General features: G+C 35.5%; 4 protein-coding genes and 1 pseudogene across 4 annotated transcripts; 1 reads left to right on the top strand and 4 right to left on the bottom strand.

Moving 5' to 3' along the window:
- The first annotated feature begins 8,024 nt into the window (after positions 1-8,024).
- LOC120158242 (LOB domain-containing protein 29-like) lies at positions 8,025-9,003 on the top strand. The gene is made up of 2 exons (XM_039169133.1): positions 8,025-8,327; positions 8,426-9,003. Exons 1-2 carry the CDS (start codon positions 8,049-8,051, stop codon positions 8,846-8,848), a joined length of 702 nt encoding a protein of 233 aa, XP_039025064.1. The 5' UTR covers positions 8,025-8,048; the 3' UTR covers positions 8,849-9,003.
- Positions 9,004-12,375: 3,372 nt separating this feature from the next.
- Positions 12,376-13,210, bottom strand: LOC120158243 (LOB domain-containing protein 16-like). Its single transcript, XM_039169134.1, has 2 exons — positions 12,892-13,210; positions 12,376-12,818 (listed from the first exon to the last, which is right to left on the bottom strand). The coding sequence occupies exons 1-2, from the start codon at positions 13,174-13,176 to the stop codon at positions 12,522-12,524; spliced, it is 582 nt and encodes a 193-aa protein (XP_039025065.1). The 5' UTR covers positions 13,177-13,210; the 3' UTR covers positions 12,376-12,521.
- A 1,094-nt stretch (positions 13,211-14,304) lies between these two features.
- On the bottom strand, positions 14,305-32,164 carry LOC120158194 (poly [ADP-ribose] polymerase 1-like). Its single transcript, XM_039169092.1, is given in 20 exon segments — positions 14,305-14,567; positions 14,885-15,067; positions 15,153-15,204; positions 20,697-20,782; positions 20,885-20,967; positions 21,084-21,192; positions 21,325-21,516; positions 27,254-27,414; positions 27,542-27,618; positions 27,708-27,771; positions 27,774-27,819; positions 27,921-28,158; positions 28,706-28,957; positions 29,033-29,096; positions 29,172-29,232; positions 29,351-29,506; positions 29,578-29,799; positions 31,223-31,412; positions 31,502-31,551; positions 31,886-32,164. Coding segments are annotated over 20 exon segments (2,478 nt in total). The 5' UTR covers positions 32,030-32,164; the 3' UTR covers positions 14,305-14,519.
- A 2,939-nt stretch (positions 32,165-35,103) lies between these two features.
- On the bottom strand, positions 35,104-35,820 carry LOC120158195 (pentatricopeptide repeat-containing protein At1g06140, mitochondrial-like). Its single transcript, XM_039169093.1, has one exon. The coding sequence runs from the start codon at positions 35,818-35,820 to the stop codon at positions 35,104-35,106; it is 717 nt and encodes a 238-aa protein (XP_039025024.1).
- Positions 35,821-41,562: 5,742 nt separating this feature from the next.
- Positions 41,563-42,180, bottom strand: LOC120158223 (annotated as a pseudogene).
- Between the last annotated feature and the right edge of the window lie 29,909 nt (positions 42,181-72,089).

Consider the following 72,089-nt stretch of genomic DNA (forward strand, 5'->3'; position numbering starts at 1 on the left):
TTACACAAGGGATTATTCGTTTAAACTCAGAGTCCAATTCATTTTTTTCAAATGAGTAGAAATATTAAACATAAAAATAAAATTGAATAGAAAGTGGACTCGTTTAAAATAAAAAGCGAATTTGAGTTCTAACATGAAAAGCTGGAGAAAGAACAAAGAATTGGTACTTTAGAGGAAAAAGAGGAAGGAACCATATAAAATATGAATAAGCAACCGGTTAATTTGTGACTGACTACACTTTTGGACACATTGCCAACCCATTACATAATCCTCTGAAAAAGCATGTGTATTATCTTGACTTCATTATTTACAAACCAAATTCGCTTTCTTGTTGGAAGAAGCTTCCATCTACTTCACAAAGTTGAAGATACATAGAAAACAATTTCTCAATGAATAATGAAATGTGACTTTTAACTAAAAAAAGACTTTATTACCACGGATGAATTGAGATAAAAGCAAAGAGATACACCCGTTCCCCTAAAAATTTAAATTATCATATATTTTAGATATATTCCTTGTATCTTTTATTGATAATCCATTTTCGTTTTTAGGAATTCTATAACTTAGTATCCTCTTAAAATTTTATAAGTTTAAAATCTCACGTTCATCTTTCCCAGCTCACACTAATATTAAGTCGTTTGTGTCTTGGACTAAACCTAATTAGCTTCTCCGGGTTGTCTCCACCTATTTTTATTGATTAACTTTTGTTTCCATCATTAAACTTTCCAATTACTCCATACTCAAAACAAAGAATGAAACCTTCTCCAATCCATCACCTTCAACCGTCTCTTTCACATGATAACAATTAAAATGACTTCATGGCCCTAACTGTTGAGCTAAACCTATAGTTCATTGGCCCTTATTTAGGGTTTGACTTTGAATTCTTGCCCCCTTTTCAAACTACATGCAAACTTAGTTTATAAAACTTCAAGGACTTTTAAAAACAAAAACAATAGAATAAAAATTCAGTATACACAAATTACTTGTGAAAAAAATGAAGCTTTCGGCCTATGTGTTTCCTCAATCATCATGCAACGTTTGATGCGTAAACGTTCGGTGTTGAAATCGATGTATGAACTTCTACACAAAGTTATTCCTCACATGAACGTACACATATTGTATATATTTGCAGGGTTTAAGAATTTAAGTGGATGGAATTATATATGTGCACGGTTTCTTGTATGGATTCTTGGTATTTTAATAAGAGATATCATGGACAATGTTTTAGATAGTGTAGGGTACTTAATGATGTAGATAAAATAATTGGAATTTAAAACCCCTAAATTTGTTGGGATATATAAATTGATATACACGTAAAAATGGCCCCCATATGTAACGTGGGTGTCGGCTTGACTTGTCCTTAAAAGGTTACAGACGTTAGCATCATTCCCCAACATGGTCTTTGTCCATCAACCAAAACTTGCCCATCCTTATTAAGACACTGGTTTTTCTACGACTTTTAAGTTTTGTTTTGAGCCACTTATCATTCGTGGACGACAAAGAAAAGATGGATTAATGTTTTTCAATTTGGACTTCAAAGTTGAGAGAGGGGAGCTCGAAGGGGCAAAGCGCCGTTCTAAAATCATTCAAGTTTATGCAGTTTGAGACATAATAATGCATGCATGGATATTCCCATTTTCCGACAAAACTTCAAAGGAATTAGTTGAATAATGTTTGTTTTAGTGTCTTAATTAATGTTTTGATGATGTAATAATAGTTTTTTGTTTGGGAGTCTTCGCCTCCCGCGTGCATCAGAACAGACTGCATATCCATTAAAAGCTTAAAATGCTAAAATAGTACCCTAAGTAACCCCAGTCATTTATTAATTTTTTTAAATAATTTGAGTAATTATAAAATAATATACGTTTATAATTTTTCTTAATTATTAATAAAACACATATTTTATAAATATAATTGTTTGATTTCAAAATTTTAAAAATAGTAGTTTTTTATTCAATAAATCTGATTTATTAAAAAAAATTAAAATACTAACTCAATTTGAGTTTTAATTCAACTTACCGAAAATATGGATGAAAGCTAGACACTAGCTAGCTACGTAGTGATATATATCGTGATAAGATATTTTATATTTTTAAGATGACAATTTAAATTTGTTCATTTGAAATAATTTTATTAAATATGATAAATATAAATTTTAAATATAGAATATAGAATTAATATGAAGATAATAAATAAATTAATATTAATATTTAAAAATTACTTGACCATTAAAATTAAAATTAAAATTTTGCTCATGATGATGCTATTCTAAGATTAGAATAAAGATTATATGAAATTTAAATTTTATTAATGAAAAATATTTAGCACAAAGATAATGATGATAATAATAGTACTTAATATTAATTTAACTAATGAATTTGAACTTATTATTTTATGGTTCTTGCTCGTTATTGCTAACATTTTTTTTACTTTATTTGATATTGTTTTAAAAAAAATAGATTAAGGTGGTTGCTTAAGGGAATGAGATGATGACCCTTAATTTATCGTTTCTGAGTGGTAGGGGGACCCGATCGTGTAATAAATAGGACACACTTCCACTCGTGTGGCCTGTCAACGTCATAATCAACAATAAGAAAAGTCATTTCTTCGTTAAATGTGCACGTGCACCGCAATCCCGATGAGTTGTAAATAGTAACGGCTTATCTCTTTTTTTCGTTTATGTATTCATTTTTAGGGATAATATAAAAATGTTCTTGATATTTAATTAAAGATTAAAGTATATAAATGATCTCTAATTACTGTATAAGGTGTTGTTTTTGTTAAGTCTATTAATTATTAAAAGTTATAAAATGACCCTTCAACTATATGATGATGTTCTATTAAGTCATTTAACCATTAAAAGTTACAAAATGATCACATGACTATTTATATATTTGAAACTTGTATTTTTCCGTTAAAAAGCAATGATAGTGTGAAATGGATGTTAACATGTTGGTTGAGATATGATAAAAATACTATAATCTTTTTAATTGTATTTTATGGATCGAATCTTCGTTTACATTATATTGTCGAGATATATAGTGCTTAAAACATTATGTTATTGAGCTAGTACTTGAAAACAATGCGGTGTCAATAGATATCATTAAATATGATTTTATCATATCTCAATCAGCAGATTAATGTCCAGCTCAGACATGCATCATTTTAACGAAAAATGGTGATTTTGAAATATATGGATAATTGGGTGACTATTTTGTAACTTTTAATAGTCAGGAAACTCAACAAAATAGCGTCTTATAGTCAGGAGATAATAATTATGTGACTCAATAAAAATAATATTGTACAATCGGAGGAACATTTGTGTACTTTACCCTTAATTAAATAGTAGTTTTAAACGTCTATTCTTTAACATTATGATTCTCAAAATTTTATTATGAGTAAAGAAAAAACTCCGCCATAAATTGAAACTTGTTGGTAAGAACAAATGAGTTTCGTTGGTTGAAGGATGTTCACCCTTCTTGATTTGGACAGAGAATCAAAATAGGTGAAAGAACGATCATTGATCGATATTTTGATGTTGTAGAGGATTGACCATGAAGAAGGAGGAGGAGAAGAAAAGTGGATGTCAAAGGTGTAGACCCTCTCTCAACTCTATGGAGGACATTTATTTATTTTGATTTTTAGTGTGTTTATGTCAACATAGGATTATGATAGTTATTCTTAGGTTGACTAGAAAAATCTGCTAATTGAACCTTAAATTTTACTTCAAAGATCACGTGAATGTATTAGATGACATGTTATAACTCACTAATAAAATATTGACAATTTTCGGTAGATTGGTGGAAATTAAAAGATTTCCAAAAACAACTTTGACATATTTACAAATAGATCATTACTTATAAACATGCCATGCATTAAACTATTGGATTCATGTTATGGAAAATGCTCGATTGCTTTGTTAATTGTATTCCAAATTGCATCGTCCTCGTTGTTTGATAAACGTGTGTTGTGTGTATTAGAGAAAATGTTGTAATTTTAGTTCGGCTCTTGCCCCGAACTCTTTAATGTAATGTCCTCATTTTTATCAAATCGAGTAGGGATGTTACATTTAATGCTATCAGAATTGTAAGTTTAAAATTTAAATATAATCGAATCATTTATCTGTATCACTAAAGATGTTATAAAATTATATACAATTGAGTGATAACGAGGGAATAAAAAACCTAAATAGAAATTAAAAGAATGAGATAATTACTGTCTAGACTTGCTACTTTAAAGATATAAGTTGGAGGCCTCCTAAATTATTGTCTAAAGGTAATTAGTATTTTAATGATCCCCATAAAAGACCATGCCTTATTGCCCTCATAAGAAAAGTGGTCTTAATTCATGGGTTAAGTGGCCAACAAGTACACACGAATTGAAAGCCATTTTATTTTTTTCCCATTGAATTTAGCTGCTCGATCGATTCCATGCACTAAACCCAATTCCTAGACGTCCGCCTTGCTCTCCTTTTCTGCATAACTATTAAACTAATAAGTTTAAATAGAGTGTTTATTTTACTTTGTCTCTTACTATATAGGTGCATTCAATCGATCAATTTGGTTAACTGATCGAATTGAACTACTCAAAATTTATTAATCAATTTTTCTCTATCATTAATCAAATCTTAAAAACTTTTAATCGAATTGAAATTTATAAATAATATATATTATATATTAAATATTTTAATTCAATTCAATTAATTCAACTGGTTAATTCAATTAAAATTGGTGTTTAAAAACACCATAAGACTAAGTAATATATAAATAATATAAAAATATATTTAATATTTAATATTTTGATTAATTAACTTAATTCAAATTCGAATTAACCAAAAACTAAAATTAAAAAAATCATTAATAATTAACCGATCGAACCTAAAATTAACTAATCGATTAATCGAAATTTTTGGTAATATCAATTAATTCGATTTTACCGAAGTTTCAACACCCTTGTTACTATATAAACAATAAATCAATTAATAATTTTGTAGATGTGTTATTTTTTATTTATTTTTCCAATTTTAAGTTTAAATTTATGTAAAATTTTCTTTATATTAAACAAGTTATTTTAAAACACATCAATGATTAAAACTTTTTATATTAATATTTGTATACCAAATGTAACATAATTGAACTTAATTCACAATTTAATTTTATCTTAGGCATAGCCCACACTTAGGTGATAGAGATCGAGGTTTTACATTTGTCGAGACACCAATTAATGTGAAATCATTTGTTTTCAAATTAATGTTTGTAGATTAAAATATTAATATTCTATTAATATGCCTGCATTATTGATTTGGAGAAAATTTAATTTTTAATATTATATTGGTACACATGCATTATTATTTGAGTTTCAGGTGGATTGAAAAGGGAGAGGGACCACTATTTCCACCCACAGATTTGTGAATATGTCTGCAGTAGCACTTGCTACTTTGCCGAGGCAGGGACCTCGTATATGCAGTATGTACCATAAAAAAGTGGTTCTAATTATGCACAAAGTCCATATATTTTATGGAATGTTCAAATTTGATCTCTCTATTTTTAATTCTAGGAGTTCAACCACTTTACTTGTCTAATTATGGAATTAATATCTAATTAATAGCATTGTGAACTGATTTCTGCTAAATCTATGTATGTTCTATCAACTCGTTTTATTTTTTAATATATCGTGAAACATGGATAATTAACTGTAAAAAGTTAATACACCCGAGACTGCATGGGGATGGTAAAAGAACAAAAATTTTAAGCTCATAGAACCTTCAAATCCCAATGAGACAAAGGTTAATTATTTATGTGAGAGTGTGTTGGGAACAATGAGTTTGTCACAGAAACTAATTAATATATTTATATAGAGTGAACTGAAAAGAGTTTTCCCACTGAATTTAGAATCTTATCTCAACGAATTAATTATAAATAGAAAGGATAAGAAAATACTGCCAGTTATTTTATTTAATTTTTATTAAGTTAAGGTGATTACTCAATAATATCCGTTTTAAATTATTTGACAATGAATATTTAATCATTCTACTATAGCTATTGTTGCTCGAACCTATAACCTTTAGGGTGCGTTTGGTTAACGGAATGTAAAATTACCTGTGGGAATAAAAAAGGTATGTAAGATTACCAGTGGGAATAAAAAAATATCGGGGAATAAGATTACTGAGAATGTTGTATTTTGTGTTTGGTTGGTTTAGTAGGAATGTAAGATTACAATGTTTGGTTAAAAAATAAAAGATTATTAGAATGTATATTTTACCAAATTGTCCTTATTATATATTTGCTTTTTAACAAGTTGAATTCTACTATAATGTAACTATAATTAATTTATATATTTTCTTTAAAAAAATTAAATTCATAAAATTGATATAACTTTTTTACATAATTGAAAAGATAAATAGGTTTAATGAAAGGGTAAAATTTCATTTTAACCCATGAATTTCATATAAAATTAATTATGGACTTTTTTGTAAATCTAAAATAGTTTAAGAATAAATTTGTAATTTAACCTTCGTAGAATTTTTATTATTCAACGACAGAAGAAGGATAATTTTTTTTAAAAAAATAAGGGAATTTTAGTCCAAAACGCCGGTAATCCAACAATACTTAAGGGAATAGAGGTAATCACATTCTCGGTAATATACCCCAAAAAAATCATTGTTGGTAATAAAAGATTACCGGAAATAAGATTATCGACCAACCAAACAGGAGAATGTGAATTTCATTCCCCGGTAATAAGATATTACGTAACGAGGCTTTAAGAATAACAATGATTCCTTTAACTACTTAGATAAGTTGATTCGTGCCTCTGCCAATTACTTTTATATTATAGTCCAGTTTGCATTTGAGATGTTGCTGTTTGCATAACCCATTAGTTTATGCTCTTGAGAAAAATACATAACTAATGTGAGCTGCTCACACATTAATGCATCTCTTCATTGACCATTAAAAACCAAATTTCTATAAGGAAAATTAAGTCAGTTAAAATCACTAAATAAAAAAACGACTTGACAAGTTAACACGTCAGTTTGTCTTAAAGGAAATATTGTTTATTATATATTTATACTAATCGTTTTATCTTGTGTCGATTGTTAGAAGATATGTGCTGTCTTTAGATGTCCAATTCTTTATCTGAATAATATTTACTTAGTATAAACATATATTTTAAAGATTTGATCATTTTATTTGGACCTTACTAATGATGTGCCAACAAATCACATAGAGATAAATAATAATTTTGTTAACATTTATTTCCATGTTTTAGCGCGTAAACGGCGAGGAAATGGGTAAATAAGATAATACGTTTAATAAAACAATATAAAATCATTTTTATCATAATTATAAATTATTTATATATTACTCAGGAAAAAAATATGAAAATGTTAATAAATAAAAATAATATAAATTTAAGGCCCATATAAAATATAAAGGAATCGATTTATTTACTTTTTACTAATATATATATATATATATATATATAATACAATTTAAAACATACTAGTACATAAATGAATATGAAAAAAATCAATATTTTTTTAATGATATGAGGTGATTAAATTAGTATATGGTTAGAGTCTTTTTTAACTATTTACAATGTATACAATCCTATAAATTTAATTGTCTAAATTTGAATCCCTAAAAAGATAATATTTTATTTTATTACCGAAATCAATCAATAAATTAAAAAAAGGATAACAATTTTCAACATAAAAAAAAAAAACAATAAGCATTGTATTTCGAAAGTAGAAGCAAGATGGAGATGGGGTTTCATATTGAGGCCAGTTCTTTTGTCGTATAAAGGGTACGAAATGGGGAATCTCATCTGAGAGTGTATAAAAATCCAGAACGAAATGTTGCCAGCCACAGTGTTATTTAAAGAAAGGGAAGAAAATGAAATGTGTAGGCCAATAAGGCGACCGAATGTAATTAACAATTCATTATTAAATCATCCACCTCCCTCTTCCTCCGGTGTTTATAACCCCCTTTTTGCTTTGTGCTGTTTGGCTCAAACCCCCTAACCAAAACCACTCCAATCACCCACTAAAAATGACAGGCTCTGGTGCCCCTTGCGGTGCTTGCAAGTTCTTGAGAAGAAAATGTGCTAGGGGATGTGTTTTCGCACCCTATTTCTGCCATGAACAAGGTGCAGCCCATTTTGCAGCTATCCACAAGGTCTTTGGTGCAAGCAATGTCTCGAAGCTTCTTGCTCACCTTCCTGTCAGTGATCGCTGTGAAGCCGCCGTCTCGATTTCGTATGAAGCTCAAGCTAGACTTCAAGACCCCATTTATGGCTGTGTTTCTCATATCTTTGCTCTCCAACAGCAGGTTCTTTTTCGATGCGAAATTTAATGATCTGAAACCCTAGTTTGAGTTTTAAAATATGTATCTAAATCCATGCTTTCTTGTGTTCCAAATTTCTACAGGTTGTAAATCTGCAGGCACAGCTTGCTTCTCTTAGGGAAAAAGCGGCTGAAGGAATTGTTAATGGAGGCTCTGTTACTTCAAACCCTAATGACAAATACCATGGAAAGGTTCCTTCTCAGCTCCAAGATGTTCATCTTCAAACCTGGTTTCACTCAGAAAATTCAAGCATGGCACCCGCTTTTAACCCGACGAACTCATACTGTGAGAATAATGGGTTTTTGGATCCAAACCCTTTAGCAAATTACGAGAACTCGGTCTCTTCATCAGGAGAAGATCATGTCTCGTACACTACTTTCGGACAGGCTTCTCATTCTATGTCTTCATTCGACATGCAAACAAACAACAGACAATGGGGTTTTCAGGAAGACGATGAATTTCAACCAATGGCCTTTGGATATGCTCCTCAACAATATTCATGCTGAGGGGACCAAGAGATTTTAATATAAGATCGGTGAAGGCACCATCGGCCTTCCGGTTTTGAATTGAAATGCTGCATACTCTGAAACATATATATATGCACTTCTGTTGCTATAAATAAGAAGCTAGGAACCCTAAAGGATTAATGTTCATTTTCGTACAATGATGAAACCCTAAAATCTACCCTACTATTGCTTTACTCTGTGTGTGTGACAGAACTGGAGATAGAAATTGATCTGGTTTTGTTTCAGCTAATCATTTGCTTCGTCTATGGACGACCTTGGCCTTCAAGGACATCTAGTTTTTGACCTAGTAATTAAACTATAGTTACCTACATTTCACTTTCCCTTTATGTTATTAGCTGCTTCTATAATTTTGACAGATGTTCCCCGTAAAGTCTTTGATCTAATTCATAAATCCTACTCGGTTAAAAGTTCATGATTTAGCTGCGTAGGCCAATTATTGACTCTGTTTGAATGCATGACATTGGAATATACACGATTATGATCCAAGTGAAACCCAGATTGTTTCTTTTTTTGGTAACAGATTAGTTTGGTTTTTAATTCTCCCTGATTTCCCTGTTGTTTCCAATGTTTTGGTGATTATTAGGAAACACGGTTCACAATCTGAACACGAATAGAAAAGAAATGAATGCTGAAACTGAATCACCTTAAAACCTGCTTAGTCAATGCAGCTTGCTTTTGAATTATTACCACTAGTAATCTAACTTCATTGCACGTGATGTTTGATCACTATGTCTTAATAGGATATGCAATATTAATATTCTTTGTGCATGCGTAATGTTCAGTCCCGAGCCGATTTATTTGATTTCTCGTGTCATCGAGAAAAAGATGGTAAAATACTGAGAACCCCTAAGGTGATAGATTAATATTTTTTATGCGATGGTGCACTCTAAAGTTACAATTTCTGAATGTTACATTAATACCTATGACATATGAGTCTTTATTAATATTTTTTTAGAGAGAATACGAGAAATTAATAATTTATTTGCTATCATATTTTGTAATGGAACATAAAACCGCCTATTTTTTTCCTTTAAATTACAAAATAAATTGAGTGAATGAATTAATGGAATCTGAGTAAAATAATTTAGGAAATGAATCTCGGTCCCAATGTGTTCCTTCCTTTGCTAGGCCCAACTGAAATGATAATCGATAAATATAAATACGGCCCAGTTAATGTGCTCTCTATAAACCCACTGCACCGACATGCTTACATCGTCTGTTTATACATTCCTTTCCGAGTTAATTGCACCACTAGTCCTCGAAGCATGATTACAATTTATATGGGCTCTTAGACTTTTGAATGTTCTAATTTAATCTCTAAACTATGACTATCGTTTTAAATTAGTCCTCAAACTTTGAGCATTTCAATTTCATCCCCAAACTACGACCTTCATTATAAATTGGCCCTCAAACTTTTTTAACATTCCAATTTCTTCCCAAACTATATGTATATACTAAGCACATCCCTTGTTAATAAAATGGGCAGGCCAAGTTATATTATTATATGTTTGGAAAAATAAAATAAAATTTAGGTTAAACTATGATTGAAACTAATTATATATTTGGATGAATTTGGAAAATCCAAAAGTTTGGGGATCAATTTAGAGTGAGAGTTATAGTTTAGGGTTGGACTTGAAATGGCCAAAAGTTTAAGGACTGATTTAGAATGAGAGTAATAATTTAGGGATGAAATTAAAATATTCAAAAATTTAAGGATCAATTTAAAATGAGAGTATTGTTTGGGGACATATGATGCAATTAAGTAATATTTTTCCTTTATATTTAATTAATTTCAAGCTATAAAATAATTAATGATAATTCCTTTTCATTTTTCTTCATTTTATGTCCAAGCATTAGAATCGCAAAAGAAGTTTCTGTGAAAGTTTAATAAATTTTAAATTTAATATTGATAGGAGAGGGGAATGAAAATCTCTAGAATAAGGAACAGAAGTGTTCTTAACGAATCTAGAATTTATGACCTAAAGAAATATGAGAGAACAAAAATAAACTACATTGAACTACCGAGACAACCCCTGATTTTCAAACCTACTTGCTCTCTTTTGAAAACATACTCAATGATATCATAATTAAACATAAATAACTATTATAAAACCATTTTAGAGAACGGAGCCCCATGACAGAAGTTTAAATCAAAATATTACAACATCCTGTTTAGCCGAAAGGCGGATATTCCTTGCTCGTTATCAGAGTTAACCTGTGACAGCCTCAATGCTCTTATGGCAGGGCAACTTTGACACCCAACCAAATATGCTTGCTGATAAAAATTAAACTGTGTACCTTTTCATTAAATTTTATAAATATATACAAGAGTAGTTATTGTGATTTGTAATCTCATTACATTAGCGTTACACTCTCCAATTCACATTTCACAATTAACAAAAGTTAGAAGATTTGTATAAATAACTAATCATAATTAATAGTAATTTATTTTTGAATAATAAAAAAAAATTATCAATAAATTTTTTTATAATTACAAAACGGATATAAACTTTAATAAAATTATTTTACCATAGCCAAACACACGTAGAGATGCATAAATAATCTTAATATTAAAAAATGAAAGCTGGTTATAAGGACAAAACCGTCATTCTGATGTGATCTATCACTGGATCCCACAATAAACGGTTGGGATTACGCAAACGTGGGTTACGAAATCAATAGTCAAAAGTTGCGTTAAAAAAATTCAAAGATGGAGTCCAACAAACTCCATTCTACATCTTTATATTGCCATTTCCCTTCTCTCTTTTTAATGCAATAAAAAACAATTTATATTTTTTTAAATTATTATAACAATAATAACGCCAACTAAATTAATATTCATTTAATAAAAATTATCAAATTTCTTATATATATATATATAATTAGCTGAGAATGATGGTGTCATGGCTTAAACATCAAGCTAAAAATGATTCTAATTGATGAATTAGGTCATTAATACTAGTGTGATTATGTTTCTATATGCATGCTTTATGAGACAGGCAACACTTTCAAAAGGAGGAATATGGTGATATAATAAAAAATAAATTAAGATACATTTGCTTAATTAAAAATAGCTAAGAGAGGGTTCTTAGCTCATAATGTAGGGTTTTGCATTCAATCAAGGGGACAGTTTGTCTATAAATATGAATACAAGGCAATGGCTTTTTGGTATTATATACATTAAAGATTATAAAGAACACTTAAGTTAGGTGAACTTACTAATTAAAACATAAACCCTAGGTGGAGTGGGTCCCTAGGAAACTTCCACACCCTAATAATCTTTTTTTAGTTTTTGAATTAAAATTTTGTATAATTATATTATTAGTCTTTTTTATTGTATAAAAAATTATTATTTTTAAAATTTTAATTTTAATCATTTATTTACATTTATCGATATATCAAAATAAAGATTAGAAAGGAGGACAAGAATGAACCACCCCCAGTATTTTATTATACCAACACTACGACGTGAAGCAGATTTACAATTTGTAATTGAAAATGTGTGATTGAACAAAGAGGCAAACGCCAATATTGCATGGCTGACCAGAAAGTTTAGTATTAAGTTTTCTCGGAAACAGTCTCCGTATATACAAATACAAACATCAGCATCAGGAGAGAAGGAGAATCGTACTCCATAAAGAAGAAGGATGATTTAGTTTGAGTCCCTCATCATTCTAAGGGCAAGTGCTTGAAGCTCACCCAGCTCATTATTGGAGGGTCTCCTCTTAGGGTAACCGTGGACATAAAAATGATCATCTCTGCTTTGTAAGCTCATGTTGTCGCATCTGTCGAGTGAGCTTTGTGGAGAAATGGGGTTCACGAAGGTTGGAACGGAAGGAACAGTCCCACAAACATTGCCTTGCCACAGATTCTCTATGTTATGTGAATTCATAGCAGTTTGAGCCAGCTGAGCTTTCGCTTGCATTAATTGAGCTTGGAGGTACGCCACCTATAAACAAGATTTAGAAATGAGTTATTAAAGCTAATCATAAACAAGAAAATGCAAAAGGAAATGTGATTACCTGCTGCTGCAAGGCGAAAATATAAGCAACGCAACCATAAACAGGATCTCGAATCCTTGCTTGAGCCTCGTAAGCAATGGTGACGACCGCCTTGCAACGATCATGTGCCGGGATATGTAACAACAATTTGGAGGCATTGCTAGCACCAAAGACCTTATGGATGGCGGCAAACCTTGAGGGGCCTTGTTCCGAGCAGAAATAAGGCGCAAATACACAGTCGGAAGCGCATTTTCGTCTCAGAAACTTGCATGCACCACAAGGGGAGCCAGTGCCAGATGATGCCATGTTACAAACTAAAAGAAAGAGAAAGAAAATCTTAAAAATGCTGTAAGCACACGAGTACACTAGGAAATGGTGCTATAAAAGATGGGATTTATGGAGGAGGAGATGGTTGTCTGGCTAGGTGAAAGTGGGGCTGTTAAGGGGCATAAACAGTGATGAATGGGGGACATTGGAGCCCTTTTGTAGGGTTCTAAAACAACATTTAATAATGATCTATGGGGATTGTTCATATAATGTTAGTATATATGATTTGGAGTTGGGTGTACATCATCTGAATGTTTGTTTAATACATCTGAAGGTTGATTTTTATGGTAGAAAGTTTTAACCTTTTCTTTTTGATTTGTTATATACTTTCCGCCGATCGCCGCACGTTTGAACTGTTGCCGTTTGTCGCTTTGTGCTCTTATTGCTATCTGCCGGTAAAACGTACCGACAACCACAAGTGAATTACATTTGTTTGTATTGCAGTTGGAGAAATTTTGTATATTATTTGTTTGAGGACAAACGTTGTTGTATTTGGTATGTTTCAAAATCGAAGCTAATCATATTGAATCAGCAATATTAAGAGATTAAAATGTAAAAAAAATGTCATGATTCATTTTTGTGGAAAGAGTAAACCCAAACGTCTAAGAATGCAAACAGATGGAGTCAAAGCTAGAGCCCTGTGCTGCAAACTGAAACCGATTTTTATTGGAAAGCACAAGCTTTTAAGAATATTAAACAATTAAAACGTGCACTTGCCTACTATTGCCTGGGAGACGAATTATAAACCATAATGTTGCAGGGCATTAGCGTGGACAGCATTATTTTGGCAAATTTATTTTCGTCTTCTGTTCGGTAATTATGGAACTTACAGAAGAATATCCATGACCAGAGCCATCAAAATCTCATGACCTTTTGTCAATCCGACCAATATTTTTCTTATCACATCCAATAATAATAATCATTGCAAAAAAGGGCCAAAGGACTTACTTCATACGAAGCTCATAATCTTGAGTATTAGTTGGTAAAATTTTAGCTTCTCAAAAGTATTTTGCACCACAAATGTCATGTAGAGAGGATGAAATCTTAGAATACCCCATTACCATTTAATCCCACCCTTTTAGAAGATTTCATCTTAGAAGAAATGGATTAAAGTATCAACTGTGTTTCCATTACTTACAAAAGGCTTAGACATGCATCACAAGCTCGGGTTAAAGATCTCAAAGCTATCCCCAAAACTAGATCTTATCAACAGTCAAGCTAGCTTTAGAAAATCCAAAAGTAGACAAACTTCAGTTTTGGTTTCAATATTTTACACATCCGTCCTTCACCAAAGTAAGAATATAAACATCCGTCACCTTCCTTCACCTCTTGTGATGAAACCTCACTTTCAACAAGATCTGCATCTTAACCTGTCCAAATTAACGTCGCAGATGATATGTGCAAATCACACATCAAACGGAGTTCAATAACAGTAGCAACGACATTATCAGCAGCAGCAGCAGCAACAGTGACAGGCTATATTACAAGGACTTTACTTCCTAAACTAAAGTGTGTCTGACGCATATGAGAAGGGGCTAGAGAGACAATTTGGTAGATAGAATAATGCTAAGATGGATATGTGTAAAGCACACTACAATAGATTATAGTACCAAAGTTCTAACTCATTTTCATGCATTAAACAGCATTCCTATTTATCTACATGGGATGAAAAGATCTTTTAACTTACTTGAGCAGTGTTATAAACAATGTACTCATTATACATCAGCTCAGAGTCCTTCACATTGGATGAAACTGGTTTGCCACAAGGTATGATAACATCATCCTTCCACTTTACAAAGTCAGACTTCTTAGGTACTTTCTTTCCAAGCCCCTTTGTAGAGTGCTTTCCTTTTGGCAGTTTCTCTATATACTGAATAAGAATGAAGAAAAGCAAAGAGAAATAATTAATAAATGTCAAGTTCTAATCTAGGCATTGGCATATAGGGTGCACTAACCTTGGCCTTTGTTAGTTCATAGACCTCCCCTAAAGCAACTTCACTGAGAAGCATGATGTTATGGTTTGAGAGAAAATAAGGATTTAGGAGAAGAGATCAGACGAGAGAGAGAGATGATAGAGAAGAAAAGTCATCATTCATTTGCATAAGGAAATTTTTACACCAGATTCTGTTAATTATTTAGTTACAATTGCCAATCATTAATTGCCAGCTGTCCCAGCTATGTAACTAACTGATTCTTCTCTTTCTTCTCTTTCACAGGTACTGGGCCTTCTGTCTTGGGCTTCTCCTTCAGTCCATCCTCTTGCTCGGCCTGCTCTGTAAGTACCCCGTGCCTCTCACCTGATTGAATTCCCAATTTGTTTCTTCAATCCCTAACCCTCGACCTTCATTTCCCAAATGTTCTTCGATATTTTCTCGCCGTTCCTCTTCTTCTTCTCCAATCCTGACAATACCCACCCCTCGAGACGAGCCTTGTCCCCAAGGATCGAACGCCGGAAACTGTCCTTTCAGAGTCGAGTAATCTTCCCAAGTATCATTTTCTGCAGCAAGATTCTCCCAGCGAACCATAAGTTGAGTAACAAGTTTACTGTTTCTGTTTATAATTCTTTTGGCCATAATTTTCAATGGTTTAATCTGTATTTCTCCTTCTTCATCTACTGCAGGAGGATCAGTAGCAACAATGGAGGAATCGCCTATGAACTTCTTCAGTAAACTGACATGGAAAACCGGATGCAACCTAGAAGAATTAGGTAAGTCCAAGCGATATGCGACTGCTCCTATTCTTTCCAGAATACGATAAGGTCCAAAAAATTTTGCTGCTAACTTCAAGTTTCTTCGCAGGGCAATCGATGTCTGTCTGTAGGGCTGCAATTTCAGGTAAACTAAATCCCCAATCTGAAAGGTTCTGTCAGTTCGATTCTTATCTTCTTGTTGCTTCATTCTATTACATGCTATCTGCAACTGATTTTTTTAGCAACTGTCTGGTAGCCTCTCTACTGCTCATTAGTTCTGATATAGTCTGTACTGTAGACTCAATAGGCCAAACCATAATAGGTGGTTTATACCCATATAACGCCTGAAAAGGTGTTATCTTTAGAGCAGTATGATAAGTGGTGTTGTACCACCACTCTGCATGTGGTAGCCACTTAGCCCATTGCTTAGGTTGATAGAAGCAAAGGCCCCTCAAATACTGTTCTAAGCATTGATTGACTCTCTCCGTTTGTCCATCTGTTTCTGGATGGTAAGCAGTACTGAAAAATGTCTTTGTGCCCAACAGTTTCATTAACTCCCTCCAAAACACACTTGTGAATGTCTTATCTCTGTCAGAAATGGCCATCTTAGGCTGGCCATGTAACTTATACACATTATCTAGGTGTATCTTAGCCACCTCTGTTGCAGAATAAGGATAAGCCAAAGACAAAAAATGGCTGTACTTTGTAAACTTATCCACAATCACCAAAATACAATTTTTCTTAAATGAAGTAGGCAGACCTTCAATGAAATCCATAGTGATTATCTCCCAAGCCTGATTAGGAACAGGAAGGGGCTGTAGCAAACCAGGCTTTGCTACATGTTCAACCTTAATCTGCTGGCAAATTTCACAACTTCTCACATAAGTAACAACCATAGCTTTAAGATTTGGCCAGTAAAAATGTGACCGAATCCTATAATATGTAGCTTTGAGCTCCTGAATGGCCTCCTTGAGGAGAGTCATGTAAGGTCTTAATAATCTTCAACCTAAGACTGCCATGAACCCCAATATAAACTCTACCACTGTATCTAAGGATAGCTTTAGAATATTTCCATTTACTGTCAACTGTAGGATTAATAGTAAGAGCTGAAATCCAATATTGAGCTAAAGTATCCTCTTGATAACTTTCTTCCACCTCTTGAACCCAAGCAGGTATTAAAACAGTAGCTTCCAAAGCAAAGTAGTGAGCCTGATCCTCCTATCTTCTAGATAAGGCATCAGCAACAACATTCAACTTCCCTTTTCTATACTGTATGGTATAGTCCAACCCCAGAAGCTTTGTCAAACCTCTCTTCTGAATAGTGGTAGTCAGTTTCTGTTCTAAAAGAAACTTTAGAGGCTCATGATCAGTCTTAATAATAAAAGGTTTACTCTCCAAATAATGTCTCCATTTTGAAACAGCCAAGAGAATAGCAAGGTATTCTCTTTCATATATAGATAATGCTGAATTTTTTGGACTTAGAGCTTGACTCAAATAAGCAATAGGTCTTCCTTCTTGTGAAAGAACAACCCCTATACCTCCAGAACTAGCATCTGTTTCTAGATAAAATGTTTTAGAAAAATCTGGTAAGGCCAAAACTGGAGCAGAACACATAGCCAATTTAAGATCCTCAAAAGCTTTATAAGCAACATCACTCCACTGAAATCCATCCTTTTTCAACAATTGTGTTAAAGGCCTACTAATAATGCCATAATTTCTGATAAATCTTCTGTAATATCCAGTTAGGCCTAGAAATCCTCTTAAAGATTTAAGAGTTTTAGGCTTAGGCCAATTATGCATAGCCTCCACCTTGCTAGGGTCAGTAGATACCCCTGCAGCAGAAATAATATGACCAAGATACTCCACCTGATTTTGTCCAAAGAAACATTTGGACCATTTTGCAAATAATTGATTCACCTTTAACACCTCTAAAACCAGCTGTAAGTGTTCAATGTGATCCTGCATACTGCTACTGTATACCAATATATCATCAAAGAAAACTAAAACAAATTTTCTGAGGAAAGAATTGAATAATTCATTCATAAGTGCATGAAATGTAGCAGGAGCATTAGTAAGACCAAAAGGCATTACCTTGAACTCATAATGACTTTGATGAGTTCTAAAGGCTGTCTTGTAAATATCTTCAGGTTTAATTCTGATCTGCCAATAACCTGACCTCAAATCAATTTTTGAAAAGTATACTGCCCCATGTAACTCATCCAACAAATCTTCCACTATAGGAATAGGAAATTTGTCTTAGATGGTCATACTATTTAATTCTCTGTAATCCACACAAAATCTCCAAGTTCCATCATTCTTTTTAATTATAAGGCAAGGAGAAGCAAATGGGCTCTTACTAGGTTGAATAACAGAAGAAGAAAGCATAGAAGCTATCTGTTTTTCCACTTCAGCCTTTTGATTGTAAGGAAATCTGTAAGGCCTTAAATTAACAGGTGGAGCAGTAGATTTGAGTTGAATAGCATGGTCATGAGATCTCTGAGGAGGTAGCCCTTTAGGTTCATCAAAAACTGATCTGTACTGATCCAACACATGTTGAATTTCAGTAGGAATAATAGTAGACTTCCCTTCCATATTCAATAAAACAACATGACCCAAAATATCTGAATCCCAGGCAGACATTTTAAGTAGTGTAGCTCCAGAAATTTGTAGTAATTCATTAGAGGGCTATTGACCTTGAATACAAATCTGATCCCCTTGATGGTCAAAGCTCAAGGTCATGTTGTTGAAGTCCATTAGTATTGGACTGAATAACTTCATCCAATCAACCCCCAAGACCATGTCACTTCCTCTCAATTTAAGCAGCCTAAAATCATGTAAAAAAGTATGGCCCTGCATTTGCTATTCTACCTTGTTGCACCGAGCTGAGCTGAATAATTTCTTGCCATTAGCCACAGTGATAGCCAGAGGATTAGGGGTAATAATCTGTATACCAACATCAGCCCATTTAGGGGTTAAAAAACTATGTGTACTTCCACTATCAATTAAGATATTCAGGGGTTTCCCTTGAATAGTACTCTGAATTCTCAAAGTATTATGGCCAATACAACCAGTAATGACATTCATAGAAATTTCTAGATTTTCTTCTTCTAGCTGCTGAATCTGTTCTGCATCAGTGGCACTAACTTCCACAGGAAAATTATCGATTTCTTCAGTCATCATATTGAACTGCATGTTTTTACACTGATGGCCTGGTAAATATTTCTCTCCACATTTGAAACAAAGATTATTTTGCCTTCTATAATCCATAAGATTCTGTTTTGAATTAGATGATGAGGTCGGCTTTGTAGGCACTGGCATAGCAGGTGTCTTAGACATAGATATGGGGTTTTAAAAGAAGGCTTTAATCTTTTATTTTCAAACTCCACAGAAAGTTCATAAAGCTTGGCCTGTTTACATGCTTCAAACAAGTTTCTAGGATCCAAAGCCTTGACCCTATGCTTAATATCATCTCTTAGACCACTAATAAAAAGTGATACAAAGAACTCCTCAGTTAAAGTAGGATTCTGCAACAACATATAGGGCTGTAACTCCTCAAATTTTTCCTGATAATCTTCCACTGACCCTTTTTGAGTCAATTTAGTAAACTCTTCCACAATATCACCGAAAGATCTATCACTGAATCTGTGACAGATATCAGCTTCAAATCCATGCCATGTTACATGGTGCTTCTGCATTATATATCCATCAAACCATATTTCTGCTTTGCCTGTCAAATACATAGTAGCTACCTCTACTCTTTGCTCAACCGGAACACTACAAATAGAGAAATATTTCAAGCATTTTTGAATCCATCCCCTAGGATTGACCCCATCAAAAAATGGTAGATCTATCTTAGGTCTGTGCCACATAGTTCCAGCACTGTTAAGTAAACCTCCTGGCCCCCTTTTTTCAGTTTCCAGTCCAAACAGATTAGGTCTAGAATCACTGTTTTCACCCACTTGATTTTCAGGCCTAAAACTGTTCTTAAGAGCTAAACATGCATCCGGTTTAGTCTTTAATAACCCAGGTTCATCCAGTTTATAGGTAAATCTAGACTTGTCATTCACCATAGTCACCAAAACAGGATTTTTGTCCTTATTTTTAGAAGTATCAGGAGATTGTACCTGCTCATCAATAGAATGCTCCTGTTCCTCATTCATGCCTGTCAGAATCTTTAACAGTTCCTTCACATAACCCTGATTAGTGGCCATTCTGGACTCTAATGCAGTGATTCTATTCTCTTGAGTCTCCCACCATTTAGGTAGATTAGTTTCATCTTGCCCCTTCTTCACCAAAGCAGCCAAGTCTTCAATCTGTTTTTGTATCCCAGATAAATCAGTTTCCGCCATAGACTGGTTCTTCTTTGTCATGCCCACCAGAAATTTTTGCCAGAATCAAAGCTCTGAATACCAATTGTTATGGTTTGAGAGAAAATAAGGATTTAGGAGAAGAGATCAGACGAGAGAGAGAGATGATAGAGAAGAAAAGTCATCATTCATTTGCATAAGGAAATTTTTACACCAGATTCTGTTAATTATTTAGTTACAATTGCCAATCATTAATTGCCAGCTGTCCCAGCTATGTAACTAACTGATTCTTCTCTTTCTTCTCTTTCACAGGTACTGGGCCTTCTGTCTTGGGCTTCTTATTCAGTCCATCCTCTTGCTCGGCCTGCTCTGTAAGTACCCTGTGCCTCTCACCTGATTGAATTCCCAATTTGTTTCTTCAATCCCTAACCCTCGACCTTCATTTCCCAAATGTTCTTCGATATTTTCTCGCCGTTCCTCTTCTTCTTCTCCAATCCTGACACATGAGGCCCATAGGATTTTTCCTATCAGTAAAGCAATACTGAGCACTCTTACTGACCAAATCAGCAAAGTAAATCCCCTTGCCAAACTGGAACGCAAAAATGTAACAAATGTTAACCTTGCAAAAGAAATGTGTATGTCCTGTATGCAATGATGTACAATCATATATGAAAAGAAAAAGTAAGAGAACCATATAGCCAGTTGCTGGAGCTTCTGGAGGAGCTATTCTTAGTCCCTGGCTCAGTATCCCCACAAAATTTGTCAACCTGGAACCTGCATATGAAAATGTTTCATAATCTTGAAAAACTGTCCATCAGGAATATTACCCCAAAGTACTTGAAGCAATTTGTGGAGCACTCATCTCCTATGCAAATATAAAAGCCACTTACCATGCCAAAGAAGCATTTTGTTACTAAATTTTTCTCTGTAAGGAGCAAACTTATCAATTTCTCCTCCTCTTTCAAGTGAGAATACTTCTTCCAGTTCAAGTGTCCATTCCTGAAGGTAACATATAGTTGCAGTAAGTTTATTTTGCAAATTGAACATGCATTAGAAAAAAAAGGGTGGGGGTATAAACAAGACCATAATCAACTGTTAAAAAGTCGCAGCTTTTTAAACATTCATACTCACAGTATGAGTAGGAGCATGAGTGGTAAAGAGATATTTCTCAATCAACTTAAAAGCGTCGCTATCATGAGGAAGGGGAGTGATATCACATTTTAGTTTCTTATATTTTTCATCAAGGGAATCATCGTTGACGGCATCAAAACCTACTAATCTTGAGGCTATTTCAATGTCTTGAAGAGCTTCCAACATTTTCACCTACATTTCAAGCAGAAAAGGACCGTAGATTACTCCTCACATAGATTATATCTTGTTGCAAATTAGTTTAAGAACAAATTTAAAGCAATAATTGAGCAAGTTGACTCCAACTTCCTGCCTTCAACATGCAACAGTGCAAAATAAATTGGTGTTTTATACCGTTGGTACTATAACATGCAGCCATGAGGACAACCAGTCAATAACATTTTTCGATATTTAACAGGATTCTTTGTAGCTTAGAATAGCATCCAACTATCAGAAAGTGCTAAAAATAGCATTCACCATAATGGTACAACAGAAGGAGAAAATGTCCAGCTAGAAGCTAGGGGCGTTGCACAAGGAATTGAAAAATATAATGAAGAGCTACAAATATACACTTAGGTGACGTTTGGTTCGCTGGAATGGTTTTGAGGGAATTAGAATCTGTCAGGAATTGGAATATGAAACCTGTTTGGTTGGCCTGCAAATTTAATTGGAATCCAATTTCATATTCTGTTTGATTTGCAGACATGTCAGATGAATTTGATTTCAGTAATGTAAAATGACAAAATTACCTTTCTTTTTTTTTTGCTTTATTTTAGTTTGTTTTATAACTTACATGTAGCAATATATTATAAAATTTTTAAAAATATTAAATTTTCATTTTATTGATTGATTATTCATTTCAATAAATTATAAAAATCATGTTAATAAACATCATAAGTTAAAATCATCGCAATTAGGGATGGTCATAGATCGGGTTTTGGTCCACCCGACCCAAGAACAAGGGAACCTCCACCCTAGACCCGACAAAAATAAAGTTTCACCGACCCGACCCGACCCAAATATATGAATTAAAAATCCGACCCGACACGAAATAATAAAAAAATTATTTTTATTCAATAAAAACAAACATGTTAGGATTTTCGGAAGCTCGAAACGACAACCGGAACGATTTGCAAAGAGGGGTCGGAACGGTTTTGTGTTTAGGGAATAAGGAGATTGAAAGATAGAGAATTGCACAGTGATTTATAGTGGTTCGACTTTCTCAATCAAAGTCTACGTCCACTACCTTAGCTCCTCATCAAGGATTTTCCAACAAATTCACTAATTTGTTCTTTCTTTTGAGGATAAAGAGTAACCTTACAAACTCCCTAGTTTTTCCGGGCTAAACTAGAACCTTTCCCTAGCTTTTACACGGGCTAAGCTAGAACCTTTCCCCTTTATAAAAGGATAATAAATGTAAACAAGAAAACCTCTCTAAGGTAGGTGTTTACAAGATTGAGCTCACAAGAACAAAATATTTACAAGAGAAAGATGAAATAAGATTGAAAAACTCTTCTCTTGTGTTTGATTGCTTGGATAGTTGTTCTCTTACTTCTTCAAGTGTCCTTAGCTTGTATTTATAGCTTGGAATGAGTTTGAAGTCGTATCTAGTCGTTGGGGATGTTTTGGAGCCGTTTGGGAATGATTTTTCTACTCAAAAAGGCTGCCCAGAATGAGGGGAATCGGTACCCCTTCATAGGGAATCGATACCCCTTCATAATATTCAAATATTACTGTTCAAACAGTGATTTACTGTTCAAATAGTAATTTACTGTTCAAATAGTAAATTACTATTCATAAAAACATTTTTTGTGCTCAATTTTAAACTAAAAGAACTTTGAATTATTTTTGTAAATTTTGAATAAATTCAATTAAGTCCAAAAACATTTTGTAAATTCAATTCAAGTCCAAAAACCATTTTGTAAATTCAATTCAAGTCCAAAAACCATTTTGCCTTAAATTGTTATATCGAAACATAGTTCAACAATCTCCCCCTTTTTGATATAACAAAACATTTGAAAAATTGTTTTTGGCAAAAACTCCCCCTTAATAAAATGTTTAATGAAAAAGATACTAGTTGTTGGAAAACATATGAAAATGTTAAGCTCCCCTTTTTTCATTAAGAAATTGAATTTTTTTTTTATTAAGAAATTGAATTTTTCAAACTAAACTTCTCCCCCTTTTTGTTATATCAAAAATAATTCGATCTTTGAAGTTTAAAATAACTTTGGAGAGTAAGTAGTAAATTTTACATTTAAAAATCATTTGAAAAATCAAAGCTCCCCTCAATAAATGTATTCCAAACAAAATTAAGCTTTTAAGATCTTGACACTTAAACAAAATATTGAATTTCTAAAAAGAATAACAAACATGTTTGTAGCACATGAAATTCAATATATCCAAGTCTAAAATACTTTATGCAATACCAATTTTTTGAAATTTGATATTAATACCAATTGTTAAAATTAAGTGCATTTGCATAAAGTTTTCCAAAAATGTTATGCATTTTGAATAATTTGATATCAATTGTTAGAGAGATATAATTTGCATTTAAAATCAATTTTGACCAAAATTCATTGTGATGAACTAAAAATTCTGAAAAATTATTAAAACGTTAAGATGTTCATCATAACTTCCTTTTAACATACATGAGATTAAGACAATGATGCATAATCATTTAAAACCAAAACTCATGTATGCTTAAAATCAAATGAGCAACCAAATAACTAAAATTAAAAGCATTAAGCTTAGAGGTTACCCATTCCTTTTTCATGTGTGGCTAGAGCATCTTGAATATCATCATTTTCATCACCATTGCTCTCACACACCTACAAGAGATATTTATTTCGATTTTGGTATCCAAATTGCTTTGGATCCTTGAATGTTAGTTTCAATGCCCCTTGTTCTTTTTGGAACCCATACTTGTCTAATTTTAAAATGTTTTCCTTTCTTCAAAGGACAAGTATGTTCCAAATGACCATGAAAATGGCAATGTGAGCATTTTGCCATTTTTACACATAATAGGTTTTTTTTAGAAATTAATTCTTTTTCTTTTGTTAAGCCTTCAAGCTTAACTTCTAACTCAAAATTTTTCTTTTCTAAATCATTTATTTTGATTTTTGAAAGCTCTAAATCATTTTTTAAAATTTCATTTTGATTTTCAAAATCAACTTTTGCTTTCAAAATCAAATTATCTTTAATTTTGAGTTTTGAAATTAATTTTGTATATTTGGAATTCATGGTCTCAAATCCCAAATACAACCTATTATAAGCATCTTGTAACTCATCAAAAGTAAATGAATTAAATTCATTTGAGTTAGAAGATACCTCAACTTCTTCATGAGTGGCCATGAGGCATAGGTTGACTACTTCATCTTCATCATTGGAATCATCTTCATCACTCCAAGATTCAACAAATGCCTTCTTCCCCTTTTTTTTTAAAAGAGGACATTCATACTTGACATGCCCCTTTCTTTGACAATTGAAGCACACCGGGGGACACTTCTTCTTGGTTGATTCATGTTTCACTTCTTTGGAAATCATGAATCTCTTGAGTTCCTTCAAGAGCTTGACCATCTCTTCTTCTTGTTCATCGTCTTCTTCATCCACCTCATCACTTGATTCTTGATAGCTTTCATTGGTGGATTTGAAGGTAATGCCTACCTTTTTCTTCTCTTCCCTTTCTTCATCTTCCTTCACCATCATCTCATGAGTGAGAAGGGAACCAATTAGCTCTTCGAGAGTGAGAGACTTTAGGTTTTTAGCTTCGATAATGGCCGTCTTCTTCGATTGCCACTCCTTTGGAAGAGAGTAAATCACCTTCCTCACAAGCTTCTCATTAGGGATTACTTCTCCATATCCCTTGAGACCGTTGACAATCACGGAAAATCTATTCGTCATAGCTTTGATGTCTTCATTGGGTTTCATCTTGAAGTTCTCGTAGCTATGGTTGAGAAGACTTTTCTTTGATTCCCTCACTTCGTCGGTTCCTTCATGAGTGACTTGGAGCTTATCCTAAATCTCTTTGGCATTGGAACAAGATGAGACTCTTCCATATTCATTTGGGCCTAAAGCACAAAATAGAATATGTATAGCCTTAGAATTACGCTGAAAATTTTTCTGCTCTTCTCTATTCCAATCGTTGTACTTGCCGGGTGGAGAGGAGTAACCGTCCATGATTGAGTACCAAGCTCCTAGATTGTATGATTGAATGAAGTACATCATCTTATTCTTCCAGTGTGCATAATTTTCTCCATTGAAGAAGGGTGGCTTGTTGACCGGTTGTGAATCCATAATAGGATATTCTTCAAGATAATAAGCACCGGAGGAAAAAGTCATTTCTTTGTCGGTTGCGTCGGGAATTGGTAGAGCTTCTTCTAGGATCGTCTCAAGGTGGTTAAACCTTCTTAACGAGTTAGGCTCTGATGCCAATTGTTAGGATTTTCGAAAGCTCGAAACGACAACCGGAACGATTTGCAAAGAGGGGTCGGAACGGTTTTGTGTTTAGGGAGTAAGGAGATTGAAAGATATAGAATTGCACAGTGATTTATAGTGGTTCGACTTTCTCAATCAAAGTCTACGTCCACTACCTTAGCTCCTCACCAAGGATTTTCCAACAAATTCACTAATTTGTTCTTTCTTTTGAGGATAAAGAGTAACCTTACAAACTCCCTAGTTTTTCCGGGCTAAACTAGAACCTTTCCCTAGCTTTTACACGGGCTAAGCTAGAACCTTTCCCCTTTACAAAAGGATAATAAATGTAAACAAGAAAACCTCTCTAAGGTAGGTGTTTTACAAGATTGAGCTCACAAGAACAAAATATTTACAAGAGAAAGATGAAATAAGATTGAAAAACTCTTCTCTTGTGTTTGATTGCTTGGATAGTTGTTCTCTTACTTCTTCAAGATTGAATTACTATTCATAAAAACATTTTTGTGCTCAATTTTAAACTAAAAGAACTTTGAATTATTTTTGTAAATTTTGAATAAATTCAATTAAGTCCAAAAACATTTTGTAAATTCAATTCAAGTCCAAAAATCATTTTGTAAATTCAATTCAAGTCCAAAAACCATTTTGCCTTAAATTGTTATATCGAAACATAGTTCAACAAAACTTAATTGAAAAAAATTATATATAGAAGAGTATTATTGTACTTATTCCTAAACCCTAAACTCGACCCCGAATATCACACTTAAAAAATTCCGATCCGAACCCGAATTTATTTTAAAAATATCCGACCCGATCCCGAAATTTTTTTAAAAAAATCTAACCCGAATACCAAAAGATTGATAAGGGTAGTATGGTCAAATTTCACATTCCCTCCTCCAAAAGATTTCAATTTCATCATGTTATAGATGAAATTTACTTTCTCTCATTTGATGAAATTGGATTTCAATTCTCCCTTTGAAAACTTGAACTAAACATAAGAAAGTGGTGGAAATGGATTCCAATTCTTCCTAATTCCAAGGGATTCCAGCGAACCAAAAGCCACCAAAAACTATAATATAGTTCAAAATGTCATAATGAAACAGCATAACACCTTCAATATTTAACGGGAACAAAACAAGGCAATCAAGTATCAGTCCTACAATGAGAAATCGCTTCATAATTGACCACGAGAACAATGCTCAAACGAAACAAAATCAGGACTGATTAAAATAAACAGATACAGGAATCAGACAAGTAAATTCAACTAGATGTGTGGAAGTAGATGTATCTGACTAGTATATTCACAATAGAAATCAGGCTCCAAATAATTAACTACAAGCACAAACTAGCCCTTATCTTATTTTTGGGTTTGAACATAATTCTATAAGATGCCATAAATGTTTCAACATAAAAGGAAATAAAGATCTGACAGCATGGCAGTGTCATCATTCAAATCAAAAGCATTCAAAAACCAGAAAAAGGTAATATTATGTAGAATATATACCTTTGACTTGAAATCATCTTCATCCCTTATGACATGTGGATGGATAGAAGGAATAACAGTAAAAAATCTATTACTGGCATCAATAATCAAGCTTTCTTTGACAGAAGGATCAGAAGTGCTGTTGTTCAATAGATTTTGAATCTCTGTTAATGCCTCAAAGCCTGGGCCAAGAAGATATGGTTACTAAAATTTCTACTCTACACATGCTAGAAATTTAACTCCTAGAATGTAACATCTAAGGATGCTCAGCATAATAGAGAAAATAAATAAGACTTTACAGTTGCCTACCTTTCTGAATGTTACTTTTGCTCAGCTTTCCAAGGGGCATTTCAGATATATCAATCTCAAACTCCAACATTGCAGCCCTGTTATAAAGAAAGGATTATTAAAACATCAAAGTAATTTGAGGGAGTACGAGAGAGGGAAGGGTTTTCTTGGAAAACGGACCACTTGCCTGTATGTTTCCACATTAAAAAGCATCTTCACCAATTCAAGTAATGGAAGAGGAAGTTGACTGTTGCATCCGTGTGCTTCTTTTGTGACACCTGTTTGTTAACTCCATAATCCTACAAATCCCAGCATATAAAGAACTATAACCAAAAAAAATGCACTATCTAAGCAAGAGGCATATACATCTGGAAAGAGATGGAAAAGAAATAAGCAATACGATATCCAATGGGAAAAATCCGCCAGGTTGTTTCTGGAAATTTTCTCTCTGTTCCCATGCCTCCCATGTATTCCCAGTTTTCTCAAGAAATAAACGTTTGAATCCAGAGATTGCATCTGATTTTGACATATCTTCCAATTTGTTACCGCCAATTTTTTCATTCCCCACGCGGCCCCATTTACGGAATACAAAACAACCTGATCCTTTATCTTCTTGGATTATTTGGAGGATGTAATAACTTCATATGACAAAAAAACGTAGTAAGTTAACATTTATTGAGAAATAAAATAATCAAAAGAGAGCATAAAAATAGAAAATTTTAAAAAGAACAAAGTGGAAAAATTAATGTGGAAATAAATTGCTACACAAACAGTCAAAAACTGTTTCTGACTCTATTTTTCTTGACATTCCCATGTCTTGTAATCATGTCCGACTCTTTCCTGGACAGCTGTACAAGGATACGATCTCCCGAGAACCCTCCAAATACATGAAAATCTTGAGAAAAAATTGAACATGCCCTAGTTGGGTGCATAATCATGTCCAATACTCGCATCCAAGTCCAACTAACATGTTAGAAAAGAAATGAGGAAAAGGCAATGTTTTCAAAGAGAATGAGAGCAAGAAAAATGTCCCTCATTATGCTTAGAAGGAACATACTATCATTAAGTTCAGTCCATCAATAGGCAATAAAGAAAAACATTTAACACAAGTTGCAAAGCAGGAAAGTCACAGTCAGCTATAATATATTAGAAAGCCAGCCAAAGAGATGGGTGTACAATATGCACCTGTTAACACCGGTTGATAAGTCTGACATGTTCAAAGTTGTGTTATATATACTTCCCCCATCCTCAAGTATGTGACCCGACTCTTGTAGACCAGAAGCTTCATGCACAGCACTTCGTCCTTTTACTTTGACAGTGGCCATGCTAGAGGCCTCACCAATGGCTTCAACATTGTACAAGTCAAAAGGAAGCTTTTTCTGTCTTTTAAAACAGTCAACAAGATAGTCCTCCCTAACAATTGGCAATCTCATCTTCCTGAAAATTGAAACACATGAAATTAGTCTAAAATGAATGAAAAACTCAAGAGAAGAAATATGAAAGGAGCTTTACCGTGCCTTCCTCATCTCGGCAGCATGACTCTCCAATTCCCCACTCACAACAAGGCAATTTGTATCTGTAACATTATTTCTTTAGTACATCCCAATCAACATAAGCTTTTATATCAAAATACAGTCCAGGGGGCACATACCATTCTTGATATTGGCATGAACTATACCACCAGCTTCCTTGATTTTTCCCTTCCACTCTTCCTGAAAAGCAAAAATCCTCAAGAAATGAACATACATTCACATTTATTCTGACAAAGAAAATTGAATACAACTTCAGCATAATTTAAAATACAGTGCAACACAGTGCAAGAGATATTACCCTGGACTCCTGACACAATCCAACCATGCAAACTTTCAAATCTGCCAAGCTTTCAACCTTTGACATTTGAGATTGGCCATTAGGAGCTTGATTCGAAGAAGCAGATGGTGGAGGCAGGATGTGAATAGGTTTCTTTATTTTTTGTGATTTAAACCACTGCAGAAGTTTGAGTCAGGAAAATGTTTTAAAGTCTAAATAATTTAGTTTATCACATGAATCTTAGTCACCTTGCTAAGAAATTCATTATTTGTTTCATCTGGGACTTTCCATTTCCCTTTAAGACGTTCAGGTTCACAAGTAGCGTAAGAACACTTGCTCCATGCTGAAATGTAGCCACCGCAACGATACTTGCCTCCAGAAAAGGAAAGACAGCCAGAACACATGGGACATTTACCAAGTGCTCCAAACATCATCCCATCAGCACTGCATAGAATTATACCAAGAGAATCCTTTCAATTTTAGGTGCAGTCTATTAGAAGTTTATGTTCATCACGACATGGAATAAATTCTTAAGCAATTCATCACAAAAACTACATTTAGATACACACACAAAAAAATCGCAGGTTCAATTATAAAGTGTTCAATATAGGTACACCAATTTGCATCATCTAGCAAGGTATCTCCAATTTAGTTGTAAACTAAAAAGAAGGATATCATGAAAGTGCGCAACTTAAATGAACTTAAAACCCATAAATAATAAATGTACTTAAAACTTAAGCGGCAGCATCAAAAAGCAGTAAACAGGAACCATAAATGAATCTCAAAATTTACCCCATGCTTCTACTATGTTCTTTTATATACCAATATTTTATTTAAGACAAACTAGATACAAGACAGATAAACAGCATTCTGATTTAACGAGTATTTTTTTATAAAAAAAGTAGTTTATCTTCTGCAATAAAACAATGAAGTGCACAACTATTTTGGAAGACAGATCAAATATTGAGATGCTATAACAACAAAAATGACACATTTGATTTTGTTTTAAGGAACCACATAGAAACCAAATTTTGAGAAGAAGAGGGTACAAAACACATTAGTTTCTGAGAAAAAAAAAGAAACAAAAAAATGTAAACAAAACATATGTTAAGGTAAAACCATTTTACATGTGACATCAAATAACTAACCGCACAGCCAAAGTAAAATCTTTTCAATAGATTCTTTACTGGGTGCTTGAATCCAGGGTTTCAAATAGCTCCAAGGTTTCAAATAGCAGCCGAATAACGGTATCGTGACCGTTATATCGCGATCGCGGCGATGTCCAAAACCGGTATCGCGAAAAATAACGGTGTGAAGCAAGATCACACTAATAGCGGCGGATAGCGGCCGCAATTTAACGGATCGCGGCCAATCACAGTAATAGCGGACCACTATTCCGCTATTATTCAGTTATTTTAATTATAAAAAAAACAAGTTTTTTTATTAAAAAAATCAGTTCATTCGAAAAAATTCACGATTGCGATATCCGTAATGACCGCAATAGCATCTGTTATATCCGCAACCGTGATAAATGTAACGCGACCGAAAACGTGACCACAATCGCTATTTAAAACCCTACTTGAATCATTTCTTAATCCATATGTTAAGGCAAGAACCAAAAGAAGATTCTTTATTGGGTCCTTGAATCATTACATAATCCATAGATCCATTTTACTTAATCCTGGAAGTTAGTAACAAGTGAAACCAGGATTTTAAAAAACGGTTCGCGATTTCGGCTCTGATATAGTGGTTTCGCAGCCGTCCGAGTTACCCGCGACAGCCGCAATAGCGGCCGCGACGGCCGCAATCACGATAAATCTGAAATAACCGAAAACGCGACCGCAATTTGAAACCATGAATGAAACCAATATATGAAAAGCATAAACAATCCACCTCTCCCTTCATAATCTTTTGGGAGCAACCCTTGCAAGTAGCACGAGAAGTTTGTTAAACTTCAATAGCATATTCCATGGCTTGAGGAGAGACATTTTTTGCATTTGAAGGTCCACCGGATTCCAGATAGTTCCTGATTTTTTGTTGGTCCTCCCATCGAAGCGATTCTATGCCTTCAACATCATCAGTACTACACAATTTAAAAAGAAGAGGTTATCCTCTGCATTCAATACAGATAGCCTTTCAGAAATCACACCAGACAATTAGTAAAGTACGTACGACTTTATCTGATTTGCTTTCCTTAGTATACAATCTGCATGGTTCCACATCTAATTCAGGAAACAGACAAATATAAGTAAAAAAAGTTAGAAGATTTAAGCATCCACAACAATGAAATAAGTAAAATTGAAGAAAAGGGTAAGAAATGTCGACAGAAAAAAGCTGACTTTGAGATTTAGAAGAACACAACAGGGAATGCCACTAGCCAAAGCCTAAAAGAAAATTATTGAAATAAGGGAAAACAACAAATTAAGCAAGAAATTAAACAATACCCCACAAAATCCAAATGAAAACAACAGTTGCATGCACTTCAAATTTCCCAGAATTCAGGGGGGGGGGGGAAGAGCCAGAAAAAGGAAAATAGAAAGAGTGGAGAAAATGTACGGGCATGAAGCCGTCGAACTGGGTGGCAGTGACCATCTTGCCTAGCCTGAAGGCCTCCTTGCTGATAACGCTTTTGCAAGTTTTGCAAGAAGATCGAGCAGACTTGGCATATTCCGCTTTCCATGGCTTTGGTGGGTTCGCCATTTTGGTCTCTCTTCTCTTCCGTCTAGATACTTCTCAGAGTGGGGTTTGTAAAGTGTATATATATAGGTGTGGGATAAGAGAAGAAATTGGAAGTGAATCTTCGGGAAATACTGGGGGAGATAATCTGTTTGCTTGGCTTCCCTAATACGAATTCCTTCTGGGTAAAAACTTGGAAGGATTAATATAAAAATAATTGACTAAACTTTATCTCAAAAAGGATTTAATGCCAGAATAATTATGAGTAAACTATATATTTTAACACTTAAACTTTTAATTTTTTTTAAAATTATACCTAAAGTTTATTTTTTATTTTATTTTAGTATATTGTTGTTAAAAATTTAGGTACTAAAATGAAATAAAAAGTTGACGACAAGTACTAAAATTAAACAAAAACTAAACTTTAGATATGATTTTATAAAAATTGAAGGTCTAGGTACTAAAAAGTACCAAAAACGAAACTTTAGGTATTAAATGTGTAATTTACCCAATATTTTTTTGCTAAAAATTAACATTTTTTTATTAAGCTGGGTTGATTACAAAATAGTATATGTTCTAAATATTTTCAATCATTTGACAATAAACTCTCAATCACCTTATTGCTATTGCAGTCGATGGTGCTCGAACATGTGACCTCTACGAATAACAACGATTCCTTTAACTATTTAGGTAAATTGGTTCATGCATAGTTAACGTTTTTTAGTTACACTTCAAGTTGCCTAATTTTTTTTTAAATAAAAAAAATATTATTTTTCTAATATAATTTTTTTTAAAAAAATTAATTTATTTATAAAAGAACCCAAAATTTAATGAAATTATAAAAAAAACTCTAAAAAACTAAAATCTCTCATTTCAACCCTATTACTAACTGTCATCGGCCATCTTTGGCCACCATCGTCATCGCCAAACAGTCACCCACCCGTCCCTGGCCACCCATTGATCAACCTTCGCCCTTACCATCACCCAAATCCCCTAAATCTCTAAAATTCCCCACATACAAATCCCTAAAACTTTAAAATCTTAATCTCCACAATGGAACGTCGGAGGAGTATCAACGGAGCGGCGACGAGGATGAATTTTGGGCGGAATTACACGGTGATTCGAATGGTGGTGATGAAGTGGCTTATGGACGTTGAGACCGACCGAAATCAACGAAAAACAACGACAATGACTTAAAATCCGACGAACATTTGAACATTTATCCACGACAAATTGGTGGCAGCTTACGATGAGAAGGCCAATGGGGGTTTGATCGACAATCGATGTCGGTGTTAACAATAGTGGCGATGGTGGTCACGATTGGCCAGATGATGATCGTGGAATGGGGAAAGGGGAGGGGTTTTTTTTTAAAAAAATTAAAATAAACTCTCAAAATTACAAGAACTTACAAATGTCACTTAACGATCAAATTTAACGGTTGTTACTGTCTAGGCACTTAAAAGTGCTCCAATGAAAACATTAGGCACCTAATTTTAGCAAAAAAAAATTAGACACTAAAACGTTTTTTGAAACAAAGCTCAGACACTTACTTTTGTATTAAGCCAAACTTTGAATTACGGGGAAAATCTCATTTTTATATACTTACCCTGACCTTCTCTTCCTTTTTCATGGGCTTTTATCTCTTCCAATCTCAGCAACACTTTCCAAGTGCTGAGTTACTAACCAGGTCCATTGCCCCATTGCTCCTTTTTCTTCAACATTTTATTATTTTACCTAGATATTTTTTTCCTCTAAGAATTGTTCGAGATTGAACTCAAATCTAATGTCAATTAATACAAGTGTTATTGCACCATAGACCTAGGTGACATCCAAACATAATCTTAATATTTCAACAGAGATGAATTCAATTATCAGTGTCGAGGATCGTGATGGAATTATAACATTGTGGTTGAGTCTAACTTGATTTTTAAAAAGAACTTAAATTTAATAATTAATTTTTGAGGACTAAAAGTATAATTTATCCATTTGGAGAAGGGTTAAAACAAATGTTTAACATTAACAAGTGACTAAAAACGAAAATTGCCCATTAAACAAGAGGCCCAATCCATCTACCTGTTTCGATCAGCAACCGTGGGTCAACTACAATTTACACAATTTTTGGGTGGTTACATTTTAGTGAAAGAATTTATATTCAAATCTTTTAGATAAAAGATTAGAATTTCTAAAGTCAAAACTATATTAAATTTCACAAATTGTTCAGAAAGTAGTACTTAAAACATTCTTCTTTAGAAAGCTGAATTATATTTAATTGTTTGCAATTACAATTATTTAAAGTCAAACTCAATCATAACCAAATAGGAACAACGATACACACGTGCGGCATTGAGTTTGGCTTCTTCAACAACCTATGCTAAAGACATCCCATCCTAATCTTTGTTCAAGTTGGACGCAAATAAAGTTGTAATATTTGAATAAGAAAAACTAATTATGTTAAAATTGGAATTTCATTTTTTAAAAATAATAATTATAAGCTTCAAGCCTCATAATTGTTCTGCAAATGGACTTCCATGTTCAATGACAGAGTGTAAACCAGCATATGAAACTGAATTTAGTCTTACTTGCCTTGTAATTTCCAAAGTCAACACACTTTTTTGGGTGGCTTGCCCCCAACAATGCCTAAACAGAAGCTCACAAGAATTCATGGTGATGTTAATTCTTTTTTCTTGAAGAGGACACTGGTTTATGGCATCAACCATTCATAAAACAAATAGCAAGAAGAGAGGAAGATGCCAAGAACAAAACCATGTTATCAAAGCTAATAAAGCCACCTGCAATCGCAATTGCAACACAGTACAGAAAATTGATGGTATAGGAACAATGCTCGTGTCTCTATCTCTTCTTTGCTTTCCACTTGCCTGGCAAACTTTACAGAAGAAACTCAACCAAGCCATGAAGCGCCATAAACAAGCAAGTAAACATTCGAGGAAGCATACTCTCCTCATAACATGCTTCCAATGAAAGCCGAATGAAGTTCGTTTAAACAAGTTTCATCTGTATTATGGGTTAGCGACTAATGTCCACGCGAACGAGGTGGAAGGGTCTCGACACAATACAACGAGTCAATCTGTTTAGAGGAATTATCGCTCCTTTAAGATGGTAGATAAGCTGTGTGCAGTAATAACTTTCTCAGCATGTGTGTTTATGCAAGTTAATCCATCCAAGGCACTACAGTACGAGAAACCTCTTCCCAACTTTAACTGCGGCGAACCGGATATGCTTACACAGTCCAGTTTTGCCAATTTCTTCCTTATTTTCTTCACCGATTCCCACCTGCCAGCATCAGCATAGATGTTAGAAAGAAAAACATAAACAGATGCCTTATTGGTCTCCAAAGGAAGGAGCTTATCAGATACATTTTCAGCTAATTCAACCCTTCTGTGCATTCTACATGCACCCAATAAAGACCCCCAAACACTAGCATCAGGTTCTATAGGCATGCTGTCAATGAAGGATAAAACTTCCTCGATCTTCCTAGCCCTTCCTAATAAATCTACCATACATGCATAATGTTCCTGAGTTGGAACAATCCCATAATCCTGAGTCATTTCCTTAAAAAATCTCCATCCCTCTTCAACCTTTCCAGAATGACTACAAGCTAACAGAATTGAAACGAATGTTACGGAATTAGGTACTTGGTTTTTCGATCTCATTTGGTTGAAACAAGCCAAAGCTTCAGAGCATAAACCATGAATTCCAAAAGCGTTGATCATTGCACTCCAAGAAACTACATTCTTCAATGGCATCTGAGCAAAAAGTTTTTGAGCCATTGAAACCGAACCACATTTGGCGTACATGTCTATGAAAGAATTGTAATTTACATCATCCAAGTCAATCCCTTTTCTTATCATGTAGCCATAAACACTCTTCCCTTGTTTCAAAGAACCCCATAAGGAGGAAGCTCCAAGAATGCTATCCAAGGTAGCTGAGTTCGGAACTAAAGGCTGTTGCAACAATCGTCTAAACAAGGCAAACCCCTTCCCATTTTTGGTCAATCCCGTTATCATCGAACTCCACAAAACCACATCCCTTTCATTAGCCTCTTCAAACAATTTCGTTCCAAAATCAACCAAACCACATTTCAAATACATATCTATAAGGGAGGTCTGCAAGTAAACATTGGAACAAACGAAGTTGTTTTTAATACACAAACCACCTTCTTTAGCAGCAGATGCATTTCCGCAAGCTCGAACCAACCCTCCCACTGTAAAAGCATCCAATTCCACACCCAATACCTTCTTTCTACGAAATAGTTCAAAGACTTGCAATTCTTCTGAAGACTTCAAATACCCTTCCATCATAATACCCCAAAGAACATAATTTCTCTCAGGAAAACCGTCACTTTCCTAGCATCTCTCAGAGAGCCCAATTAACCGTACATCTTCCCAAGAGCAGGCGCAACATACGCGTCTCCTTCCAATCCAAACTTGACAGCAATAGAGTGAATCAGTTTTCCGTCTTTCAGGAATGAAAATCCAACGCATGCTTTGATCGCAAAAACTAAATTGAAACTGTCAACCCCAACAATATAAGGGTGTTCCAGGAATGGAGATTCTTGCGAGGATGCAATCGAAGATTTTCTGGGCAAATTGCAGAGAACCCAAATGGATATAGGCGTCGGTGAGCTTGGAGCCGTAAACGACGGAACCGTTGAACCCATGGAGAACGATACACGCGTGGATTTGTTGGGTGAGAGATAGAGTTTTGGTGAGAGGGAAAAAAGAGAAAGGGAGGGTTTTGGTGTGGTTTTGGGTAGACAAGGCGGCGGGGAGTTATTTCTGGCATTAACGTTTTTTCTCAATCCAACAAGTTGATTCTTTTTGGCATCTTACATTTGAACCTACGCAAATGCAGCTTCATGAACCAACAAATTTGATGAATCCCACACTGCTGCAACAACAAATATTAGACGTTCGGCTGGGGAAGGGAGCAGATTCTTATACGTTTGTTTAGCTTTAATTGATTTTTCAGAAAATAAATTATTAGAATTTGAATTATAGAAAAATAAATTACTGAAATTTGAATTCTGAAAAATGAATTACATTTCTGAAAATATTTGTAAAACGTTTTATGATGTTTGAGAGATATTATTTAAATATTTTTTCACTAGTTGGTTAGTTTTTTAAAAATTATTTATTACAAATATTAAATATAAAAAATAATATTATTTATCATAAAACTTAATATTATTATTTTAAAATATTAAAATAATTTATTTATTATTAAATATTATTTTTATAATTTTATTAATAAAATATTAATATTGGTATATTTTAGTGAAATAAAATATTATAAATTATATTAATTATTTATTAAAGTAATAGTGTTATATTATATTTTAAAAATATTAATTAGTATATTTTAAATATCTTTACTAAAATATTATTTAAATATATAAATAAAATTATTCATTATTAAATATATAAAAAATTATTATATATTATTAAAATAAAATATAATATCTTATATTATTATAATATAATTGATTATTTTATATAATATTAAAAATAATATTATATTATAAATATTAATAAATATATTTTAAATATTTTAATAATTAATATTTTGATGAAAATGATATTAAAATATTTTATTAATATTAAATTCATAAAATAAAATTATTTTGAGTATTTTTGCTTTGAAGTGAAAAGTTTGGAAGAAAACACAAAGGAAATTCTGTTATTAGGAAAATGAATTACGTTCCGGAAAACGAATTACGTAAAACAAACACGGAAAAATATTTTCCGGAAAACGAATTACATGAAACAAACACGAGATTTCGGGAAAAACTAATTCCGTAATTCCAATTACGGAAAACAAACACACCCTTACTCTCACTTCATTGATAAAATTTGCATTTACTCAGTTTCCGTTTGTATGAATTCCCTCGTGCATACATATACGATAAAACCTTGCAGGTAAGCTATACAACTTCTTCCCCATATTAGTTAATTGTTTGGCTTCAAACAAAAATGATGCAAAATGGAATTTGAAAATCTACTCGGAAAATATAAAGTAATTAGTCCCGTATCTATCATTAATTAGAATATACAAAAAGAATATCTTCAGAAAATATTGGCATCTTACATGTACAATATATATATATATATATATATATGAAGTTTTCTCTCATTGGTGTGTCGTTCATCATTTTTTTTGTCTTTGTTGGTTGATTGTCTATCGTTGATATTTTTTTATTGTATTTTCCTTTTCTGTATCGTATCATAATTTTTCTTTTATTTTTTATTTCAATAAATTTGCTTGTATGCCACGTTTTCATTTGCTTTTATGATACGTTCTTATGCTTTTTGGCATGTTTTTCAGTTGTTTGATAGTTTTTTCATTAATCTTTTTTCTAAGGTTTGATTTGATATCACTACGATTGATCAAGATGATGCTTATCTGATATCTTGTTGATCTTCCTTGCTTTGAACTCTCAGATTGGATTTGGTATCCTATTTGTGTTCGTGCATAGCTTTTCACGTCGCTAGAGTCTGATTTGCAGTTTGTCAGTGGTCTTTCAATAGCTTGATCTCTTTTGTGGTTTGTTTGCTGATGCGATCAGATCTGTTTATATCTATCTTTGTTTGAGTTTTTTGGTTAGATTTTTAGGGGTTGTTTGTTTACTGCTGAATGAAACTATTTAACGCTGAATGTTGAACCGTTCAGCATTCAGCGTGTTTGATTTTCACCTCTGAATGAAGACTGTGCTGAATGATTCAGCAAAACACTGCTGAATGATTCAGAATCATTATCAAACAGCAAGTCATATTCAGAGCTAATTCATACAGAGCCTTTGAATCATTCAGGCCATTGAATCATTCAACGCTTAATCATTCTGATTTAATCAAATAGCCCCTTAATATTTACTTGTATGGTTTATATGTGATCTTAAGTTGCTAATTTTATTTAAATGATTTATATGATTAGATTTTTAATCTTTATTGTAGTTTGGAATATTTCATATTTTAAATAAAATTAGTTTTGTGTAAAATAAATTCTCTAGCAGATAATAACCCTATTATTTATATAATTTAATACACAAGGATAATTTTTAAAATAAAAAATTAAATTTTTACAACTGTTTGATTTTATTATGCCATGTCATCTACTACTTCCACGCGTGTATCACTAAATCTCGAAAAGACAATCATATTATTAAAAAGAAACTAAATACATGTAATGTGTATTTATTTATTTTTCTTAATTCTTTTTGGAATAATTTAGATCACTAAATATAAAACTATGAATTTATAAAATTAAATTTCGTAATAATAATAATAATAATAATAATAATGTCCCTATCCTAGAAACCCGCCGATAAACCCCATCGACATTTTTATCATACAAATAGTGTAAGCCCTAAGGTAGCGTTTGGTTCGCTGGAATCTCTTGGAATTAGGAAGAATTGAAATTCAATTCCATCAAGGGAGAGAAAGTAAATTCCATCCATAACATGATGGAATTGAAATCCTTTGGAGGGGAGAATGTAAAATTTGACCATACTACCCTCATCAATCTTTTGGTATTCGGGTCAGATTTTTTAAAAAAAATTCGGGATCGATCGGATTTTTTTTAAAAAAATTCGGGTTTGGGTCGGGTTTTTTTAAGTGTGATATTCGGGTCGGGTTCAGGTTTAGGGTAAAAATACCTGACCCGAAAAAAATACATAATTTTACCTTATATATTTAGGAATAATTACAATAATACCCCTCTATATATATTTTTTTTTCAATTAAGTCACTGTTTTATTGAATAAAAATATTTTTTTTTATTTCGGGTCGGGTCGGTCGGGTTTCTAATTCATATATTTGGGTCGGATCGGGTCAGGTGAAACTTTATTTTGGTCGGGTCGGGTATCGGGTGGATGTTCCCTTATTCTCGGGTCGGGTCAGGTGAACCAAAAACCCGACCCATGGCCATCCCTAATTGGGATGATTTTAACTTATGATGTTTATTAGTATGATTTTTATAAGAGAAAATAACCTCAGTGACCAAAAATCCTAGATAATATACGATTTGACCAACTTTTTTTGGATTTGCGAAAATGACCAACAAAATCGCAATGCGATCTCTAATTTGCATTGCGATCTCCACTATCGCAAATTCGCGGTGCATTTCGCGTTGCGATAGTTGAAAATCGCGTTGCAATAGTTCGCGTTGCGCTTTTCCATTTCGCGTTGCGATAGTATATAGTTGTCGTTGCGATTCTCCAAATTCGTTGCGAAAATTCGTTGTGATAGTTAAAAAAAAAAATTTTGTTTCTTAAGAATTTTCTCTAAAAAGATAGTATCCGCGCGGACATGTCGAAGACACGTATGACCAAGACCACGACCACGACCACGACCCGACCCGAGACGAGATGGCGACGGCGGCGGCGGCGGCGGCGCGCGAGAGTCCCCCTTATTCTCTATCACTCAACAAGGAAGTGGGAAAGCCAAGCCTTAAATACCATTCCCAATAGTGTTTCCAATACTATGTGGGATTGAGCATTACCAACACTTGTTTCCAATACAATGTGATTATTCAGGAAACAATTAACAATCATGCACCTTAAAACAACTGAATCAGCAGCCAATTGCATTAGTATTATACGATTAAATATGTCATAATTAAAAGTCAATCTACAATCAATCGCGATTATTGCAATTTTAAGCAAAACATTTAAAAATAATATCACTATTTTAGGCTCAATCCCACATAGTATTGGGAACAAGTGTTGGTAATGCTCAAATCCCACATAGTATTGGAAACACTATTGGGAATGGTATTTAAGGCTTGGCTTTCCCACTTTCTTGTTGAGTGATAGAGAACAAGGGGGACTCTCGCGCGCCGCCGCCGCCGTCCGTCTCGTCTCGGGTCGGGTCGGGTCGGGTCGTGGTCGTGGTCGTGGTCGTGGTAATACGTGTCTTCTACACGTCCGCGCGGATACTATCTTTTTAGAGAAAATTCTTAAGAAACAAAATCTTTTTTTTAACTATCACAACGAATTTTCGCAACGAATTTGAAAAATCGCAACGACAACTGTAGACTATCGCAACGCGAAATGAAAAATCGCAACGCGAAATGGAAAATCGCAACGCGATTTTCAACTATCGCAACGTGAATTTGCGATAGTGGAGATCGCAATGCGAATTAGAGATCGCATTAGGATTTTGTTGGTCATTTTCGCAAATCTAAAAAAAGTTGGTCAGAATCGTATATTATCTGGGATTTTTGGTCACTGAGGTTATTTTCTCTTTTTATAATTTATTGAAATGAATAATCAATCAATAAAATTAAAATTTAATATTTTTTAAAATTTTATTATATATTGCTACATGTAAGTTATAAAACAAACTAAAATTAAATAAAAAACAAGAAGGGTAATTCTGTAATTTTACATTACCGAAATCAAATTCATCTGACATGTCTGCGAACCAAACATAATATGGAATTGATTCCAATTCAATTTTCTGCCAACAAATGTTTCAGATTCAGATTCCAATTCCTTCACAGATTTCAATTCCCTCATAAACATCCAGCGAATCAAACTCCACCTAATTATCGAATGCCCACGGATTCTCTCCCCTTATCGCTTCTTCTTCTTCGGGAGTGAAATCGTTGAGGATGTTGAACGTCCTCCGAATCACCTCCGGCGACTTCCCCTTTATAATGTCTGCCACTTTTTGAAATGTCAAATCCAATAAGCTTTTCACATTCAAAAGTTAGCAGCCTGCAAATCAAAATTTCAGTTTCAGCTTATTATTATTTATTACTATTAACAGCTAACAAAACTGCCATGACAATTGCAGAATCATAAATAGAAGAAAAATGAGAAACTAACCTTGATGAGGTCATAAAGGGTGTTTAGATCAACTCGGAGGAAGTCATCATCCCGAGTTTTATGCTGATCATCATTTGAGTTACTTTCTCCATCGACCTGCATCTTCCAATACTCGAGGACCTTGGACAAGATCTCCCCCGTAGCGTTAGGGAGAGGGATTTCTCCGTCGGCACAATCATCTATCATGTTTTTTATCATCTCCGATTGAAGCGCCAACTCTTCTTCTACCTCGAAAATGTTTCCGTCCGAGCTCTTCAATATTATCTTCTTAGAAGTCGACGCCATTGCTGAATGTAAAAACCCTAATCCAAAGAGAGAACGAAAATCTAAGCTTAAATTACCTACGCAATTGTGGGGGAAGACTTGGGGAATTGAATGGTATTTATACAAGGATTTAAGCCTTTATGAGAAATCTAATTTTACTCAAATTATGATTTCTTCTGCATTGAGTAAAATAAATCTAATGAAAAATAAGAAACATTAAAACAATGTGCTTGTTCTTCAAGTAACAGTGGTTATTAATTAATTAATTAATTAATTAAATATTTGAAATTTTAAGGCTTCTTATAAAGAGAAGGAAGGGTTTTTAGGATTCAATCATGATTTAATAAAAGAAAATTTTTATAAAATAGAGATTTAAATATACTTAGGTTTTCTGATTAATATGTGGTAAGTACGAGATAGTTTATGTTCAAAGATAACTTTAACTATTTGAGATTGAACGCTCACACCTTTAGTATTTCTGGTGCACGAATCCGGGACCTCAAAATACAATAACAATTCTTTTACCACTATGATAGTTGGTTCGTACTTAATTCCGTAGCTTATACCATAATAATTTACATATACTAAAATTTAAAATATATCAGTCTATATGTTACTGCTCATGATGGAGGTTAGAACAAAGACAGAGGATCGGTGATTACTCTAACTAGATAAAATAAGTGATTTCCAATGATGAAAAAAAATGCAGATAAATATATTGTAGGAAACAAGAACTTAGACCATAAAGATAATATATCCTTTATATATAGAAGTTTATGTATGCTTCTATGTATGTATTGTCTACTTCAAGACAAGGAAACAGTGTTTGTGCTTAATACATCCAAAACAAAACATAATTCATAAATAACAGATTCAATCCAATGTAGGAGTTGAAGAAAATCCTACTGATCAGAGAACTTTACCATCAATTGTTTTCAACCAGCCATTGTAATAATCCATAAAATAGCTCAAATTTCCAATAAGGAAGACATTTCAATTTGTCATTAGAAATATTTGTTTCTACCATGAGATTTTTCACATTCAACCAAAGCTACTACATGAGTGATTTCTGGTAAGTTGCGTACGTATGCAAGGTTTCAAATCGTGGTCGTAGTGTGGTCGCGTTTTCGGTCGTTTCGAGTTTACCGTAATTGTGGGCATCGCGGGTGTAGCGGTAACTCGGACGGCGGCGAAACCGTTATTTTGCGGGCGCTATCACATTTTCGGAATGTGATTTGAAAACCTGGACGTATGTTGTTGTTAAGGTGCACATCCTAAAATTTCTTAGAATTCGAATTTTCTTCATTAAAACTCAGACTTTTCTTCATTAATACATTTGTGCCCCCTAAAATTTGATCGTATCAAAAAATTTATATTATTAATATATGTGTGTCCACCCTCAATTTTTTTTAATTTCATATATTAGATATGGATAGAAGCCCAGATCGTAATAGAGAAGGTAGAGACGAAAGTAGAGCTTCCCTAACCGGGGATTCAGGAGATGAGTTTGTCCCAAAATCTAAGCACGGAGAGCTCCTCGGTGTAAATGTTTTTATTACATTTTATTTTATGTTATGTTAGGTTGATTTTCATTAAAATTATTGTTTTAAAGTAAGAAAAAGTTGGTCAGCCACTTCGGTGGTTTCGTGTAACATTCTAAATCGTTCGACTGTGTGTCGTACTGGTTTAGAGTGTTACAATTGTTCTTAAAATTCTAGGTAAGATTATGTTTTAGAATTCTTTTTTTGAATTTTATATATTTTCAAATTCTAGATAAGGTTGTTCTTTTATTTTTCAAATAATATGTTATGTTTTGAGAAAAATACGTTGAAAATCATTAACGTTGACACTATCATCAATGATTTTGCATCAATAAATGTTCAATTTTTTTAAGTATTTATTTGCTTAAATATATTTTTGATATTTTTTATGTAATAAATAATCATTTGTTTAATTTAATAAAAAAACTGTAATAGAAATTTTACATTATATATTTCTTAAATTTCATTTGAATCAGGGGTCCATTTTTTTATTTCACCCCGAGCCAAAAAAAAATACTCGGCACTGGCCCTGATGTGCCCTCCCAAGGCTTGTGCTGTCGTGAACCCTCGCGTGCAAAACATGCACTTGTAGGTCCGGCCGATGCCTGTGCCGTCGTTGCTTTGCTCTGACCGATGGGTTTCTTCGCTCGAACTTCTCGAATCTTCGAGCTGGTGATCCATGGAAAAACTGTGAATTAAGATGTATGAGCAGAGAATTAAATTGATAGAGAGATTAATGCAGCGCAAAAGATGGGTATTATAAGCGAAGAAAGAAATAGACAAGAGGCAAATAAAATAAATACTGCTATATTTAGATGTGTCCATGCTTATTAAATGTTGCAGCAAGGAGGAATAAATAAAATAAATTAACCATATATAAACCCATGAATTAATTGTGAAACTGGCGAGGAAAGACGTTGGAAGCTTCTTGCAGAATTTTTAATGTGTTTTTGTATTATGCATTGTCTTGAGTATGAGCTTTTGCTCCACCGAAATTATTTGGAACGTTAGAATGTTGATAGAATTAGTTAATATTTGGTTAGTTTGTTAACAAGGTTTAATGAGCTATAAAAGCCTCCTATTGTAATGGCTAATAAAAAAATATGATACTCTTCATTTAGGGTCGAAGGAGCTAAAGATCTCGCAGGAGTGTTCGAGAAAGCTGTAGCAGTTTTTTAATGATTCTACAACTTTCTCGAAGACATCAGTGTGCGTTGAGGAGATTATGCTGGCGACTACCATACCATCACCACCATCACCATGGATGAAGACCTTTATCAGTGGCCTGTCTCCGAATGTGTGAAAACCCGAATAGGAATAGGCCGCTTCCTTTTGTCTAAGGGGGAGACAAAGCTTTGAGTCTGGGCTACCTTAGGCAACAGCTGCAGTCGATCTGGAAGCTCACGCAGCCATGGAGTTTGATTCTTTGAAAGATAGGGATCGAATATCGAAACTGACGTCTCATTAAGCATTGTCGTTCAACAATGTCTGACCATTGTGTCGGAGCATCAACATTTCATCACGGAAACATATATCTTTCGATAAAACATTATTAACCTTATATTTCTTATTTTAATTATCGCATTATTAACCTTATATTTCTTATTTTAATTATCGATAGTTAAAAATTTAATGACAATATTAATTTTACATATTTATTTGTTAAAAAAAATTGTTATATTTTAAGATAAACTTTATATTATTTTTTTCTCTTCTTGTTAACAGCTTTTGTATTATTTTTAAATTTTTTATTTGACTAATACAATTAGAGAGGACAACGGGTCAAATCGGATTTTTGTCTTCTCCGATTCCGACCCGGCACAATAAAGTCTTAACCCGACTCCAACCTTTTCGACTTTAATATTATTTAATCCGACCTAAACCCAACTCCGAAAATAAAATATAAAACCGACTTCGAACCGACCCGATATAATATTAAAAAAATACCAAAAAATTCCTAAAAATAACCCTAATTGCAGTGCACCATGATTCTGAACTACGACTTCGCTGTTTTGCAGACACAAATCTTCAATCTTGATCGGTGGTACATGGATCTGAAAGTTTAGATTTTTCCCATGCAATCTTCCATATTATACCCAAACCTTTGAACAAAATAGATCTGAAAGTTTATATTTTTCTTGGAACAAATGAAAAAAAAAAGAAACTTTGAAGGAGAACGTTGCCATCTAAACAAGGAAATAAAAGATAAAGATGGGAAGCTTTAGTATTCAAATATTGGAGTAGAGACGAGAGATATACAATTTCCAGATTCAAGAGAGGAAAGAACTAGAATTTGAGAGAAGTTATGAGGCAGAAGGAAAAAATGGAGAGGGAGGAACCCTAAAGTATTATATATACAGAGACAATTTTGTAAATATGCCAAATTAAAAATAATAGGATGGATCGGGTTGGATTTTTTTACCCCAAACCCAACTCTAACCTAAACCCGAAAATATTAAAAAAAATTTGCTCGTATCGGGTCGAAGTGTGTCGAAACCCGTCGAAGTCAAGTCAAATTAAAATAAAAAAATACAATGACAATAAGTGATATTATCTAAATTTTATTCAAATAAAAAATAAATTATTAATAAAAATATAAAAAATCTAAAATTAAAAAAAAGAAAAAGAACAATATATACACATTGATAAATTAATTTTATTATAATTTAGTTATGATTTATTTTTTATTACGAGCGTTTATTAATATAAAAGAACAATACGAGAGTTTAAAACAAAAATAAATTAATAAAATAATAAATAGACACTGATTATAATTTATAAAAAATAATTATTTTCAACTAACTCATTTTTAAAACATTTATACGATTTTTCCATTTTTATAAAAAAACTTAAAGAATAATTTATATTTTACTAACGAATATCTTCTAATATTTGTATGTATTTAAGATAAATATAAAACTAAAAAAATTACATTATATAATATAATTGGAAGATGAACTGAGTTTATATCTTGCACGTCAAAGTCAACATTGGTCGGTTTATTTTTAAATAGATTTTACATTTTTTCCACCAAACCTTATATTAGTGTCTAACCTTTAAGGATGTTCACATAAAAATTTAATTTTTTTGAAATATCGAATGAAGGACTAATACTTTTAAATATATTTAAATTAAAATATAATCTTTCAAATAATTAAATAAAGACTTGAATTTTTTTAATAATTTAAGGTGATTACTGTCGGAACTGTCTTTCGGGTGGGCCCGGAATTGGGCTTCAACTTAGGAAAATTGATTTGGAAGTAGACACCGATCATTTATTAAAAAAACAAATGGGTTAATTGGATACCTTATTTCTTACCTGATATGCGTCTTACCAAAAGATGTGTTGGATTCGGGAGTCGGTTACAGTCAAGGAAGGGTTAGCACCCTTGAACTACCTTTTTGGTACTATGTAATTTCCATTTGTCTTTAATTAATAAAATTACAAGTTAAATTAAAAGGTAAGATTTTGATCCTGAATTACTTACCTTTGATAAATTTGAGGAAGATCTTTAAAAAGAAAATGTTAGATTTGGAATGATGAAAATAAATAAGAATAAAAAAGGGATAAATAAAAAGGAAAAATAAAAAAGAGATAACATATAAAGATGGGAAAATGGAATAAAGATCAAAGACAAATATAAAAAAAATACATAAATAAAATAAAATAAAATCAGGATAAAGAAAATAAAGAAACAAATAAACAAAATAGATCAAATGAGATAAATAAAAAATAGAATAAAATAAGAACGATAAACACCAAAAAAAAATAATAATAAAAAAGTGACATATATATATATATATAAGAAATAAAGCAAATATATATATACATACATATAAATATAAATATAAAAAATAAATAAATGATAAAATAATAATATTACTACATGTATGTACATAGAAAAAAAACTAAAATAGAAACCAAAAAACCAGAAAATAATATAAAGGAATAATATATATATATATATATATATATATATATATATTATAATATGATATCAAATAAAAATATAAAAATGGAGAAGTAAAATTAAAATTAAAATTAAAAGGACTGAATTATAAAGAAAGAAAATCGAGTGACAAATTAAAAGAGAATTAGGTTCAAAAATTAGGAATAAAGGTCAAAATAAAAGGATTAAAACGACGAGGGACTAAAACGTAGTTTACACCTTTTTTAAAACCTAAACACGGGGATCTAACTGTTGATGAGTCGGGTTGTGCTCGTCTTCATGGGCCGAGTATATAACTTATTTTTTTAAAATTTCATTTGATTTCATTTCAAAACCGAGCTCCCCTCCCCTGTTATCGTTTTCTCTCGCCCGTTCTTCACAAATAAAGAACATGGGCCAGTTTTCCAGATTTTGGCACCGCACTCCGCCTCATCGTCGCCGTTGATCGGCGCCAGCCGCTAGTCATCGGCGACAAATCATAAAAAAAATATACTTTTCTGAAAGTTTTCCCCATTCTCTTTTAAAAAATCAGATCGGTTTTGCTAAAAACGAGCCTCGGGGAGCTAGATCTAACGCCAAAGATCTCTATTAGCCCCCCATATCCATTGGTAAAAACATTTTTTTTGTTCTTTTTCAACCAAAACACAACAAAGGCACAAAACCAGAAAAACAACACGCAAAGTATGAAATTTTTTACCTTTCTTTTCGAAATATTGTAGGAAATCTTCAAAATGCTCTGAATATTTGGTTGTGATTTGCTAGTAACTTTGCTTGTATTCAGTATGAAAATGGTGTGTTACAATGAGTTTGATTACACTTATTTATAGTAGTAAAATATGCTATTTTTAGACTTTGTTTTTTAATCCTAACCGAACTAAACTACCCATGTTTGTTTCTTGTTTGTTGGTGGGTTATTGCTGAGGGATCTTCGTGCTCTCCTTGCACCGAAAGATGCCGGCTGTTAGTGGCGTGCGGCGTGGGGACTTCAAACAAGGAATGGCGCTAGGGTTTTTAGAAACCCTTGAGTACTCGGGTTGGCTTGGAGTGGGCCAGCTGGGTTCCACCGGGTCTGCTACAAGGGTGTAATTGGGTTGCCGATGTATTGGGCATGTACAAAGCGTAAAAATAAAACCCAAATAAATAAATGAAAAATGAACATATATATTTATTATATAATATAGTTTATAATTAAAATATATTATATAATATTAATGTTAATGGTCGAAATTTGGTGTCTTCAGCTGCCCATCTTTGCTCATTATCCTGTAACGAAAATAGAGTAAAGATTAAAAGACACAAATTTCTTCTATATCGAATGTCCTCTGTCGTAGAGTTGAAACCCGATATTTGATTAGTTTGTCAAATTGAACTGAAATATGAAATGACTCCCTCGTCGTGAGGTCGAGTCGAAACTGAAAAATTCTGAGCATGAAATCCTTCTCGTGAAGTTGAAATCGAACTCAAAGCTTTGGCAAGTAGCTCCTGGATCATCTTATGGCTCAAGATACTTCGTCGTGAAGGTGAAACTTGTCCTGAGGACTTTGGTGTTGTTGTGTCACAGATGACTCAATCGTCGTGAAGTTAGGTCAATCTGCTTGTGAAGTTGGAATCGTATATGGCCCATCCGTTGTGAAATTGAGCCTGGGAATTGGATATCCTTCGTCGTGAAGTTGAAATCCAATGTAAGTTGCATTATTTCGAGGCCAATATCCTTCGCTGTGAAGTTGAAATTGACTCTGAAACTGGAAAGTTTATTAACATACACTCATTTTTTGAGTTGGATATCCTTCGTCGTGAAGTTGAAATCCAATCTAGATATGAATGTTGATTGTGTGCACGATTCCCTTTATCGTGAAGTTGAAACCGCGGGTGGCCCCTTCGTCATGAAGTTGAGCCTGCTAATTGGATATCTTTCATCGTGAAGTTGAAATCCAAGTAATTTGCATTGCTCCGAGTCCAACATCCTCCGCCGTGAAGTTAAAATTGAGTTTGGAACTGGGAAATTATTTGCTGACAGCCAGCCGCCCCTTCGCTGTGAAGTTGAGCTTGTGTTGTATCGAGTCTAATATCCTTCGTTGTGAAGTTAAAATTGACTCTGAATGAAACTAAAAAGTTATTTATTGACAATCAGTCGCCCTTTCGTTGTGAAGTTGAGCTTGTGTTGTCTTGAGTCAATATCCTTCGTTGTGAAGTTGAAATTGGCTCTGAAATTGGGAAGCCCCTTAGTCGTGAAGTTGAGCCTCAAATGACACGATATCCTCCGTCGTGGAGTTGAAATCATGGATGTGTGGGTACGATATCTGTTAACTTCCTAAAAAGGCCACTTTTAAAGCCTTTTTCACTTAAGTTATTGTTTGTTTAAAAGCTCATTTTAGTCATTTTAGTATCATGTAGTTACATATAGTTGCATTTGTGGTGGTTGTGCTATTTTAATTCTTAATGGTGCTGTTTGAGGGAAAGGTGCAGTTTGTCTATGGTGTGCAGGGAATAGCAAGGAAAAGGATTCTTTGGGAAGTAATGCCGCGGCATCACACGTTGCTAAAGCAGATTGAAATGCCTTGGCATTTCCGGCGCAGAAAAAGACAAAAAGATATTTCTGCATCAGGACAGCTGGCGCTGGACAGCTGTCTCTGCACATGAAGGACTGCTGTAACCGCCTGCCAGAGCTGCCAATGGACCACCGCCACTTGGAGAATAAGGATCATGCACAACATATGATTCTAGGGGTATGAGGGGTATTTTACGCCCAACAAACTCATCATTACCCCCTATATATTTTATTTATTATATATGACACCTCATGGGAGAGAGGGATAAGGAGAGAGAGAGCACACGCAAGCAGAAAAAAATCACATTTTTTTATTTTCTTTTCATTTCTTCTTCCTTGGGATATTCCTCCATTGATAAAGCTCCAAGGAGTGGCAAGCTAGGCGCTGAAAGGAGCTAGCAAGCTAGGTGGTTCGTGGTGGCCGAAAGGAGACCTTCGATGGCGCGTCGAAGGCTTCTTCTCACTTCCCTTTTTACTGCTATTTTTATATTATTTTGTGGGTTGTTGGAACGAATTTTCATGACTTTGTGTTTGGATATTTCGAACCCCACCATGAACTAACTTATTTGGTGGTGGTTGGTTGAATGGTTGTTTGAACTTTATTTTCAATAGTATATTTAAGTATATTTTGGTTCTTTATTTGCTTTGCTTATGAATGCTTCACCATCTAGGCTTGTAAGAGGCATGGAAATGTCCATCTCTTAGATGAAGGATAGGTATTCGGAAGAATCCTAAACTAAAAATACTTGTAAGAATTCGGAAGAAACGCAAGATAAGATCCTCATAAGCAATGGGTTATGGTATTTTCAATGGGCTTTGAACCGGCCTAGGAATATTATAACTTAATCCCTTAGATCTCGGAAGAGACTAGGATAGGATTTCAACGACTAAAAAGGGTGTCTTTATCAATAGGGTAGGCTGTCCAACATCGTTGAGTGAGAGCAGACCTTGGCATCCTATTCTGTTAGGTTCTTTTGAACACCTTAGGAAAGCCCTGTCGAGTAAGTAAAGACAAGATAGCTTAAATATACTTAAGAAATAAGTTTAGCAACCTTAGACCAATCCTTACCATTCATTTCATTGGAAGCTTGTCACGTGAGGATTATTTTCTTCTTATTTCATTTATATTTTTATTTACTGTTTTTACCATTTTCATTGCCTTGACATTTCACCATACTCAATATTAAACATCCATCATTGCCACTGCATTTCCATTTGTTACACCATCACACCATCAATCCGCATCCACCAGCATACACATATCCATTGCCGTGACATTTGTATATATCAAGACTAACTATACTTAGATAATTTAGTGTGTTGCTTTGGTTAGACTTTCGTAATTTCACCCAATCCCTGTGGAGACGATACTCACTCATCACTATATTGCTTGAGCGATTGTGTATACTTGCACATTATTTGCGTATATTTTATAGTACTCACAACACGTGAACAAGTTTTTGGCGCCGTTGCCGGGGATTGGCAGCCTGAAGTTATTTAGTTTCTCCAGAGCATTTTATTTTGTTTTGCATTTTTATTTTTGTATAGTTTACTTGATATTTTTGTTTTATTTTTCAGGTTTATTTAGTGTATGCCTAGAAGAAATTCTGAAGAGCCTTTGGAACCAATAGAACCTGAGATTGAAAGACTCTTTAGAAGAAGAAGACGTGCTCAAGGAAATATGTATCAGATTGGAAACCAAGGCATTGGTCAAGATGACGGAAATCAGAATGCCGCGGTATTAAACAATACTGGACCTGCTATCAGGGCTCGTGTTATTCGAGATCATTTAAATCCGATGCTGGGTGATCTGAATCCTGGGATTGTGGCACCCGAAATTCAAGCTGCACATTTCGAGCTGAAACCAGTCATGTTCAACATGTTGAATTCCATTGGGTAGTTTGGGGGTATACCAACTGAAGATGCCAGGCAGCACATTCGCAATTTTCTGAAAGTTTGTGATTCTTTCAGCCAAGAAGGAGTGCATGAGGATTTTCTGAAATTAAAGCTTTTTCCGTATTCATTGCGTAACCGAGCAAGATCTTGGTTGAGTGGTGTACCAATCGGTTCGATAGAATCATGGGCCGATCTTTGCAAGAGTTTCTTGTTGAGGTACAAACCACCAAACATGAATACGCAGCTAAGGAATGAAATATCATCTTTTCGTCAGAGCGACGACGAATCCATGTATGAGTGTTGGGATCGTTACAAGAGTTTGCTTCGAAAGTGTTCAAATCATGGTTTTCATGATTGGACTCAAGTAGTCATGTTCTATAATGGAGTCAATGCACCCACGAGGATGTTACTGGATGCCTCGGCAAATGGGACATTGCTGGACAAATCACCTACGGAGGCGTTTGCTATCTTGGACAGAATTGCTAACAATGATTATCAATTTCCTTCCTCAAGACTTGGGAGTGGGAGGAGAGCACCTGGAGCATTCAAGTTAGAAGCCAAAGATTTGGTGTCCGCTCAATTCTCCGCTATTACTAATATGTTGAAGAACTTACAATGTTCCACTGATGTGAAAGAAGTGAAAACAACTAATATGGCATGTCTGTTATGCCAAGGCAATCATCACGAGAGTGAATTCCCAACCAACCATGAGTCCATCAACTTTGTTGGTAATTACAATCGAGGCAGCAACAATCCTTACTCAAACACTTATAATGCTGGATTGCGTCAGCATCCTAATTTCTCATGGGGAAATCAAGGAGCCCACAATGCTAATCAACCTACTAGGCAGCAGAATCTTTGGCGAGCATAAGTTCCTTAAAAGCTACAATTCAAGAATTCATATCTACTACGAAGACAATGCTGCAAGACCATTCTACTTCAATTAAGAATCAAGGAGCTTTACTTCATAGTCAAGGCGCCTTACTTCAAAGCCATAGCTCGTCTCTGAGAGCTTTGGAAGGTCAAGTTGGTCAGATTGCTACGGCATTGCAAGAGCGTCAGCAAGGATGTTTACCAAGTGATACTGAAGTCACTAAAGGGCCTGGAAAAGAGCACTGCAATGTGTTAACTCTTAGGAGTGGAACACAAATCAATCAACAAGTCAAGGATAGTGGGCCACAGCATGATGATTCTAATCCCACTACTGAAGCTGAATTACAAGATGATAGAGTTTCTGAGAAGGACAAGGAGGAGGATTCTGCCAAGGAACCAGATTCTGATACCAAGGCAAAAGAAAATTCTACTCCTACAGCTAAGGAAGCTAGACCTCCCCCACCCTTCCCGCAAAGATTGAAGAAGCACAATGATGAAGTTCAGTTCAAGAAGTTCGTAGACATTCTTGATCAGCTCCATATCAATATACCTCTCTTGGAAGCTGTTGAACAGATGCCGATGTATGCCAAATTTCTGAAGGACATCTGTACCAAGAAGAGGAAAGTAGAGACTGTTGCCACGGCAACAGAATTTTATTCTTCATTGAGTAAGTTGCCGCCAAAGAGAAATGATCTGGGCAGCTTCATTATTCCTTGTTCAATTGGAGCTAATTTCGTTGGAAAGGCTTTATGTGATCTTGGTTCAAGTGTCAACTTAATGCCGAAATCGATATTCTTGAAGCTTGGCATAGGAGATGCAAGACCCACCTCAGTTATTTTACAACTTGCTGACAAATCCCATGTTAAACCTGAAGGGAGAGTCGAGGATGTCATAGTAAGGGTGGACAAGTTTGTGTTTCCAGTCGACTTCTTAATTCTGGACTGCGAAGTTGATGCCAAGGCACCAATCATTCTGGGAAGACCTTTCCTAGCCACTGGACGTATCTTGATAGACTGTGAAAAAGGTGAACTCACTATGAGAGTGGCTGATCAGTGTGTGACTGTCAATGTTTTTAGAACGCTCAAATATGTTGATGACACTGAAGAATGCCAAGGCATTTCTGAATTGAACTCAGTGATTGAAGAAGAGACTGAACATCTTTGCCAGAACAACTTCATTCAGCTAGCAGGAAATGAATATTGGGTGGATGATGAAAGCTTAGTGGAGTCCGATGACTTTCCAATTTTGGAGGAGCAATCTAGCTTAGTACAAGTTAGAACAGGTATGAATTTTGAACCTCTGAATTTTGATGAATTCATTTATCCTAAGCCTTCATTATTGCATGCACCCAATCTAGAGCTTAAGACTTTGCCAGAGCATTTTAAATATGTTTACTTAGGTAGCGATGAGACTTTACCGGTGATTATTTCCGCTAACCTTAGTGCTAACCAAGAGCAAAGTTTGTTAAGCGTTTTTATGCAGCATAAGAAAGCAATTGGTTGGACTATGGCCGATTTGAAAGGTATTAGTCCCACGATCTGCATGCACAAGATTCTGCTAGAAGATTGCCACGGTAATTTAATTGAACCACAAAGAAGACTCAACCCTGTTATGAAGAAGTGGTGATGAAAGAAATTCTGAAATGGCTTGATGCTGGAGTGATCTACCCTATCTCCAATAGCTCATGGGTGAGCCCTGTCCAATGTGTTCCGAAGAAAGGAGGCACGACGGTGGTTACGAATGAGGATAATGAGCTATTACCCACTCGCACTGTGACCGGATGGAGGATATGCATGGACTATCGAAAACTCAACAAAGCTACGAAGAAGGACCACTTTCCTCTACCTTTCATCGACCAAATGTTGGATCGATTGGCCGGCAAAGCATTCTATTACTTTTTGGATGGGTACTCGGGCTACAATCAAATTGCCATCGCACCAGAGGACCAGGAGAAGACTACATTTACTTGTCCCTATGGCACTTTTGCCTTTAGGAGGATGCCTTTTGGACTCTGTATTGCCCCGGCAACGTTTCAGCGCTGTATGCAAGCTATATTTTCAGATATGGTTGAGGATTTTCTGGAGATCTTCATTGACGATTTTTCTGTTTGTGGGGATGATTTTGAACGATGCCTCGGCAATTTAGCAAAAGTTCTCAAGAGATGCGAGGAGGCTGAGTTGGTCTTAAACTGGGAAAAATGTCACTTCATGGTGACTGAAGGAATTGTATTAGGCCACAAAATTTCACACAAGGGTATTGAGGTAGACAAGGCGAAAATTAAAGTGATTGAAAAGTTGCCACCACCAACTTCGGTCAAGGGAATAAGAAGTTTTCTTGGACATGCTGGATTCTATAGAAGGTTTATCAAAGACTTCTCCAAGATTTCTAAGCCCTTGTGCACATTGCTTCAACAAAACCAACCCTTTGTGTTTGACGAATTATGCCTCGGCGCATTTACTGAGCTGAAACGACAACTGATCTCGGCACCCATTGTAGTCCCTCCCGACTGGACATCACCCATTTGAGCTGATGTGTGATGCAAGCGACTATGCCGTAGGAGCTGTTTTGGGGCAACGCCGAGGTAAAATTTTTCATGTTATTTATTACTCTAGCTGCACTTTAAATGAAGCATACCACCACTGAGAAAGAATTACTTGCCGTGGTATTTGCTTTTGATAAATTTAGACCTTACCTAATAGGCACTAAAGTTATTGTTCACACTGATCATTCGGCTATAAAATACTTAGTGAACAAAAAGGATGCCAAGCCTAGACTTATTAGGTGGATCTTACTTTTGCAAGAATTTGACTTAGAGTTGATAGATAGAAAAGGAACTGAAAATCAAGTTGCTGATCACTTATCTAGGCTAGAGAACAATTCTGAATGCCATGACACTGTAGATATCCAAGAGGAATTTCCTGATGAGAAAATTTTATATGCCGCGGCAATCCCGTGGTACGCTGACCTTGTTAATTTTCTTGTTAGTGGAATTGTGCCTTTTGATTTGAATAGTCAGGATAAAAAGAAGTTCAAGCACGATGCAAGGCACTATTTTTGGGATGAGCCATATCTGTTCAAACATTGTGTCGATCAGCTCATTAGACGATGTGTACCTGAAGAGGAGCAAAGTGATATTTTGTACCATTGTCATTCGGCCCCAAGTGGAGGCCATTTTGGTGGAGCAAGGACTGCTGCTAAGGTCCTGCAATCAGGCTTTTACTGGCCAACTTTGTTTAGAGATGCCCAAGCATTTTACAAAGGATGTGATCGATGCCAACGGACTGGAAACATCTCCAGACGACATGAGATGCCGCTGTAAAATATTTTGGAGATAGAGCTGTTTGATGTATGGAGCATCGACTTCATGAGACCATTCCCATCTTCTGAAGGAAAATTATATATATTGCTTGCTGTGGATTATGTGTCAAAGTGGGTGGAAGCAATAGCAACATCAAGGAATGACTCCAAGACCGTACTCAAGTTTTTGCACAAGTATATTTTCACTCGGTTTGGAGTACCTCGTGCTATCATCAGTGATGAAGGAACCCATTTTGATAACAAGTTGATTGCCAAGGCATTGCTGAGATATGGAGTTCGACACAAGAATGCCACGGCATATCATCCGCAGACAAATGGCCAAGCTGAGATATCTAATCGAGAGATCAAGCAGATTTTAGAGAAAGTGGTGAACCCAAAGCAAAAGGATTGGTCGCCAAAGTTGGATGAAGCACTTTGGGCGTACAGGAACAACATTCAAAACTCCTTTGGGGATGTCACCCTTCAAGCTAGTATATGGGAAAGCTTGTCATCTCCCGGTTGAGCTTGAACATAAAGCTTATTGGGCTATCAAGCGATTGAATTTCGATGCTCAACTAGCTGGGGAGCAAAGATTATTAGAACTTAATGAAATGGAAGAGTTTAGAGCACAAGCATATGAGAATGCTCGGATATACAAGGAGAAAACCAAGAAGTGGCATGACCAAAAACTGATGCCACAGCATTTTCATGTGGGGCAACAAGTCTTGCTTTACAACTCCAGACTTAAACTCTTTCCTGGGAAGCTAAAATCTCGATGGTCAGGGCCATTCGAGGTGCATTATGTCTATCCCCATGGAGCTGTTGACATCAAGAGAATAGACAATGGGAATATTTTCAAGGTCAATGGCCAGCGTCTGAAAGCCTACAATGGAATTCCACCACCGCACAACAAGGACGTGTTACGGCTGCACGATACTGAAGCGTGCCCAGAGGAGAACCAAAATTCGATGCCTCGGCATTGAATTTGTGTCTGTGCATAAATAAAATTTAACATTCAAGTTTTTTCTTTAGTTTTATTTTATTTTATTTTTTAATTAATTTTTGATCTGATTTGTAGGGACCACATTGCTGCAAACCGTACAAGGAGCGGTTACCAAAGGGAGGAAATGACAAAGCATTAATTGGAGAGATATTCTTTTGATTTGTTTCTTTTTATTTAATTTAATTTCTGACATTTACTTTTCTCTTTACACAGTTTTTGTCCCATCATCATCATTGCTTTTTGGCAATTTTTTCCTTCCCCATAGACGCACAACCCCCACCCACTAATTTCTCTCTTAACCGTCCTATCACCCCTTTTCCTTCTTAAATTTTTAACTTTTTCTTTTATCTTTCATTATTAATTTCTCTTTCATTTTAACTTTTACCTTTTCTCTTTCTTTCATTCATCTTCTTTCTTTGTTATTTCTCCATAGCCGAAATACATCCAAGTTTTTAAAGCTTTCAAAAGCTTCTTCCTTTTTCATTTTTCTTACTTCAAAAACACTAAAAATGGTACGCTCAAGACCAGCTCCAACCGACATGACCGCTTGGCAACAGTTTGAGAACGATGAGGCCAAGGCTCGGTTCCAAAACTTCAAGAACCGAAAACTCTTTTTTGAGTTAGGATTTATTTTTACCGAGGAAACCGATGGTGGTTTTGGACCCGATGTTATGGACATCGTGACACCACTCAAGTGGCAGAAGTTTGCCCGTCATCCTGGTTCGGTGAATGCCTCATTAGTTAAGGAGTTCTATGCGAACATTTTCAAGCCCAATCAACACTCCATCTTCGTTCGAGGTAAGCAAATCCGTTTTACATCCACTGCTATTAATCGTTATTTTTATTTACAAGAGGTAGTAGACGGCCATGCCACGTTCGAAGAGGAAGCGATAGCAACACATACGATGGGGTCTTAGAGGATCTTTGTTTCGAAAACACTGAGTGGAATGGTCGCCAGACGAGTCGATACTCGGTCAACCGGGAACGTCTTCAGCCGCGTGCCAAATTATGGAATCACTTCCTCAAGCATAAACTAATGCTTACTTCCCACAACACTACGGTATCCCTTTCACGCTTATTGCTTTTGCATTCTATAATGGTATCCCGTTCGATCGATGTGGGTCGTATCATTGTTCAGCAAGTTCACGACTGTTTGGGTAAAAAGGCAAGTGCTTTGGTGTTTCCTAATTTAATTACTGCTTTATGTCATAAGAAAAATGTTGAGAAAAATGCTTTTGATGAAATTTTACCTGGATTATCGGGCATTACTAGGGCTAGACTTCCACTGTTGTTGGGAATTGAAAATCCCAAGTCTAACGACCCTGTTCATGAGCAATCTGCAGGTGCTACAGAATCGAATGCCGAGACAAGGTTACTTGCTCTCGAGGAAGCTGTGACGCAGACTCAAGCTCAAATGCATGCTTTACACGGTGACATCCGTAACTTCTTTGGATATGTGAAGCATAGAGATGTTGTGGTGGAATCATTCTTTCAAGAAATCATTCCCCACGGACAACAAAATTTTCCTGGATTCCCAGACAAAATTCTACCGGCATTCAATGCCTAGGCATCTTCAGAGCCTGAGCACGATGCACCTGATCCTCCTGCTAATGACCCTACTCCCGATACACACCGTTCCGAAACTCCTGAATATCCATCCACTGTCTCTGTCGAAGAAACACCCAACCCCGTCCCAGTACCCAATCCTTCTCCTGCACAACGTAGTGGTCGCCGCACCAAGACCATTGCTGGACGCATTGCGCACTATTACTCCAATTCTTCCGAGTCCAACCCAACACCTATCCGAAAGTGCACCCGACGAGGAGCTGCTAGCACCTCCAAAGCACCACCATCACGTAAATATTGAGGTACCTCTTTTGCATCCATTTTCATTTAGTTGCATTTCATTGCATAACATATAGTTTATAGATAGTTTAGTTTTCTTTAAAGCATTGAGGACAATGCTTCCCTTAAGTTTGGGGGAGGTATTGTTCTTGGTAGGTCATATGCATGATAGCATTAGCATAGTATTATGCCATGGCATCAGTAAATGGTAGGACAGTTGGATAAAATGTTTTGAGGATACCCGATGATGATAATTTTGTTAGGCTAGAATCTAAATGTAAATGACTGTTGAGAATGATAGAACTCACTCTAGGGCTTGATGCTTGGTGAAAAATATTTACACGATTTGTATGTTCTCTATACTTAGAAAATTTAGAAAATTTTTATGAATGAACTTTAGTTAGCCTTGGCATTGAAATATAGTATGGTGTTTAAAAGAAAAATAAAAAACAAACTCCCTTAGAAATGAAACTGTGAATAAATGCTTAAGCATAGCTGTAGAGGGACACTCCTATTTGCCGTGGCATTTCCTGGAACTTTCTTTAATAAATGGAAGCCTTGTGCATATGAGTGAATAAAAGAAGTCACAGGATGACTCTACTTAACTAGCTTGGGGATGGAAGGTATGCTCCCTTTCATCTAGAGTGTGGGAGAGTATGTGTGATGAGCTGACTCCCTTCGTAACAGTTTAAAAAAAATCAAAGAAAAGGGAGTAAAAATGTGCTTAATGATAAGTAAATGCCTTGACAAAAACTAGGGGACTTGATTAGAAATTGTCTAAATTCGCTAAGTATAGATTGGATACAATCATGCACACACACTACCACAAAGGATTTTGACCTAGGGAAAAGTACTTGAATTCTTGATAAGTCTAGCATGTTAAAGCCTATCGTTCTGAGGGTTGAAATTCAATTTTGTCATACTGTTTTACTATCGAACTTTGCCATGACATTATGCTTATGTAACTGCTATCCATTGCTTGAGGACAAGCAAAAACTTAAGTTTGGGGGTGTGTTAACTTCCTAAAAAGGCCACTTTTAAAGCCTTTTTCACTTAAGTTATTGTTTGTTTAAAAGCTCATTTTAGTCATTTTAGGATCATGTAGTTGCATATAGTTGTATTTGTGGTGGTTGTGCTATTTTATTTCTTAATGGTGCTGTTTGAGGGAAAGGTGTAGTTTGTCTATGGTGTGCAGGGAATAGCAAGGAAAAGGATTCTTTGGGAAGTAATGCCGCGGCATCACACATTGCTAAAGCAGATTGAAATGCCTTGGCATTTCCGGCGCAGAAAAAGACAAAAAGATATTTCTGCATCAGGACAGCTGGCACTGGACAGCTATCTCTGCACGTGAAGGACTGCTGTAACCGCCTGCCAGAGCTGCCAATGGGCCACCGCCACTTGGAGGATAAGGATCATGCACAACATATGATTCTAGGGGTATGAGGGGTATTTTGCACCCAACAAACTCATCATTACCCCCTAGATATTTTATTTATTATATATGACACCTCATGGGATAGAGGGATAGGGAGAGAGAGAGCACACGCAAGCAGAAAAAAAAATCACATTTTTTTATTTTCTTTTCATTTCTTCTTCCTTAGGATATTCCTCCATTGATAAAGCTCCAAGGAGTGGCAAGCTAGGCGCCGAAAGGAGCTAGCAAGCTAGGTGGTTCGTGGTGGCCGAGAGGAGACCTCCGGTGGCACGTTGAAGGCTTCTTCTCACTTCCCTTTTTGCTGTTATTTTTATATTATTTTGTGGGTTGTTGGAACGAATTTTCATGACTTTGTGTTTGGATATTTCGAACCCCACCATGAACTAACTTATTTGGTGGTGGTTGGTTGAATGGTTGTTTGAACTTTATTTTCAATAGTATATTTAAGTATATTTTGGTTCTTTATTTGCTTTGCTTATGAATGCTTCACCATCTAGGCTTGTAAGAGGCATGGAAATGTCCATCTCTTAGATGAAGGATAGGTATTTGGAAGAATCCTAAACTAAAAATACTTGTAAGAATTCGGAAGAAACGCAAGATAAGATCCTCATAAGCAATGGGTTATGGTATTTTCAAGGGGCTTTGAACCGTCCTAGGAATATTATAACTTAATCCCTTAGATCTCTGAAGAGACTAGGATAGGATTTTAACGACTAAAAAGGGTGTCTTTATCAATAGGGTAGGCTGTCCAACATCGTTGAGTGAGAGCAGATGCCTCACATCCTATTCTGTTAGGTTCTTTTGAACACCTTAGGAAAGCCCTGTCGAGTAAGTAAAGACAAGATATCTTAAATATACTTGAGAAATAAGTTTAGCAACCTTAGACCAATCCTTACCATTCATTTCATTGGAAGCTTGTCACGTGAGGATTATTTTCTTCTTATTTCATTTATATTTTTATTTACTGTTTTTACCATTTCTCATTGCCTTGACATTTCACCATACTCAATATTAAATATCCATCATTGCCACTGCATTTCCATTTGTTACACCATCACACCATCAATCCGCATCCACCAACATACACATATCCATTGCCGTGACATTTGTATATATCAAGACTAACTATACTTAGATAATTTAGTGCGTTGCTTTGGTTAGACTTTCGTAATTTCACCCAATCCCTGTGGAGACGATACTCACTCATCACTATATTACTTGAGCGATTGTGTATACTTGCACATTATTTGCGTATATTTTATAGTACTCACAACACGCGAACAAGTTTTTGGCGCCGTTGCCGGGGATTGGCAGCCTGAAGTTATTTAGTTTTGCCAGAGCATTTTTATTTTGTTTTGCATTTTTATTTTTGTATAGTTTACTTGATATTTTTGTTTTATTTTTCAGGTTTATTTAGTGTATGCCTAGAAGAAATTCTGAAGAGCCTTTGGAACCAATAGAACCTGAGATTGAAAGACTCTTTAGAAGAAGAAGACGTGCTCAAGAAAATATGTATCAGATTGGAAACCAAGGCATTGGTCAAGATGACGGAAATCAGAATGCCGCGGTATTAAACAATGCTGAACCTGCTATCAGGGCTCGTGTTATTTGAGATTATTTAAATCCGATGCTGGATGATCTGAATCCTGGGATTGTGGCACCCGAAATTCAAGCTGCACATTTCGAGCTGAAACCCGTCATGTTCAACATGTTGAATTCCATTGGGCAGTTTGGGGGTATGCCAACTGAAGATGCCAGGCAGCACATTCGCAATTTTTTGGAAGTTTGTGATTCTTTCTGCCAAGGGAGTACATGAGGATTTTCTGAAATTAAAGCTTTTTCCGTATTCATTGCGTGACCGAGCAAGAGCTTGGTTGAGTGGTGTACCAGCCGGTTAGATGGAATCATGGGCCGATCTTTGCAAGAGTTTCTTATTGAGGTACAACCCACCAAACATGAATACGTAGCTAAGGAATGAAATATCATCTTTTCGTCAGGGCGACGACGAATCCATGTATGAGTGTTGGGATCGTTACAAGAGTTTTCTTTGAAAGTGTTCAAATAATGGTTTTCATGATTGGACTCAAGTAGTCATGTTCTATAATGGAGTCAATGCACCCACGTGGATGTTACTGGATGCCTCGGCAAATGGGACATTTCTGGACAAATCACCTACGGAGGCGTTTGCTATTTTGGACAGAATTGCTAACAATGATTATCAATTTCCTTCCTCAAGACTTGGGAGTGGGAGGAGAGCACCTGGAGCATTCGAGTTAGAAGCCAAAGATTCGGTGTCCGCTCAACTCTCTGCTATTACTAATATGTTGAAGAACTTACAATGTTCCATTGATGTGAAGGAAGTGAAAACAACTAATCTGGCATGTCTGTTATGCCAAGGCAATCATCACGAGAGCGAATGCCCAACCAACCATGAGTCCATCAACTTTGTTGGTAATTACAATCGAGGCAGCAACAATCCTTACTCAAACACTTATAATGCTGGATTACGTCAGCATCCTAATTTCTCATGGGGAAATCAAGGAGCCCACAATGCTAATCAACCTACTAGGCAGCAGAATCACAATGAGCCTCAAAGTTACCAAAATGCTATGCCATGGCATAATACTAACAAAGGAGCTTCATCTTCAGCGAGCATAAGTTCCTTAGAAGCTACAATTCAAGAATTCATATCTACTACGAAGACAATGCTGCAAGACCATTCTACTTCAATTAAGAATCAAGGAGCTTTACTTCATAGTCAAGGCGCCTTACTTCAAAGCCATAGCTAGTCTCTGAGAGCTTTGGAAGGTCAAGTTGGTCAGATTGCTACGGCATTGCAAGAGCATCAGCAAGGACGTTTTCCAAGTGATACTGAAGTCACTAAAGGGCCTGGAAAAGAGCACTGCAATGTGTTAACTCTTAGGAGTGGAACACAAATCAATCGACAAGTCAAGGATAGTGGGCCACAGCATGATGATTCTAATCCCACTACTGAAGCTGAATTACAAGATGATAGAGTTTCTGAGAAGGACAAGGAGGAGGATTCTGCCAAGGTACCAGATTTTGATGCCAAGGCAAAAGAAAATTCTACTCCTACAGCTAAGGAAGCTAGACCTCCCCCACCCTTCCCGCAAAGATTGAAGAAGCACAATGATAAAGTTCAGTTCAAGAAGTTCGTAGACATTCTTGATCAGCTCCATATCAATATACCTCTCTTGGAAGCTGTTGAACAGATGCCGATGTATGCCAAATTTCTGAAGGACATCTGTACCAAGAAGAGGAAAGTAGAGACTGTTGCCACGGTAATAGAATTTTGTTCTTCATTGAGTAAGTTGCCGCCAAAGAGAAATGATCTGGGCAGCTTCATTATTCCTTGTTCAATTGGAGCTAATTTCGTTGGAAAGGCTTTATGTGATCTTGGTTCAAGTGTCAACTTAATGCCGAAATCGATATTCTTGAAGCTTGGCATATGAGATGCAAGACCCACCTCAATTATTTTACAACTTGCCAACAAATCCCATGTTAAACCTGAAGGGAGAGTCGAGGATGTCATAGTAAGGGTGGACAAGTTTGTGTTTCCAGTCGACTTCTTAATTCTGGACTGCGAAGTTGATGCCAAGGCACCAATCATTATGGGAAGACCTTTCCTAGCCACTGGACGTATCTTGATAGACTGTGAAAAAGGTGAACTCACTATGAGAGTGGCTGATCAGTGTGTGACTGTCAATGTTTTTAGAACGCTCAAATATGTTGATGACACTGAAGAATGCCAAGGCATTTCTGAATTGAACTCAGTGATTGAAGAAGAGACTGAACATCTTTGCCAGAACAACTTCATTCAGCTAGCAGGAAATGAATATTGGGTGGATGATGAAAGCTTAGTGGAGTCCGACGACTTTCCAATTTTGGAGGAGCAATCTAGCTTAGTACAAGTTACATCAGGTATGAATTTTGAACCTCTGAATTTTGATGAATTCATTTCTCCTAAGCCTTCATTATTGCATGCACCCAATCTAGAGCTTAAGACTTTGCCAGGGCATCTTAAATTGTTTACTTAGGTAGCGATGAGACTTTGTCGTGGATGTGTGGGTACGATATCCTCCATTGTGGAGTTGAAATTATGGATGGCCCCTTCGTCGTGAAGTTGAGCCTTGACTTGAATATCCTTCGTCGTGAAGTTAAAATCTAAGTATTGTATGTTGCGGGTGGACACGATTCCCTTCGTCGTGAAGTTGAAACCGAGGACGATCCATTCGTTGTAAAGTTTGGCTTCGAGTCAGATATTCTTCATCATGAAATCTATTCTCGAGCAAATTGTGTCGTTTTGAGTCCAATATCCTTCGCTGCGAAGTTGAAATTGGCTCTAGATAAAACCTGCAAAGATATGCATATATGCGATGTTATGGATGCAATGCTCTTAGGTATGTCTAAAATGCATATGCAACATATGTTATTATGGGTTTTGGAGAGAAATCTCGATTTCCGGTTGCCTGTCGTATTGACTCTTGATTTTGGAATCTGAAAGTTCTGATTCCCGATCTTGAATTCTTTAAATGTGTAAATATGATGTTCTTTATTTCTTGATTTGGGAAATGATTTCTCGACCATCTCAAGTATGTGCTTGAGCCTTGATCGGCTTCTGGGTACCTGTATTTTCAATGAATCTTTGTACAGTAATAAGCGATTATCTTTTGTATAAGTAAATAAATCATTAAGTTTAAGTTTAATTCAAGATTCCGAAAATGAATTGATTTAGAGAAAAGATTGTCTTTATTCATAAGGGGAAAATGAACAAGTAATACATGACAAACATTTTGGAAAATGAATATAGATGAAGTGTGTATGAATGTCTTAGATCTCGATAATGTGGGAACTTCTGAGCTGAAAAGCCGTTAGGTGACTTTGAACACAGTCTTTGCCAAGGGATCTTCCAAAATGCGACAACGTTCTGGAGAGTGCAACCTTTCTCCGACTAGTTGAGTTTGTAAAAGATTCAGATGCCGGGAAGTTTCCACTAGATTTCTTTAATCATCCAAATCGCCCTTTTGGGTTTTCAACTTGGACACATCATTGGTTGCAAGACGACCTTTGCAGGTTTTCATCCTGAACCCACCTTATTTTTTTTTTTTCAATTTAGGGCACCATTTCGGGTTTTCACCCTAAACATTTTTCTTTTTCGTTTTTTTTTTTCGGCTTAAGACGCCCTCTCGGGTTTTCATCCTAAGCGAAGTATTTCTTGACTGCATCTGAGTTGATGAGATATGGCAGTTCATGTTCGTCCATTTCAGCCAGGACGAGGGCTCCTCCGTAGAAGGCCTTTTTCACGACATAAGGTCATTCCCAATTTGGTGTCTATTTTCCTCGAAAATATTTTTGGATTGGACAAATTCTCTTTAGCACCAGATCTCCTTCACAGAATATTCTCAGGCGCATCTTTTTATCATTAGCTCAGATCATTCGTTTTTTATAGATTTGACCATGATGAATGGCTTTCAGTCTCTTTTCATCTATCAGGTTTAGTTGATCATACCGGGATTGGACCTATTCTACATCATCCAGTTTGACTTCTGTCAAAACCCGGAGTGAAGAAATCTCTACTTCAATGGGTAGCACTGCTTGCATTCAATAAGCTAGTGAAAATGGAGTTGCCCCAGTCGAGGTTCGTACTGAGGTTTAGTAAGCTAATAAAGCAAAAGGAAATTTTTCATGCCAGTCTTTGTAAGTCTCGGTTGTTTTCTTCACTATCTTTTTGATGTTCTTGTTTGCTGCCTCTACTGCTCCGTTCATCTTTGGTCTGTAAGCAGTAGAGTTGTGATGCTTTATGTTGAACTATTCATAAGCAGCATCCATTATCTTGTTGTTTAAGTTTGTAGCATTATCGATAATTATTTCGTTAAGGTAAACCATAACGACATATGATCTATTTATTCAAAAACTTACAAATAGTGGATTGAGTGACACTGACATATGATGCAGCCTATACCCATTTGGTGAAATAGTCAATTGCTACGAGAATGAACCGGTGACCATTCGAAGCCTTCGAATGGATTTGTCTGATAACATCTATGCCCCACACAGAGAAGGGCCATGGTGATATCATCACATAAAGTGGATGAGGTGGAACATTGATTTTATCTCCGTAAATTTGACATTTATGACATCTTCTAGCATAGTTGATGCAATCACTTTCCAGTATGGACAAAAAATATCCGCATCTTATGATCTACCTCGACATCATATGTCATTTGCATATGTCCCACAAACTGTCATGTACTTCTTCCATTATCATTTTTGCCTCTTCAGCATTGTCGCACCTTAACATGACTTGATTATGGCTTCTCTTGTACAAGACCTCCCCATCAAGGACGTATCCAGCTGCCATCCTTCTAATGGTTCTTTTATCGGTTTCGGTGGCTTCCTTTGGATAACTTTGATGCTTGATATACTGCAAAATATTGTAGTACCAAGGCTTAGTGTCTTTCACTTCTTTAATTTGGTAGCAATGAGACGGGTATTCATACAACTGCATGTCAATTAACATCATTCCAGACTCCCCGCCAGCCTTGAATACGGCTGCCAAGGTAGTTAAAGCGTCAGTTCTTCTCTTGGCCCATAGTGGAAGGTGACTTCATCGAATTCTTCAAGCATATCCAATATTAGCTTTCGGTATTCCATCAACTTTGTATCATTGGTTTCTCATTCTCCACGGAGCTGATAAATTACTAATGTTGAATCTCCGTATATCCGCAAGGTCTTTATGTTTTGCCCCAGTGCAGCTCGAATTCCGAAGACACATGCTTCGTATTCTACCATCTTATTGGTGTAATCAAAGTTCAATCTGCTGGTAAATGGGTAGTGATTCCCTTATGGAGAGATCGGGATTTCCCCTATGCCATGTCTTAATGCATTTGATGCACCATCAAAATGCATTCTCCAGGAACTGTCTGTTGAAATACTTGTTTCTTCTAAGGATATAGCCATCAAGTCTTCGTTTTGGAAATCAAAGTCCAATGGCTTATAATTCTCATCGGTTCTACTTGCCAAGAACTCCGATATGACACTTCCTTTGATTGCTTTCTGGCTCACGTACTCGATGTCAAATTCATACAAGAGCATATGCCATCGGGCTAACCTTCCAAATAGAGCAGATATACCCATCATGTACTTTAAAGGATCCAAATTGGAAATCAACCAAGTGGTATGATACAACATATATTGTCGGAGTCTTTTTGTAGCCCAGACTAGAGCACAACAAACCTTCTCGATAGGAGGATATCTGACCTCGAAATCGGTGAACTCCTTACTCATATAGTATATGACTCTTTCCTTTATTCCATATTCGTCATGTTGACATAGGACACATCCCATTGAGTTCTCGAATATGGATATATACAATAATAGAGGTTTGCTTGGGATATGGGATATCAGGATAAGAGTGCGAGACAAATACTCATTTACTTTTTCAAATGCAATCTAACAGTTTTCATCCCAACCTCTAGAGTTATTTTTCGGAGAAGACGGAAGATTGGATCATACTTGTCGGTTAACTGATATATGAACCGTGCTATGTAATTCAATCTACCCAGAAAACCTCAAACCTCCTTCTGTGTTCTTAGGGGAGACAGATTTTGGATGGCCTTGACTTTATCGGGATCGACCTCGATGCATTTTCTGTTGACCACGAAGCCTAATTGCTTTCCGAATATTACCCCGAAGGTACACTTGCTAGGTTTCAATCGTAGCTAGAACTTTCTCAATCTCTGGAAGAGCTTTCTCAAGTTCTCGACATGTTCATTCTCGGTTTGTGCATTGACAATCATGTCGTCGATATAAACCTCAATTTCTTTGTGCTTCATGTCATGGAACAGGGTCACCATAGCTCTCTGATATGTTGCATCATGTCGATTACAGAAAGTTCCCCATATTTTGACGAACGTGGTCTTCTCCATGTTTTCAAGATGTATCTTGATATGGTTATATCCCAAAAATCCATCCATGAATGAAAAGAAAGCATTCCCAGCTGTATTGTCTACCAATGTATCAATGTGTGGTAGAGGAAAGTTGTATTTAGGGCTTGTCTTATTAAGGTCTCGGTAATCGACGCACATGCGAAGCTTCCCGTCTTTCTTCAGAACTGGCACTATGTTGGCCACCCATTCCGGATACTTATCCACTTGAAGAAAATGTATCAAATTGCTTCTTAACCTCTTCGTTGATCTTAAGGAGCATTTCTGGTCGCATTCTCCTTAGTTTTTGCTGCACGGGTTTGCATTCTGGCTTGATCGGTAGTTTATGAACTACCATATCTGTGTCTAGTCCCGGCATGTCTTGATATGACCAGGCGAACACATCTTTGTACTCTTGAAATAAGACTATCAGGTTTTGTCTTGCTTCAACCGAGAGAGTTGTGCCGATTTTAACCTCCTTTCTGTCATCTTCAGTGCCCAAATTTAAGATTTCGATTGACTCCTCATACAATAGTATTTACTTTTCTTCTCTTTCTACTATTCTCAACAATTCTATTGGCAAGTTTCACTCCCCTTCATCGTCGCATTCGTCAAATTCCCCAAGACAAATGGCCGATTCAAAATCCACTTCCGGATCATGATCATCAGTGCTTGCATTATCGTTATCTGGGGTCCTGAAGAAACAAAGAAGATATGTGTGTGTGAGAGGAAATATCCCACACGAAATAATCAAAGAATTAAATTTGAAAGAGAATAGAATAAAGTCAATGAATTCAAAAAGAAATGAAATAAAAAAAACTTGTTTGCCATGGAAAGAGAAAAAATGCATAATTTATTGAACTTAAACAAAATGTTTATTCACCCTTACAAAAGATCACATGTTGCCCCGGGTATAAGCAAATAGGGATAGTTTGAATATTACTCTGAAAGACTCTTGTAAACCACATGTAGTTCTTCCACCGACCAATTGCTAGGCATAAACCTAAGTGGCAGAGGGCATATCCCAAATCTATCTTCGTTGTCAACATCTTCTGTGGTCACGACATTAATGTTCAGATCTTCCAGAGTCGTTTCTAGATCAGATGAGGTGGTCTTAAACATATAACCACCTGACTTGAATGTATGGTAGAGAGGCGGGAATGTCATAGGCTTCCATTGAAGTTCATTTCCAGTCTATCTGGCTATCCTTCTGCCCCGGTTCTTTTGGACTTCCTTCCTCTTTTCTTGATAACTGGGCTGAAAACCGAGCCCAAATTGATGGAGTTTTGAAACAGGAAGGACATGATTAATCATTCATTGCAAATATTTCCCAAAACCTCTCCCGGTCCTAGCGTCTCTTCCCAAAGTTTGTATGATCTCCATTCTGGTATACTTAGAAAGTCGAGGTTTAGGGATTTTTCTTCCTTCTACTACAAATATGGCATTCACAAACTCTAAGGAGTGGAATAAACGTTCTACCACTTCCTCGTCTACTTCAATGTATGGGGCCTCCGTGGTCACGCTTGCCACGATATCTTCCTCAGCATTAATGATTACTAAGGCCCCATCAATAACAAATTTAACTTTTTGATGTAGTGTGGACGGTACTGCACCAACTTGATGAATCCATGGCCTTCCCAAAAGACAGTTGTAAGAAGGCATAATGTCCATCACTAGGAACTCAACATCATAGGTGGCTGGTCTGATGGTTAATGACACCTCGATCTTGCCGATTACATCTCTCTTGGTCCCGTCCAATTCTCGGACTATGTTCTGACAAGTTCTCATATGATAGGTATCTATTGACAGCCTCTTCAATGTTACCAAAGGTATCACGTTTAGGGCCGAACTGTTGTCGATTAAGACACTTGGTAAAGCGTGCCCCTTACAGTAGGTAGTAATGTGTAACACCTTTGTTCGGTCTTTTCCTCCGGATGAAATCTCATCATCTGAGAATGAGATGAGATTATCAGCTTGAATATTATTCACCAATCGATCCATCTTGCTGACTGGTACGTTTTGCAACATGAACGTTTGATTTAGGACTTTCAACAATGCTTCTCGGTGTGCCTCTGAGTTCAACAATAGTGCTAGCATTGAAGTACGCGTAGATAAGTTGTGGAGCTATTCTACAATGTTTTACTCACTGTGCTTTAAGATCTTGATGAGCTCTTTAGCTTATTCCTCCTTTATAGGTTCGTTTATAGCCATTACATCTTCTTTGAAAGATTTTAGTGGTCTTTGCCCCACATTGTTATCACAATTTTTGGAAGTACTCACCTAGCATTCGTACCTCCATGTCACTTGTCGATTGTCTTTGTATTGAAAAGGCTGAAGTGTTGTGATCACCACCTTGGCTGGTGTTGTTGTCATTATCTTTGCTTTAGGGGTAATTATTAAAGGACTACCCCTGTTGTATATCTTGTCTGATGATTCACCGGTAGCACAAACATCTGCTTCTGGGGAATCCTGAATTTCTTCGTAAAATTCCAGCTATTTCCTGTCCATCATGAGCTAGACTAATGATTTGAACTCTGGGCACTCTTGGACTCCATGCCCTTCTTCGTTGTGGTAACAACAATGATTACCATCTTCAATCCTTGTTACACGTAACTGGGGTGCAAGAATCCCCGCCTTTACCATTTGGCTCTATACCCAAGCCAAAGGAGCCTTAACTTCTGAAACATTGGTTTTGATTCTTTTGCCATTCTCGGTGGTGACTGCGTTGATTTCTGTCTTCTGATGATTGGGCAAGGGATTCTGGGCGACGTTCGGTGTTCTAAAGTTGAAATGAATCCAATTCTTGTTCCACGTTCGTTATACAAGCCTTTTGAATGCGAGATAATTTTTTATTGAATATCCCTACACACCGCCATGATATTCACAGTGAGCGTTTTCATCAAACCAACTCGGATAGGGGGCTTTATCGGATCCATAGGGTAGGGTGACACCGCGTGAGTGTCGAAGAGCTGTTGGTACAACTCTTTGTATGTCATGGGAATGGGATCAAACTGTTCCCTCTCCCTTTTCTTCATTGGTTCTCTCTGAGTTTGGTTAGAAGTACCGGATGGTACAGCTGCAGTGGTTTTTGAACTTGAGATCGTAAGACCTTTGTTAGCGTTGTAGGTGTTGACATTGTTGATCTCTCGCTCTTTGTTCTTCACGGGAGACTTCTTACTGGAGTCCCCTCCCTCGATTTTTCCTTATTTTATAGCTAGCTCGACCATCTCACAAGCCATAACTAGATCTGAGAAAGTTCTCGATGTAATTGCCACCAGGTGCCCGAGGTAAGGTGTCTTCAGGGTCTATACAAACAACTTTCTAGTTTCTTTTTTATCCAAGGGTAGATGAACTTGCACAGATAAATCCCTCAATCTCTGTACGTATTGTCGAAAGCTCTCGTTATGTTTCTTCTCCAGGCTCTGCAGTATAACACGGTATGGTCTCATATCATTGATATTCTTGTATTGCTCTAAGAAAGATTTGGATAAGTCTTTCCACGTCTTGATATGAGTTCGGCTGAGCTGGTTGTACCACCGGATAGCTGAATCGAACAGGCTCTCCTTGAAGCAGTGAATCAAGAGTTGGTCATTTCCCCCATATCATGTCATCTTCTGACAGAACATAGTGATATGGGCTGAA

The sequence above is a fragment of the Hibiscus syriacus genome, unplaced genomic scaffold (assembly GCF_006381635.1).
Source record: "Hibiscus syriacus cultivar Baekdansim isolate YM2019G1 unplaced genomic scaffold, ASM638163v2 tig00111309_pilon, whole genome shotgun sequence".
NCBI lineage: Eukaryota > Viridiplantae > Streptophyta > Magnoliopsida > Malvales > Malvaceae > Hibiscus > Hibiscus syriacus.

What these genes read in the sequence shown, in the direction of transcription:
- LOC120158242 (XM_039169133.1), top strand. Translation starts at nt 8,049, where the DNA reads ATGACAGGCTCTGGTGCCCCTTGCGGTGCTTGCAAGTTCTTGAGAAGA. An exon ending in TCTTTGCTCTCCAACAGCAG is followed by an intron (nt 8,328 to 8,425) that starts GTTCTTTTTCGA and finishes AAATTTCTACAG; the next exon opens with GTTGTAAATCTGCAGGCACA.
- LOC120158243 (XM_039169134.1), bottom strand. Translation starts at nt 13,176, where the DNA reads ATGGCATCATCTGGCACTGGCTCCCCTTGTGGTGCATGCAAGTTTCTG. An exon ending in TTTTCGCCTTGCAGCAGCAG is followed by an intron (nt 12,819 to 12,891) that starts GTAATCACATTT and finishes TCTTGTTTATAG; the next exon opens with GTGGCGTACCTCCAAGCTCA.
- LOC120158195 (XM_039169093.1), bottom strand. Translation starts at nt 35,820, where the DNA reads ATGTACGCCAAATGTGGTTCGGTTTCAATGGCTCAAAAACTTTTTGCT.